This window comes from Sturnira hondurensis, unplaced genomic scaffold (genome assembly GCF_014824575.4).
Source record: "Sturnira hondurensis isolate 20B ecotype Veracruz unplaced genomic scaffold, ASM1482457v3 Scaffold0022542, whole genome shotgun sequence".
NCBI lineage: Eukaryota > Metazoa > Chordata > Mammalia > Chiroptera > Phyllostomidae > Sturnira > Sturnira hondurensis.
Genome location: NW_028095173.1, coordinates 1,488,460 through 1,560,548, shown reverse-complemented (window position 1 = coordinate 1,560,548; position 72,089 = coordinate 1,488,460). Strand labels below are relative to the sequence as shown.

The 72,089-nt window shown below is 39.4% G+C and overlaps 1 protein-coding gene and 1 pseudogene across 1 annotated transcript; both read left to right on the top strand.

Moving 5' to 3' along the window:
- Positions 1 to 27,188: 27,188 nt before the first annotated feature.
- On the top strand, positions 27,189 to 69,751 carry LOC118979568 (vesicle-associated membrane protein 8-like). The gene is made up of 4 exons (XM_037035678.1): positions 27,189 to 27,266; positions 45,040 to 45,141; positions 62,814 to 62,972; positions 69,176 to 69,751. Exons 1-4 carry the CDS (start codon positions 27,189 to 27,191, stop codon positions 69,311 to 69,313), a joined length of 477 nt encoding a protein of 158 aa, XP_036891573.1. The 3' UTR covers positions 69,314 to 69,751.
- Positions 49,391 to 49,876, top strand: LOC118979557 (ubiquitin-conjugating enzyme E2 W-like; annotated as a pseudogene).
- Positions 69,752 to 72,089: the final 2,338 nt, after the last annotated feature.

Here is a 72,089-nt window from a genome sequence, read left to right as displayed (position 1 = left end):
CAAAATAGACAAGCCTTTAAGTAGGCTCATCAAGAAAAGAAGAGAGAGGACACACATAAACACAATCAGAAATGAAAGAGGAGAGATTACAACTGATACCACAGAAATACAAAGGATTGTAAGAAATTACTATGAACTTCTGTATGCCAAGAAATTTTAAAACCTAGGTGAAATGGACAAATTTCTAGAAAAATATAATCTTCCAAAACTCAATGAAGAAGAAGTAGAAAGCCTGAACAGACCAATAACAGCAGATGAAATTGAAGCAGTAATCAAAAAACTCCCACCACACAAAAGCCCTGGACCAGATGGTTTCACAGGAGAATTCTACAAAGCATTTAAGGAAGAGCTAACCCCCATTCTTCACAGACTATTTCAAAAAATCCAAAATGATGGGAAACTCCCAAACTCTTTTTATGAAGCCAGCATCATCCTAATTCCAAAGCCAGATACAGACACAACAAAGAAAGAAAACTTCAGGCCAATATCACTGATGAACATAGACACTAAAATCCTCAACAAAAATATTGGCAAATCGCATCCAACAATACATCAGGGGGCAGTAACATAAAATGGAGTAAAGATAGCCTCTTCAACAAATGGTGCTGGGAGAAGTGGAGAGCTATGTGCAAAAAAATGAAACTTGAGCACCAACTTACACCATACACCAAAATAAATTCAAGGTGGATAAAAGACTTAAATATAAACAATAAAACCATTAAAGCCTTAGAGAACATTGGCAGGAAAATCTCAGATATTCCATGCAGCAATATTTTTACGGATACATCCCCTAGGGCGAGGAATATAAAGGAAAGAATAAGCAAATGGGATCTCATCAAAATAAAAAGCTTCTGCGCAGCTAAAGAAAACGGCATTAAAATAAAAAGACAACCAACTGTATGGGAACACATATTTGCCAATGGTACCTCAGACAAAGATTTAATCTCCAAAATCTACAAAGAACTCACATGACTTCACTCTAAGAAGACAACTAACCCAATTAAAAAATGGGCAAAGGACTTGAACAGACACTTCACCAAGGAGGACATACAGAGGATCCAGAGACACATGAAAAGATGCTCAATATCGCTTGCTATCAGAGAGATGCAAATTAAAACCACAATGAGATACCACTTTACACTGGTCAGAATGGCTATCATAAACAAAGCAATAAACAACAAATGTTGGAGAGGGTGTGGGGAAAAGGGGACTCTAGTCCACCGTTGGTGGAACTGCAGATTGGTACAACCATTATGGAAAACAGTATGAAATTTTCTCAGAAAACTAAAATTAGACCTGCCTTTTGTCCCAGCAATTCTACTGTTGGGACGGTATCCTAAGAACCCTAAAACACCTATCTCAAAGTACCTATGCACCCCAATGTTCATAGCAGCACAATTTACTATAGCCAAGAGTTGGAAGCAACCTAGGTGCCTGTCAGTAAATGAATGGATCAAAAAACTATGGTACATATACACAATGGAATTCTATGCAGCAGAGAGAAATAAAGAGTTCCTACCTTTTGCAACATCATGGATGGAACTGGAAAGCATTATGCTGAGTGAAATAAGCCAGGTGTTGAAGGACAAATACCATATGATCTCACCTTTAACAGGAAGCTAAACAACAAAACAAACAAGCAAGCAAAATATAACCAAAGACACTGAAATAGAGAACAGGAGGACAGCAACCAGAGGGGAGAGGGCAGGGAATTTCAGGGGAAATAGGGGAGGGATTTAGAGGAACAAATATAAAGGATATATGGACAACAACTAAGAAGGGTGGAAATGGGAGGGAGGGGGGAGAATGGGGGTGGGATGGGATGGGAGTAATAGACAGAAAACTGTATGTGAAAAATAATTAAATAATTTTTCTAAAAGGAAAAAATGAAAAATAATTAAATGAATTAAAAAAAAACAAAGTATAGATTTGGCTGATCAACCAAACTTCCTGTGGCAGTCATTTCATAGTACATACACCTATCAAATCATTCTGTTGTGCCCCTTGGACTAATACAGTGTTACCATATTTTTTGCACTATAAGACACACCTAGGTTTTAGAGGGGGAAAATTTTTGAAGGAAAAAATGTGGTAAAATATTTAATAACATAAATAACATAATATTTCACCAATGTAAATGTAAACAGAACTCAACAGCAGCATTAACAACCATTATTCCTCCCAAATTTGGGGAGCGGGGTGGAAATGTGTGCCTTATAGTCCAAAAAATACGGTACATGTACACTGTAGCTAAATAAAACTAGAAAAGAGAAGTAGAGATCAGAGATGGGAGGAGACTTTTATCTTAACTTTTCCTCTTTATATTATTGGATTTTTCTACAGATTTTATTCTTTTATGAGATTATGGGTTATCCTTTTTATTTATTTTTTCATTATTTTTAAACCTAATTTTTAAAAAGAACAAGTGTTCATTATCTCATATAGTTACTGAGGGTCAGAAATCTAAGAGCAGCTCACTGAGGTGGTTCTATCTCAGGGTCTCTTATGGGGTTGCAGTAAAAATGCAGGCTGAGGCTGCAGTCTCATCTGAAGGTTTGGCTGATCCTAGAGAATCTATTGTGGCGTCACTTGGTCAGACGCCTCAGTTCTTCACTCTATTGTCCTCTTGATAGGTCTGTACAGAGTATAGCAGCTAGCTTTTCCCAGAGCAACTGGTCCAAGACAGACAGCCAGAGAACAAACAGGAAGGTTCAGTCCCTTTTAACATGGCCTCTGAAATTACATGCCATCACGTCTGCTTTATTTTAATTCATCAGAAGTAAACCAACCCACATTCATGGAGAGGGAAATTAGGCTCCCTTTCTTGAAAGATAGGGTATTTATGAATGTGTAAACACCTAAAAAACACAGTGGAAGGGAAATATTTAGGAGGCAAATTTAAGAGAGGGAAGCAGGAGTCAACATGTTGAAGCAGATACATAGACAAGCCTTAAATTGTGAGAGCCAGGTTTAATTTCTTGACACAAAGCCAGCACTAATTAATGTATGGTAAATGAATGCATGAATAGCAACTTTCCTAAAATTGTTTTTAAGTGGTCGGTCATGGGCATAAGAGCAATTACCACATTACAGGACTCTCCAGAGGGACAGATGAGTAATGGGTTTTAGAGTTCTTTGCAAATTGAATACTTGTAGCCAATGATTACTGGAGGTGAATATAGCTTGGGACAAGAGGAATGGTCCTTGCCCATGTGAGGTACTTTTTCTACCTGTTTGGGTCCTAGGACCTTGGGCAGTACTCTGATTCCAGCTCTCCCTCCTAGCTTTCTATCTCAGTCCCAGCCAAGACTCTTTATAATGCCTTACCTCAATTTTTTGCTAATATATATTAGCAAAATATTGCTAACAATATATTATATTTTATGAAACAACACCAAGCGCTTTCAGTATTCCCCATCTCAATAAATAGCAACTTCGTCACTCCCACCATTCAGACCCAATATTTGGAGCCACTCTCATCATCTTGGCCTCTCTCACTCCTCATATCCAACTCATCAGCAAATTTTTCTAATTATATCCAGAACCCAGCTGCTTTTTACTACCACAGTTACTATTACTACTATCTTCTGCCAAACATGTCACCTGATATACCAACATGATTTCTTTATATGATTGCAAAAACTTTTTTCAACAAGCCATTTGAATCTATCATCCTACTCTGGATATAACTTTTTACTCTGCCACCAGCATCACTTTGCAGGATTTTTCACAGTTTATATAATACAATATTACATAATGATTAGACATGATGCCAACTACACTGAAACCATGTCATCATGACCATCACAACCATCATGACCATCATGTCAATGAGTGTCATTTTTCTCCTGCATCACAAAGACCAGGACTTACTAAGGCTGACTATGCCATGTGACTTCTAAAACTACTAAGCTACTCATGGTAAGGAGAGGAGACACTGCCAAATACTGAGGTCTGTAGAGCAGAAAAGTAAAGTATATGTGGTACTGTATGATAATTGAATGTACAATTGAATTAACCAATCCCTAACTGCCAGGCTTGTCATGTCAGATAGAAAATCCTTATTGCTTAAATCACTATTACTTGTTTTTCTCTTGCAAAAGCAAAACAAAAACAGAAACAATCTTATCAATATACGAGCTATAACTAGAAAGGAGGTAGCAACTTAAATAAACACAAACACGACAGGCCATTTAAAAATACAATCATAAAATGATTTCAGAAACCCAGTAGAGAAATAGGATAGATGATGCTACCAAAAAATCTAAAATCAAGTAGGCATTAGACTTAAATTTAAGGTTGAAAGAAAGAAAGAAAGAAAGAAAGAGCATACCAACACCTTAGAAGAGAAAATCTTTTCCTGCTACTAACTCTAAGAAAAAGTTACCATGAGAAGATAAAGGACACGGAATAACATAGTGGAAGCAGTGTGTCTGTGGTAAAGATTATTGACCCCCCCCCACACATAACCATATGCTCTTCTTCATTTCCTAGTCCTTGTGAATCCTGGTGGAATCATGTCATTAATTCTTAAAAATGGAATTTGAGCCAAAGTAATGTGTCACTTCCAGTCCAGGAAGGATGTACCTTATCCAAACTCCCTTTCTCCTGTCCATGCAGCTCCAAAGGAAGTACTCCAAGATGGCAGAGTTACAAGATAAAAGCAACTTGAATCCCTGAGCCATCACTTGGAGGAGAGCCAAGCAGAGGAGCTACCCAATTTACATCAGAGTGTGATATGAACGATAAGTAAACCTTTGTTGTGTTAAGCCACTGAAATTTTCAGGTGTTATCTGTCTGCTAGAATAGTTTCCCTCAGTGGCTTTATACTGTACTTAATCAAGATTTTGGAATCAGGAATGTCATTTAGAATAGACAGATGACTAAGGTTTAATTCTTCTAAACTGGTCACACTCTTCATTTACATAACCACTCTCAGCCCATCTCCAAAACATACACAAAAATACACACTACTTTTTGGTACCCTTTCTTGAGTTCACTAGGCATCCTCTCCTTACTCAGGGAAGCCTGGTTCACATCAATTGTACTTCATCCTTTCTAGGTAGCATTTAGGAAGTTGAAAACAAAGATGACGAGGATAAATTTAAAACACAAACTAAATAAATGCCGATAAGAAAGAGACTGTCACCAAAAGGTTTTATACCTATCGGAGAGTCTTCTATTTCTCAGCATTAAAAAATTATATCCTATCAAAAATATGACTTCAAACACTCTGTTAAGAATTCAATAACCTGATGTTATAAAAATTACACCAAACCAAAAATATTAAAGATCTCCAAATGAACACTTTCTTGATTAAAAATAATCTTAGGCAAATATATTATTTCAACTGTATAAACTTTGAAAAAGTAACACTGGGAGAAGGCAAGGTAGATGTTCACTGAAACACTTTTGAATTTCATCATGTTAGCTGCCAGTCTATATATTTTTCCTACCTCTGTCTTCCTGGGTATAATTCATGCACTCATCTGACTTTACATGAGCTGTTCCAGCCCTCAGCCTTCCTATTAAAGTCTTAGGGAAGGAGTTCCTGGGATCTACAACTGTAACCTGAGCCTCTTTTACTAAGCTCATATTCAAAATGCTATCTTCCAAAATGACCCCTAATTTCCAGTGTACATCCTGAATCTCTCCCCTTTAAGTGTCTCTCATTAAGTTCCTGCATTTGAGTTCATACAAATTTTTATTTGGTCCCTATTTCAAACTATTTTTTCTAAAATTATTCTTATTATCTTGCCACCCTCCCCACAAAAAAACCTACCCCCTAAGACTGGGGTCTGTAACTAAGGACGGTTAATAATACTGAGTATCAGGTCATATGCTAAGCAGTTTTCTATGGAATCTTCCAATCCCCACAACCACACTTGAAAGTAGGTGTTATTTTTAGCCTCACTCTCCAAATGAGGGAACTGAAACCTAAAGGGGTTAGGGAATTTGCTCAGAGTTTCCAGACTAGGAAGTGTCAGAGTCACTGGTGACATTATTTCATTTAGGGAATTAAATGGACTGTGGAATAATAAGTTTCTTTCTTTCTTTTTAAAATATTTTTATTGATTATGCCATTACAGTTGTCCCATTCCCCCCTTCACTCCCCTCCACCCTGCACACCCCTTCCCCACCATTCCCCCCTTTAGTTTATGTCCATGTGTCTCAAGTTCTTTAGATTCTATATTTCCCCTACTATTCTTGCCCTCCCCCTATCTATTTTCTACCTACCATCTATGCTACTTATTCTCTGTACCTTCTCCCCCCTTCTCCTCCTCCCACTCCCCTGTTGCTAACCCTCCATATGACCTTCATTTCTATGTTTCTGCTCCTGATCTCACTGTCCTCTTGGTTTGCTTTTGTTTTAGGTGTGGTTGTTAATAACTGAGTTTGCTGTCCTTTCACTGTTTATAGTTTTGATCTTCTTTTTCTTAGATAAGTCCCTTTAACATTTCATATAATAAGGGCTTGGTGATGATGAGCTCCTTGAATTTGATCTTATCTGAGAAGCACTTTATCTGCCCTTCCATTCTAAATGATAGCTTTGCTGGATAGAGCTATCTTGGATGTAGGTCCTTGCCTTTCATGACTTGGAATACTTCTTTCCAGCCCCTTCTTGCCTGTAAGGTCTCTTTTGAGAAATCCGCTGACAGTCTGATGGGAACTCCTTTGTAGGTGACTGTCCCCTTATCTCTTGCTGCTTCTGGGATTCTCTCCTTCATTTTCATCTTGGCTAATGTAATGATGATGTGCTTTGGTGTGTTCCTCCTTGGGTCCACCTTCTTTGGGACTCTCTGAGCTTCCTGGATTTCCTGGAAGTCTATTTCCTTTGCCAGACTGGGGAAGTTCTCCTTTATTACTTGTTCAAATAAGTTTTCCACTTGTGGCTTCTCCTCTTCCCCTTCTGGTACCCCTATAATTCGGATGTTGGAATGTTTAGAGATGTCCTGAAGGTTCCTAAGACTCTCCTCATTTTTTAAATTTCTTGTTTCTTCATTCTTTTCTGTTTGGTCATTTCTTCCTTCTGGTCTACTCCCTTGATTTGAGTCTGAGTTTCCTTCCCATAACTATTGTTTTCCTGTGCATTTCCCTTCATTTTAATTAGTTTAGCCTTCATTTGTTCCTCTAATTTGTGACTAAAATCAATCAGTTCTGTGAGCATCCTATCACCAGTGTTTTGAACTGTGCATCTGATAGGTTCGCTATCTCTTCTGGCTCGCAGGCCTGCGCTCAATCCACTGAGCTACACCAGCCAGGGCAGTTGGCTATCTCTTCGTTGCTTAGAGTTATAGGCTCTAGGGCTTTGAGCTGCTTTTGAGCGATGATGTTTTGGTCTGTTCGTGCCTATTACATATGAGGGGCAGAGCCCTAGGTGTTCACCAGGGCAAGGCAACTCAGTTCCTGGGTTGTGATGTTGTATGTGATGGTGGGGTCAAAGAGGGGCAATGGCTGTTCCCTCTGCTGCTTCCCGCCACTGGGGCTTGTGCGGTCTGTCTCACTGCTCTCTCCTTCACCTGGTTTATCTGCATGCAAATGTGTGACCACGGTCATCCTTCCACCTTGCACCCTCACTGGGTCTGCTCATCGCAACCCCAAGCCTGGGATCTGCCAACCACTGCCTGAGTCCCTGGGTTGGTCTGGCTGAGTTTTCCTGGGCAACCCCACTCCGCCAGTTGCTGGCTCCGCCCCTCTTAGTAGTCTGGCTGAACGGTTTGTTGTTGTCGGACTTCTGTATAGTTCAATTTTCTGTGTTTTGATTGTGTTTTTTGTTACTAAAACTTTGTTGTTTTTAAACGTGGTTGTGTGAGGAGGTACAGTGTTTCCACCTACGCCTCCATCTTGGCCGGAAGTTCTGGACAGAATTTTTCTTAACCACCTGGAGCCAGTAAATCTCCCAGACTTTGCTGCGAGTGGCTCCCTATGGGTGTTGGGAAAGCCTTTAAAACTCCATTTGTAACTCCATCTTAGCCTTCACTTTCTACTTACATAGACTCTCAAGGTCAACCAGAAGTGAGGGCTTAGGGTCTTCTGAGGTCTTTCCTAAGCATACCAAAGCTCTTCCATGTAATACATGGCCTACTAAACTACCAGGAATGTGTCAGTCCTTTTCAAAGCCCCATGCTCAGTGCATTTCACCTGCTATTTCTTTTAAGCTTTTTCTTAGTCTATTGTTTGTCCCAACTATTAACCATCACCCAAGGCATCTGCAAAGTTAAAACCTTGCCTTAATTATTTTTGACAATGCCCACTGTTGGGTGGGTGGAGGGGGCAAATTTTTCAGCATTGAGTAAGCTCTGAGTCAGTGTTGTAAGTAAAGTCTCCCAGAGAACCACCAGACAGGTCAGATAATGACAGCTCTATACGAATGAGGCTTTGAAAGTATTCCAGATACATTCTTCCCCTTCTAGTGGCTGGCAAGCTGTACCAAGACAATGAGCTATTATTTTTTTAAGGCTATTGCACAGCTGGAAAGTGGGGAAGGAGAGGAACAAGAGCAAGTTAAAATGCCATAGAGCTCACTGTTCTAACTAAGAGTCAGCCATTTTTCTTTTTTGTTTGTTTTAAGATTTTATTTATTTATTTTTAGAGAGACGAAAAGGGAGGGAGAGGGGGAGAAAAACATCAATGGGTAGTTGTCTCTTGTGCACCTCCTACTAGGGACTTGGTCTGCAACCTAGGCATGTGCCCTGACTGGGAATCGATCCAGAGACCCTATGGTTCACAGGCCAGCACTCAATGCACTGAGCCAAACCAGCCAGGGCATTTTTCTTGAATAAATGATCCCTGAGTTATTGTAAGCCTTTGGTTAACTTCCACAGTTCTGAAAAAGTTAATTACAATTTTTTTTACCAGTTTTTTCATTGCGCTTATGGAGTAGAAAATTCTTGAAAGTCTTTTTTGCCACATTTGCTGACATAACTTTTGTTATGCCAAAAACAATCAAAACCATGGCTAAGTACATAAGCACCAGTAGCCAGACACCAGCATCATGAAAATAAAGACTTAGGAGTTGTGAAATAAGATTAACAAAGAGCCTGTGTCTTCTGTGAAATTGCTTCACATAAGGCCCATTCAGAATAGCCACTAAATTTTTATACCTCTTCATTCTCCTTTAATTAAAACTGTTCTTCCTTAACACCAGCAACAAGATAAATGAGAATAAGCTAACTTAATCTTATCACTAGTTACTATTTTGTTTAATTACTAGAGACTGTTTTCTACTATTTCTCTTTCAAATACACTTTGACTCAGTTGTTATATTTCTGCAGAGAAAATTGCTCTGCATTTCAAACAATCACCTTATAAACTTTTAAACCCAACAATTAGTTCACAAAGAATTGGTTATATGCAATTAATGGCTAAAACCAAATTGTAAAAACTAAGTGGTGTAAGCTGGTGGATTTTCGGAGAACTCTGAAGAAAATAACACTTAAGCTGGATTTTGAAGGATAAAAGAAGAATTAGGAGAATGTGAGGAAGATTCTATGGCCAAAAGTTTCCAGTTTGGAATCAGCATAATACAGTCTCAAATCAGTGAGCAGACTAATTGGCTACAGTAGTGATTAATATGGGGAGGATAAGAAAATTAAAGTTGGGGAGACATTGAGGTTACAGAAGACAACAGAAAATTTTAAATGTCAGGCAGAAAACTTTGGACTTAACTTTCAGGACAAAGGTTTACAACCACTTTCTCTCCTCCAATACACTTGACAGATGCAATCATCCCCAGAAACAGCAATGACTCACAATTCAAGAGATCCTCCAACATGGAGATGAGATAGTAAGAATGGTATTAGAATCTCAGGGTGGGGTTGGGGGGTGACAGGTAGTGAGGGACACAAGAGATTTTGAAAAGCTGCACTTGAGATTATAAGTTTCCTTCTTTCAGCACTCCACTCATTCCTCCATGCCTCCCCCATTGGGAATGAAAAAGCACAGGAAACCTCTGAAGAAAACAATCTTTTTGAAAGTGCTTCAGAGGCTGTGTTTCATGGAGCAATGCCTAATTTCCTAAACATTAGACAAGTATACACCTGTACTTTCCAAAATGTAAGTCATAGAATACTTATTCCCACAATACAATATACAGATGATGTGATATAGAATTGTATACCTGAAACCTATTATTAACCAATGGTACCCAAAATTTTTTTCAAAAAATACTCATCCCACAGATCTATTAAAAAGGTTCAGTCTACATAAGTTTGGAAGGTCCCACAAAACATATCCCCTTCAATCAGAGGTCCACAAACTATATTATTTAGCCTATTAAAGGATTGAAAAACTCCCGCAGTAGAGAAAACTGTTCCATTTTTTAACCCAAAATTTCATTTGATCACATATCTTATTCTCACATAATGCTTACTAATATCTTAGTATTCCACAGAAAATATTGATAAACTCTGGCCTATACTTGTTCATTTGTGGTTGGGGCCATGCTGTTACAGAACAGAGGTCCAAGGGGGTGCAACATTTGGCCCACCCAGGGATGCCAAAAACTGTTACAGAAAACAGGGGCCCTTCCCAAGGACGGTATACTAATACCTACTAGGCTTGTTTGTCCACTGCCAGAGGAAAAACATCTCTCAACGCCAGAGATTTGTGAAAAGGAAAAGAAAGGTTTATTTAAAGCTGTACAGAGACTTCCGCCAAGATGGAGGCGTAGGTGGAAACACTGTGCCTTCTCCCACAACCAAGTTTGACTACAACAAAGTTTTGGTAAACAAAGACGCAACCAAAGAACAGAAAATTGGACTATACAGAAGTCCAACAATAACGAACCATTCAACCGGGACTGGTAAGAGGGGCGGAGCCAGCAGTGGAGCAGGGTCGGGCAGGAAAGATCCCCGGACCCAGGCGCGCAGGCAGCCTGGGTAGCATCACGGACCCAGTGAGGTTGCGGGGCAGGCTGACCAAGGTCATACATTCTCGTGCAGATAAACCAGCAGAGAAGTGAGCAGTGAGACGGACCGCGCAGGCCCCAGCGGGCGAACCCAGTGAGTACACAAGGTGGTGGGCTGACTGCGGTCGAACTTTCGTGCGCAGTGGGACAGACCTCATGGCCCCAGTGGCAGGAGGTGGAAGAGGGGATCGCCATTGCTTCCTCTTGACCCTGCCCCCCCATATAGCATCACAACCCAGCAACTGAGTTGCCTCGCCCTGGTGAACACCTAGGGCTCTGCCCCTTATATGTAACAAGCACAAACAGTCCAAAATATGGCTCAAGAAGAACTCAAAGTCCCAGAGCCGATAACTCTAAGCGAAAAAGAAATAGCGAACCTCTCAGATGCACAGTTCAAAATACTGGTGATCAGGATGCTCACAGAACTGGTTGATTATAGTCACAAATTAGAAGAACAAATGAAGGCTAAGCTAATTGAAATGAAGGGAAATGCACAGGAAACCAATAGCGATGGAAAGGAAACTGGGACTCAAATCAATGGAGTGGACCAGGAAGAACGAAACATCCAACCAGAAAAGAATGAAGAAACAAGAATTCAAAAAAATGAGAAGAGGCTTAGGAACCTCCAGGATATCTTTAAACATTCCAACATCCGAATTATAGGGGTACCAGAAGGGGAAGAGGAACAGCCACGAGTGGAAAACTTATTTGAACAAATAATAAAGGAGAACTTCCCCAGTGTGGCAGAGGAAATAGACTTCCAGGAAATCCAGGAAGCTCAGAGAGTGCCAAAGAAGTTGGACCCAAGAAGGAACACACCAAGGCACATCATCATTACATTAGCCAAGATTAAAATGAAGGAGAGAATCCTAAAAGCAACAAGAGATAATGGGACAGTCACCTACAAAGGAGTTCCCATCAGGCTGTCAGTGGATTTCTCAAAACAGACCTTACAGGCAAGAAGGGGCTGGAAAGAAGCATTCCAAGTCATGAAATCCAAAGACCAACATCCAAGATTGCTCTATCCAGCAAAGCTTTCATTTAGAATGGAAGGGCAGACAAAGTGCTTCTCAGATAAGATCAAATTCAAGGAGTTCATCATCACCAAACCCTTATTATATGAAATGCTAAAGGGACTTATCTAAGAAAAAGAAGATAAAAAATATGAACAGTGAAAGGACAGCAAACTCAGTTATTAACAACCACACCTAAAACAAAAGCAAACTAAGAGGACAGCTAGGTCAGGAATGGAACCATAGAAATGAAGAACATATGGAGGGTTAGCAACAGGGGAGTGGGAGAAGGGGGGAGAAGGTACAGAAAATAGCATAGACAGTAGGTAGAATATAGATGGGGGGAGGGCAAGAATAGTAGAGGAAATATAGAATCTAAAGAACTTGAGACACATGGTCATAAACTAAAGGGGGGAATGGTGGGGGAGGGGGTGTGCAGGGTGGAGGGGAATCAAGGAGGGAATAGAACAACTGTAATGGTACAATCAATAAAATATACTTTAAAAAAGAAAAAAGAAAAAAAAGGTGTACAGACTTAAACTAGTGACCCATTGTCCGCATTAATATATCAAAGTCCTTTAGAATAACCACAGACGCCCACAGCACTTTCTTCCCCCCTGCCCTAATTTGGGGTACTGTATCTCAGGAAAAGAAGCACACATCTGTGTTTCAGGCTCCTGGCACCACCAGCTGTGTCGCCATCCAGGCAGAATCTCTAATTACTCCAAAATCATATGGCACCTTCTCATGGTCCACTGGAAAAAAGTTCTTTCACTCTTCTTCCAGGCAAAGTCTTTCTTGCTTCCCAGGCCATGCAGCCAAAGGGAGCACCCCAAAGTTGCATGGGCTTCTTCTACCAAAGCTGCAGGGGTCAGCACTCTGACCAAAAATGCATGGTTCTTTCTCGACCTGGCTGCAGTGAGGGTAGGGTCTCCACTCTGGCAAAGCTGAGTGGCGGTTCTCTGCTAAAGCCACATGGTGATTCTCTCTCACATGGCTGCGGGAGTCCCCATTCTGGCCGAAAGCTCGTGGTTCTCTCCTTCACCTGGACAAGAAAGGGGGTCTGCACTCTGCCAAAACCACGTGGCTCTCTCTTCAATGGCTGCCTCATCTGCCTTTAAATCCCTGCACCAATCCTCCTTTGCAGCCCCATTTCCGACTCCTCCTACAATTGGTTACACCTGCCAGGCTTCCCATACCCTCCCAGCTTTACTGGGCTGCCATAGTGAGTCTGGGCAGGTGTGGCCCCATGGCATGGAGCCAATCAAGTCTAAGCTCTCATGCAGGCGCTATAACTTGGGGGGGGGGGGGGGGGACCAGCCCCCAGTTACATCCTGGGTAGAAGTCATTTCCTTCTCTCTGGCTCAAAGCATGGACACAGCTATTTAACATATCTTTGAAACCATTTAAAGGTTATAGATGTGACCATTCCAGAGGTTAGCTGCAAAACTGTTGCTATGAAAAACAGCTTTCAATGGCCCTGCTCCATTTGTCCCTTCCCCACCTGACACCTGGCGGGGCGGGGATGAGGACATCTTAATATTTCCTGGACACCTTGAGTTCTGGACCCCATTCCAAATCCTTTTTTAGGGTCCCCTCCTGACTGCACCCTGTTACAATGCCACATGTGGTTTTCTACCAGTCATAGATCTTCTCGCACAAGACAATAAAGTAGGAAGTGACACTGCCCCTACACTAAGAAACCCCACTCCCTACCACCCTTTCTGTCTAGCTCTCATGTGCCTCTTAAGTTCCTTAGGCAGAGAAGTACCCAACCTCAGTCCTCTCCTCTACCCTTCAAGTCCAAATAATTTTATTTAGTGGGGATGATGAATCAAGGCTCATTTCTTCAGTGTTTTTCTGAGACCCTGACCAATGTCCATCCCCTGAATCTGAACTAAGTTACTGACCTGGCTAAACAAGAAACCAGCCCACAGAATGTGATGACACTCAAGGGTCTTCCTATGTAATTAACTACAGGAAAGGGAAGGGTTATGAAAAGCTGCTGAGCAAGGGACAAAAGAGAAGATAAGAATAGGCCTGTCGGGCTTGAATGAGTTACAAAAGAAAACAAGGCAGATGAGAATGAAAATGGGGAATGACCAACCTCCTAGCTCCAATTTCCTTCCTCTGTAAAAGCTCTGAGTGGCCTTTTAAATTCTTCCCCAACACAGCTGGAGTCAGCTTTCTCTTTCTTTTTTTGACTTTTTTATTTTAAATGAAAGCTTTCTTTCAAAGCTGTGCTCTGTCTCCCTCTGCTGGCCCTAACGTAGCAAGTAGATTTAAAACTAACGAGTGTAATTGCTACTGTGGCCTGCAGTGATGTTTGCCATCTACATATCTTCTCTTAAGATATGTGAGATAAATGAGAGTAAGCTAACTCAATCCTATCACTAGAGTTGTTTTGTTCAATCACTAGAGTTACTGTTTTATTTAATTACTAGAGAATGTTTTCTACTATTTCTCTTTCAAGTGAACTTTGTCTCAGTTGTTATATTTCTGCAGAGAAAATTGCTCTATATTCCAAACAATCACCTTAAAAACTTTTAAACCCAACAATTTGTTCAGAAAGAATTGGTTATATGCAATTAATGGCTAAAACCAAATTGTAAAAACTAAGTGGTGTAAGCTGGTGGATTTTTGGAGAACTCTGAAGAAAATAACACTTAAGCTGGGTTTTGAAGGATAAAAGGAGAATTAGGAGAATGTGAGGAAGATTCTATGGCCTAAAGTTTCCGGTCTAGAATCAGCATAATACAATCTCAAATCAGTGAACAGACTAACTGGCTTCAGCAGTGATTAATACTTAAATTTGGCTATACTTTCTAGCAAAGATAGGAATTCAACTTCTTTCTTGTTAGCAACAACATAAGAAAAGGGAGATGGAAAGGAATGGTTAAATAATGTGTGGTACTTCATGCTATGAAATGCAGCCACCTAAGTTGTGTCTACCATGTATGAAGTGCTGGGTAAAAAAGATTGGTAATAGTTGGCTTCTGCTCTCAGGAAACTTACAAGTTAGAGAAGGGGGGCAATATACAACACATTTCTCAAAAGAGTGGATCTTTGGAAAACTTCTGTAACATGTACCTTGAACGATGATTTAAATATGTTCACTGGATCTATAGTGAAGCATCTCATACAGGCCAGTCTGTTCTTCCTTAAATGTACTTCTTTTGGAACACATTTAATTACATGACAATATTGATTCATAATGATCTTTTCTTTTAAGTATATTTTATTGATTGTGCTATTACAGTTGTCCTATTTTTTTCTCCCTATATCCCCCATCCACCCTGCACTCCCCTATTTTCCAGGATTCCTCACCCCCACCTTAGTTCATGTCCATGGGTTGTACATATAAGTTCTTTGGCTTCTCTATTTCCTATACTATTCTTAATCTCCTTCTGTCTCTTTTGTACCTACCATTTATGCTTCTTTTTTAAAAATATATTTTATTGATTATGCTATTATAGTTGTCCCATTTCCTCCCCCTTGAATGCCCTCCATCCTACGGACCCCCTCCCACCAGCAGTCTCCCACCTTGGTTCATATCGATGGGTCTTACATATAAGTTCTTTGGCTTCTCCACTTCCTATACTATTCTTAACCTCCCCGTCTTATTCTACCTACCATTTATGCTACTTATTCTCTGTACCTTTTCCCCCTCTCTCCCTCTCCAACTCCCCTGCTGATAACCCTCCATGTGATCTCTATTTCTGTGATTCTGTTCCTGTTCTACTTGTTTGCTTAGTTCATTTTTTTTGTTTGTTTTGTCTTAGGTTCAGTTGTCAATAACTGTGAGTTTGTTGTCATTTTACTGTTCATAGTTTTGATCTTCTTATTTTCCTTAGGTAAGTCCCTGTAACATGTCATATAATAAGGGCTTAGTGATGATGAACTCCTTTAACTTGACACTATCTGAGAAGCACTTTATCTGCCCTTCCATTCTAAATGAAAGCTTTGCTAGATAGAGCAATCTTAGATGTAGGTCCTTGCCTTTCATGACTTGGAATACTTCTTTGCAGCCCATTCTTGCCTGAGAGGTCTCTTTTGAGAAATTAGCTGACAGCCTGATGGGAACTCCTTTGTAGGTAACTATCTCCTTTATCTCTTGCTGCTCCTAGGATTCTATCCTTCATTTTAATCTTGGGCAATGTAATTATGATGTGCCTTGGTGGGTTCCTCCTTGAATCCACATTCTTTGGGACTCTCTGAGCTTCCTGGACTCCCTGAAAGTCTATTTCCTTTGCCAGATTGAGGACATTTTTCTTCATTATTTTTTAAAATGTTTTCAATTTCTTGTTCTCCTTCTTGCACCCCTATGATTTGGACGTTGGAACGTTTAAAGATGTCCTGGAAGTTCCTAAGCCTCTCCTCATTTTTTGAATTCTTATTTCTTCATTGGTTGACTGTTTCTTTCTTCCTTCTGGTCCACGCCATAGACTTGAGTCCTGGTTTCCTTCCCGTCACTGTTGGTTCCCTGTACATTTTCCTTTATTTCGCTTTGCATAGCCTTCACTTTTTCCTCTATCTTGTGACCATATTCAGCCAACTCTGTGAGCATCCTGATTACCAGTATCTATCTCTTCATGGCTTTGTTGTATTTTTTCTGGAGCTTTGATCTGTTCTTTCATTTGGGCCATTTATTTTTGTCTTGGCACACCTGTTACATAGTTGGGATGGAACCTTAGGTGTTCACCAGGGCAGGGCAATCCACCTCACTGGGTTTTGACACTGTATGTGAGGGAGGCTCTCAGAGGGAACAATGGTGCTTGCTCAGCTCTCTGCTGGTTTTCAGTCACTTCCCCCACTACCCACAAGCAAATTTGGCCCTTCTAGTGCTGATTCCCAGGTAGGTGGGTTTGTGTACATTCTAGGACCCTGTGCATCTCTCCAATGAACTCTCCTGTGAGGCTGGGAGTTTCTCCCACTGCCTCAACCCCCACAGGTGTTTTCAGTCAGAGGCTTTGAGGCTTTATTTCCCTACACTGGAACCCTGGGTAGCACAGTCTGTCTCCCCGGTTGTTCCTCCCAGTTTATCTGCACACAAATGTGGGACCACCCCATCTGCCATCTTCCAGCTGCCACCTTGCCTGCCCTGGTCCTCCAGCTGCTGCCTTGCCACAAGTCCTCTCCTCGTGCCTGTCTCCACCCCTCCTACTGGTCTGGATGAATGTTTCTTCTTTAACTCCTTGGTTATTGGATTTCCATACAGTTCAATTTTCTGTCAGTTCTGTGAGTTTTGTTTTTAAATTTGTTGTTGTCCTTCTTTTTATTGTGCTAGGAGGCACAGTGTGTCTACCTACACCTCCATCTTGGCCGGGAGTCCTGGATTCATTTATGCTTCTTATTCCCTGTACCTTTTCCCCCATTCTCCCCACCTCCCTCTCCATTGATAACCCTCCATGTGATCTCCATTTCTGTGATTCTGTTTCTATTATAGTTGTTTGCTCATCTTTTATTTTTAGGTTCAGTTGCTGATAGTGGTGAATTAGCTGTCATTTTGCTGTTCATAATTTTTATCATCTTTTTCTGATACAAGTCTCTTTAAGATTTCATATCATAAGGGCTGGGTAATGATGAACTCCTTTAACTTGACCTTATCTGAGAAGCACTTTATCTGCCCTTCCACTCTAAATGAGAGCTTTCCTGGATAGAGCCATCTTGGATGTAGGTCCTTGCCTTTCATGACTTGGAATGCTTTTTTGCAGCCTCTTCTTGCCTATATGTTTTCTTTTGAGAAATCAGCGGATAGTCTTATGGAAACTTCTTTATAGGCAAATCTCTCTTTTTCTCTTGCTGCATTTAAGATGCTCTCTTTATGTTTGATCTTAAGTAACTTAAGATGATGTGCCTTGGCATGTTCCTCCTTGAATCCAATTTCTTTGGGACTCTCTGGGTATCCTGGACTTTCTGAGAGTCTATTTCCTTCTCCAGATTAGGGAAGATTTTTCCTTCATTATTTATTCAAATAAATTTTTAATTTCTTACTCTTCTTCGTCTCCTTCTGGCACCCCTATGATTCAGGTATTGGAACAGTTAAAGTTGTCCCGGAGGTTCCAAATCCTTTCCTCATTTTTTGGAATTCTTGTTTCTTCATTCTGTTCCAGTTGGATATTTATTTCTTCCTTTTGTTCCAGATCATTGATTGGAGTCTTGGTTTCCTTCCCTTCACTGTTGATTCCCTGTACATTTTTCTTTATTTCACTTTGAATAGGTATTTCTTCCTTCATTTGGCAACAGAACTCAATTCTCTGGGCATCGATTACCACAATGTTTTGAACTCTGCAACAGATAGGTTGTCTATCTCCTTGCCACTTGGCCATTTTTCTGGAATTTTGATCTATTCTTTCATTTGGGTCATATTTCTTTGTCTCAGTTTACCTTTTAAGTTGTAAGGGGGCAGAGCCTTAGGTATTTGCCAGGGCAGGGCAACCCTCTTTACCACATTGTAGCACTGTCTGTAGTCAAAAGGCTAGAGAAATAACAATGCTACTCACTCTGCTCTAGCCCCACTTTCCAACAAACTCTCCTGTGACACTGGGAGCATCTCCTGCCTTCATAACCCCCAAAATATTCTACATCTAGGGATTTTGAGTCTTCAGCTTCCCAGCGAGTCAGCCACTCCTTGCCTGTGAGGTCCACTGCCTTGCCACGTGTCCTCTCCACCCAATCAGCTGCCTGTCTCTGCCCCTTACCTGTCTGGATGAATGTTTCTTTAACTGCTTGATTGTTGGAGTTCCATGCAGTTTGCTCTTCTGGCAGTTCTGGTTGTTTATTTTTCAAATTGGTTGTTATCCTTCTTTTGGTTGTTCAAGGAAGTGAAGCATTTCTACCTATGCCTCCATCTTGGCTGGAACTCCTTGGATTCATAATTATGAATTATGAATGGTTCCATCCATTATGGAACCCTTACTAGGAGCCAGTCACAATATTCTTTATGTATGTTAGCTCGTTTTATGAATTAGGTTCAGAGGTGAGCCTAAGAAAGAAATTGAGGTTCTGAGATGCCAAGATTGCTCAACTAGAAATAGGCAAACTCAGCATTCAAGTCCAGGTCTGTTTGGCTTCTCATTATACTTCTCTCAATCATTAGCATTTCCATAAATATCATGGCTACCTGAGGTTGTCCTCCTGTTGGTTGCTGAGTGTAATGGAAAAGCCTAACACAATAGTCAACAGTAATATCCTACATCATGTGCACAATTAAGCAAAGCACTATGTGCTCTATCTGATGCTCCTGGCCTCAAGGAATTTACAAATATAATGGAGCAGGAGCTCTATACAAAATAAATTATATAAAGCTAATGGATTTTGTACATGACCAAAAAAGCCAGTTTGAAAACATAAGAAGGAACAAAATTTCATTAACAAAAGCAGCCAAAACACCTCACAAAAAATTTAAAAATTTGTGAAGCCTTTGTGAAGAAATGTAGACAGCTTTTACAGGAAGATATAATAAAGAGTGACTAGAAAGACAACCTACATTCCCAGATGGGAAGACTCAATATTCTAAATATACTAATTATCTCCAACTTGTTAAATTTAAAGCAATATGAACTACAGTTATTGAATCATTGTAATACCAGCACAGAAACAACTCTAAAATCCAGCTTTCAATGTACAGGGTGTAATTAAGTCTATGGTAAAAGTGACATTTCAAATTAGTGAGGAAAGGATAGTCAATAAATTGTATAAAACAACTGTATATTAGGGAAACAAAAATTCCTATCTCACAAAAGACAAAAACAAATTCCAAGTGGATTAATGTTTTAAATATTAAAACAAACAAAAGTAACAGGAGAAAAATAAGATAATATTTTTATATGAGGCCAGGAAAGGAAGCTTTGGCTAAAATGACACTAAGGTCCAATGTCATAAACAGATATTGACATGTTTAACTACGTAAGAAGCAAAAATGTCTACAAAAGAATATGCAAAGAAGAGAGAAAGAGAGAGAGAGAGAGAGAGAGAAAGAAAGAAAGAAAAGGTCCAGAGGAAATACTTAAAAAATATATCATAGTCAAAGAAAACAACATATGCATTTAAAACCAAAAAAAGGATTCCAGAAAAATATGTATGCATGTACTCATTAATTTTATTTTGTGTTCATTAATTTTAAATATAAAAATACATAAAAAAGAAAAGGTAAACAAATTAAATTATTGCAGTGGTTATTTCATGGGATGGTAAAAATAGAGAGGCTTTTACAAGGATATTGTTTGAATTTCCACAGTGATCACACACTACAAAAAAAAACTATAAAAAACATTTCCAACTCTGGTGTAGCTCAGTGGGTTGGGCATCATCCTGCAAACCAAAAGGTCGCTGCTTCAATTCCTGGTCAGGGCACGCGCCTGGGTTGCAGACCCGGTCTCCTGTTGGGAGAGCACAAGAGGCAACCACACACTGATGTTTCTCCCCCTCTCTTTCTCCCTCCCTTCCTCTGAAAATAATTAAATAAAAATCTTTAAAATATATATATATATTTTTTTTAAATAACAACAACAAGTAAAAGAGAACTTTTACTTATTTATAGGAGAACATCAATACTTAATAAGACATTCTGAATTAGTGGGTATTTGAAAATTTCTAGCTTGTGGAATATTTACAAACTCTCTAGTGACCTCAGAAATAGGATAATTCAAAAATTAGTGACTTTCCTTTCTGAAAAGATCATCTCTAAAAAGCAATGACAGTAGGTTGGCTAGTCAATGAAAGTAGTCATGAGGCCTGAAATCTTGTTTCAAAAGAAATGGACAATGATAAAATGTCCCATTTCTCCTTCCCAGAGATCCAGCTTCTCATCATTCTTTCTGTTCCATTGTCCATGTTTTGACAAACTATCAAGGGAAGGATGGATATATAAATACCTGTGGTGTTTTATATTACCTGCTATGGTTTGTATTCTCAGTTATCCTGTTTCCATAAAAATGAAGAACAAAGAAAATGGAGGATGTAGAGGAAGAGCAGAGGAGGAAGAAGAAAGAGCAGGGAAAGAAGAAAAAGATTCTCAGCTCTTAATATTTCCAAAACAGATTTTGGAAACTCCCTGAAAAGAGAGTATATAGACAGCAAGAGCCAACATTAATGCTATAAATTGGGAGGAATACCTGGGGTGATAGGAGGTTCCCTGCTAGACTTGCTGGAGTTTCCACAGGCTGGAGAGAGGCAGAGAGTCAGAAGAAAGCAATCCAATTCATCACATAGTGCCCACTGGAAGGGGAGGAGTGATAGACTGTAGTGATGAGAAGACACTCAGTAAATTGGGGATCCAAGGGCTTGCTTGCCAAGTAAGGTAAAGTCTAATCTAAGAGCTGCTCCCAACAGGACCACAGAGTGATGGCACAACAGGAGGGCTGGCAGCATGGTATGTTGGCCAGAGAGGCCTGGCATAGCCTCTCCAGGTTCCCAAAGCCTCACAATGGTTCAGAACGTTTTTCTTGCCCCCAGCAGGGCCACAAAAGTGGCTGAGAGAGAACCAAAGCACCTGAAGGGACCTTGAGGTTCGAAGAAGAGTAAGTGAACTGATGATCGGAGACAGATAAATAACAAACATTAGCAGCTAATGCCACCTTAAAGAGGTGAAGGTTGTGATTCAGCCAGCCAAGATGGAGGCATATGTGGAAACACTGTGCCTCCTCACACAACCAAATTTAAGGACAACAAAGATTTAGAAACAAAAATACAATCAGAACAGAGAGAAAATTGAACTATATGGAAGTCTGACAATGAACCATTCATCCAGACCAGTAAGTGGGGTGGAGTTGGCAGCCAGTGGAGAGGAGTTGCAGAAGAAAAAAGCAGTAGTTGGCAGACTCAGAAATGCAGGCAGCGCAGGGGCTAGCAGACCCTAGGTGTGAGCAGACCCAGTGAGGCACACAAGGTAGTTGGCTGACTGCTAACACCCATTCGTGCACAGATAAACCAGGCAAAAATGGGCAGTGAGATAGACCGCACAACCCAGGGCCAATGGAAAATGAAGCCTAAAAACACTGATTGAGAAAACTTGCAGGGGTTGAGGTGCTGGGAGAGACTCCCAGCCTCACAGAGGAGTCTGTTGGAGAGACCCACGGGGTCCTAGAATGTACACAAATCCACCCACCCGGAACCAGCACCAGAAGGGCCCAATTTGCATGTGAGAAGCAGCAGAGGGGGCTGAAATCTGAGAGAGAGTGGAGCAAGCACCATTGTTCCCTCTCTGACCCCACCCTCACAGATAGCATCACAACCAAATGACTGGGTTGCCCCACCCTGGTGAATACCTAAGGCTCCACCCCTCACTATGTAACATGCATGACCAGACAAAAAAAATTATGGCTCAAACGGAAGAACAAATCAAAGCCCCAGAGCCAATACTTTTAAGCAACCAAGAGATAGCCAACCTATCAGATGCACAGTTCAAAATACTGATGATCAGGATGCTCACAGAACTGGTTGGATTTTGGTTGCAAATTAGACGAAAAAATGAAGACAGCTACACTAAGTGAAATGAAGGAAAGAGTACAGGGAACCAATAGTGATGGGAAGAAAACTGGGACTCAAATCAATGGGGTGTACCAGAAGTGTGGGGGCCCGCCAGGCCATAATGGGACCAAGGACAGAGTTCTCCACTGTGAGAATGGTGGATGAACTTGGTTTCTGGTCCCTGGAGCCGGCGGGTACCTTGACACTTTCCTAACCTTCTAGTTCCCAGCCTTGAAAGACACAACAAGATCCTGGCGCAGGTGTCATGTTCCCAGATGGTTATGAGAACTTCTTGCCCTTTTGATAGCTTAAGGGAGTGCACAAACTTTGAAAAACAACATTGTTTCTAGTTCCCTGCAGTCTTGCTTTAGGCATTAACAGTTTGTATTTAAGACAGCTGTTCCTTGAATAAATTCGCCATATGCCAGCAGAGCTATGGTCCTCTCCATTTTTTTAGTCCCTCGCCTCACCTCGTGACGCCGCCTGCTGCAGCGGGCTGCGGCACAGAAGGAAGAAAGAAACAACCAAAGAGAAAAGAAGGAAGAAACAAGAATTCAAAAAAATGAGGAGAGGCTTAGGAACATCCAGGACATCTTTAAACGTTCCAACATCCGAATTATAGGGATACCAGAAGGGGAAGAGGAGAAGCCACAAGTGGAAAACTTATTTGAACAAATAATAAAGGAGAACTTCCCCAGTCTGGCAAAGGAAATAGGCTTCCAAAAAATCCAGGGAGCTCAGAGAGTCCCAAAGAAGGTGGACCCAAGAAGGAACACACCAAGGCACATCATAATTACATTAGCCAAGATTAAAATGAAGGACAGAATTCTAGAAGCAGCACGAGATAAGGGGACAGTCATCTACAAAGGAGTTCCCATCAGACTGTCAGCTGATTTCTTAAAAGAGACCTTACAGGCAAGAAGGGACTGGAAAGAAGTATTCCAAGTCATGAAATGCAAGGATCTACATCCAAGATTGCTGTATCCATCAAAGCTTTCATTTAGAATGGAAGGGCAGATAAAGTGCTTCTCAGATAAGGTCAAATCCAAGGAGTACATCATCGCCAAGCCCTTATTATACCTATCTAAGAAAAAGAAGATAAAAAATATGAACAGTGAGAGGATAGCAAACTCACAGTTACTAACAACCACACCTAAAACAAAAGCAAACTAAGAGCTAGATCAGGAGCGGAGCCATAGAAATGGAGATTATATGGAGGGTTAGCAACAGGGGAGTAGGAGGAGGAGAGCAGGAAGAAGGTACAGAGAATAAGTAGCATAGGCGGTGGGGAGAAAATAGACAGGGCAGGGCAAGAGTAGTGTGGGGAATGTAGAAGCTAAAGAACTTATGAAACATGGACATGAACTAAAGGGGGGGAATGTTGGGGGGGTAGAGGTGTGCAGAGAGGAGGGGAATGAAGGGGGGAAATGGGACAACTGTAATGGCATAATCAATAAAATATATATTTTTAAAAAGATGAAGGTTGTGAATCAAAAGATCTCCCACTCCCCCAACTTCCCCACATACAGAGATGCCACCCCATATAGAAAGAAGGGAAGGGGGAGTTTGTGAGTTAACTGAGGAAACCCAATATTGGCTAGATTAAGCCTCAGATATCAGGTAAAATGGGGCTTAAAGACAGAGTCATTTTATAAATTACATTATACATAACTGTAGACATGAATTTGTGTATTGTGCACAGTGAACCCACCAGACAGGATAGTTTTAATGACAAGGTGAAACAGACAAAAGAGGTCCCATGTACATCTCTCCAACTATCAGCTGCTCCTTATCCTTAGGACAGCTCATGACTTTATTGCCCAGTCACCTTCTGATCCCCTGTTTAATAAACAGAAGGTGCACTGCAATATGGCCAAGTTTGTTCTGCTTATTTTTACTGTAAGCAAAAATATACCAATACATTACCTCAGAATTAACATATTTCATTTTCTGGTTACATAAGTTATGTAACCAGAGCTTTTAATTTAGTGACTCCCACCTGTAACACAAAGCATTATCTCTAAACTGATAAGACACTTTAATTCAAGATTTCCTTTATGTGGAAGGATACGTGAATTCAACAAGGCATTTTTCTCAATAGCTACAGTCCACACCAGTTTTGCTGCTTGCTTGTCAAATCCATTTTGATTGTACTGGGTTAGTTTAAACTCAATTACTACCTGTCTTCATCTCCTGCCAGGCACCTCAGATGGACTTTTTTTTTCCCTTTTAAGTTATACTATCAGGAGCAAGAAAGTAATTTTCATTAATGTACTTATCACATTAAGATTCCAATTCCTTATCTATATATGCTAAGAATTGGGCATAATTACTTAACATGAACTTGACATCTAACCTCATTGTATAGATTAGGATACTAAGTCTCAGAAAAGTTAAGTTGCACTAAAGGCCCAGAATAAATAGCAATGTCTATATCTGAATCCAAGTTTTATCCGACCTCTTTCCACTCTTCCACAACACCTTGCCAATGAAAATATATGGTTATCTTAAGTTTATTTTTAAAAGATTTTATTTATTTATCTTTAGAGGCAAAGGGAAGGAGAGAGGGAGAGAAATATCAATGTATGGTTGCCTCTCCTGAGTCCCCTGCTGGGAACTGGCCTGCAACCCAGGCGTGTGCCCTGACTGGGAATCGAACCGTGGCTGTTTGGCCCGCAGGCCCATGCTCAGTCCACTGAGCTACACCAGCCAGGGCTTGGTTATCTTAAGTTTATACATCAAAAAATTCTTGTCAGGAAACTGAAAATCTGGTATAACGAAAATCATTCTACCAATACTACCCTTCTCATCTCCTGCTCACTCCACCATATGCCTTCCCTCTGCCACCCTCACATCCATTCCCTAAACTCACCTGCCTTCCTTCAAGCCTTAAAGATCTGTCCCGTTCCTTGGATTGCCCTATCTTTTCCCACTTAGAGGATTCCAACCCACCCTCTAAGACGGACATTGACTTTGAAAGTTTTGCTCCCTCTCCCAAGGATTAACTGCTTACACTCCAGCTTTTGCAACCTACTTTATCTTTCCAATCACAACACACACATATACAGCCCTCGAGATTGGCGTTTATTTGCATGCGCCTCTGTAACCACTTCTAGAATACGAACTCCTCAAACTGAGGGTCTGAGGCTTACAACTATGCATACTTGTTAATCGAAGGAAGTTAGCTCATTGTGGTACTTCAACCAACACTTGTTCAGTTAATTAATGAATTTTATTTTTAATCAAGGTCTATATTTAACATGTGTTAGATTATGAATGAACCCTATGTGGCAGGTGGGCACTGTACAGTAAACTGGCTCTTAAACAATTTTGTGAATGACCACAAGGAAGAGCTTTGTTACCGAACAAGGGTCCGGGGTAGGGGGGGCAATACTTGGCCCACCGAGGGATGTCAAAAACTGCTTCAGAAAAGAGGCCCCTCCCAAGGATGATATACTAATATCTATTGGGCTCTTCTGTCCGCCGCCAATTGGAAAGATCTCTCTCAATGCCAGAGATTTGTGAAAAGGAAACAAAATGTTTATTTAATGCTATTCAGGCCTAATGCCTTCCTTAAAATATTAAAGTCTTTAAGGGTATACACCTACACACACACACACACACACACACACACACACACACACACGGAACGCTCCCTTCTCCCACTGTCCCAACTCCGGGTACCGTAAATCAGGAAAAGACCACAGGTCCGTTTTTCAGGTCACTGGCACGTGAGCTGTGTCGCCTGTCCAGGCAGGATCCCCAGTTAATCCAAAGTCATGTGGCACCTTTCACTGGCAAGAGTTCTGTGTACCAAATTCCAGTCAAAGTCTCTCTTGCTTTCCCTGCCACCCAGCCAAAGGGAGCACCCCAAAGCTGCGTGGGCCTCTTCTACCAAAGCCACACTCCACCAAAAGCCAGTCTTTCTTCCTCACCTGGCCGCAGGGATCTCCATTCTGGCAAAGCTGTGTGGTTTTCCCTTTCACCTGGCCAAGAGGGGGTCTGCACTCTGCTGAAACCGCGTGGCTCTCTCTCCTAATGGCTACATGGGTCTACATCTTTCCAAAAGAGCGTGGCTCTCCCCCTCACCTGGCCAAGAGGGTGTCCTCACTCTGCTAAAGCCACATGCATCTCCCATAGGCCCTCTCTCTCAGAGAAGCAGCCCCAGTTCCATCCTGGGTAGCAGCCCCTCACTTCTCCCTGGCCCAAAACTTGGCCACAGCTATTTAACATATCTATGAAACCAGTTAAAGGTTATAGATATGTTAAATGACCATTCCAGAGGTTAGCTGCAAAACTCTTGCTATGCAAAACAGCTCTCAATGGCCCTGCTCCATTCGTCCCTTCCCCCAACTGACACCTGGGTGGGGTGAGGACATCTTAATAATATTTCCTCCGATATTCCTATACACTTCTGGACAGCATTCCAAATCTTTTCTGGGCGCCCCCTTGGCTGCACCCTGTATCAGCTTCACTCACCCAAAGCTAGTTTTTCCAGAGACTCGCCAACGGTCCTCCTCCACAGCCCCACAGCCCCACCACCCCCACAGCCCCAACCCCCCAAAACCCCAACCCGCCCAACGCTGTCTCCCGCCACCCCCGTGCTGCTTCACCAACGTTTACCACAGGCTTAACCCAGGCTAGAAACAGCCCCGCCTCCCTCCCTGCCAATCGGTCCCTCCTGGCACCGCGCGCAAACACCACCCCCGTTCCCTAACCCCGCCCCTAGTCACTGCTCCGAGACTGTCACTGGCGGTTAGGTACTGGGGAACCTTTCCTTCAGTGGCCAGCCCGCTATGACAATCACCTACAGCTGCATTGCTAACGGCCGAGCGATCCTAGCGGATCTGGCTTTGACAGGCGGCTCCTATCAGGTATTCCTAATTCGTCATATCTGCCTTCACATGTACTGCTTTTGAAAGGTAGTGCCTGCAAGGTTCGCCCCTCAGGACGCCCCTGCCGGAATGAATAATGAGTTGGAACAGAGGCCTCCCCCACGAACTTGGCCGAACCAGCTAGACGGTGAATCCTCTGGCTGGAGCCCCTCCCACTCCAAAACAGCAGAGCTGCCCGTTTGCCACTTAGGGGTTAGGGTTGGTGCTGCACGTGACACATTTGGCGGTGATTATCAGCCAAATTCAATCCCAGAAACCCCCTTAAGGGTTTTCTCACCCCTGCGAAGAAATGACAGGCAGCTCAACACACACTTATTAAGCATGATAGTTGCGTGATCCCTGAAAGGGTGGGGAATGCAGCAATAAAGAGAAGACCACACCTGGAGTTGTCACTTGATGAGCTCATCCTTTTTTGTCCAAGGACCGTATGTAAATGTCCTACAGTGTTAAATATATTTCAGTGACTGCTCCTGTAACACTCAGGATGGGTGGCTGCTTGCTGATCACAGAGGAGGAAATTTTAGAGAGCTTGGCAAAGGAAAGGGAAATAGGGTCTCCGAGCAGAGGAAACAGCCGACCTAAAGAACCTCAGGGCTAGCACACAGGGTCCTAGCACAGTATGTAGGGGCTAAAGATGAAGTCAGAAAAGCAGGCAGAGGATAGTTAATGAAGGGTCCTATTTTGTTTTCTTATCCTAAAGAAACTGGGAAGCAATTAAATATAAATAAAGGATTAGCATGATCTGATTCATCTTTTGGTAAATTTGGTCCGGTTACAATCCAGAAGGTAGATTGGAGGAGAGAGAACCAGTTAGGGTGGTACTGTTATAGTTTATGTAGGAGATCTAATGGCCAGAGCTAAGGCAATGACAGTACAGATAGAAAGGAGAGGGCAGACCCAAAAACAAGAGCCTGTAAAACTAATGCTTGGGAGTTTGTGACAGGGTCATGCCTAGAATTATTCTTAATTTTCCCCCAGTTCTATGGAGATAGAATTGACATTTAACATTGTGTAAGTTTAAGGTGTACAATGTGATGATTTAGCATTTCTCCCCTTGGGTGTGAAAATAGAAAATACAGATGAACAGGATTGTAGGGGAATCGATGCAGGGGAGGAGAGTACAGTTTAGGACAGGATAAATTTTGTTGTCTGTTGAAAATAGCCAATCTATTTGTGTATTTATTCTTCCATCTATTCCCAAAAGCTTTAAGTGATAAAAATGCTCAATAGGTAGCACTCAGAAAGTCAGAGCTAACAGTTGAATATAGTAGAAGTGGGTAAGATTGCTGGAGAAAAGTGTAGGGAGTGAAAAGAGAAGAGAACCAAAGGCAAATAACACTGTTTAAGAACAGAATAGATAGGTGAGTCACCAAATGAGAGCAATGGTGTCCTGAAAGCCAAAAAAAAAAAAAAGTTACGTGAATGTTTCATGCCCCAGAGAATTTGAACAAGATCTAAAAAGTGTTTATTGGACAACAGTTATATAATTGGTGACCTTACAGTTGACAGTTTGTAGAAATGGTAGAGGCAGAAGGCAAATTGCTTTAAGCCAGGTGAATGGGAGATGAAGTAAGCAGAGTGAAGTTAAATTATTCTTTCAAGAATTTAGAAAGGGAATGAGATACAGTGAAAGTTAGAAGAAGCATGGCCCAGGAAGGGGCCTCATTTTTTACTACAGAGGAAACTTTCACATGTATGTATGCTAATGGGAAGAGTCTGGAGATATAAGAGAGGAGGGTGCTGTTGGTGGAGCAAGACCTGAAGGAGCACAAAGGAACGAAATCCAATGTGGCAATGGATACATGAGCCTTGGATTCAAGGAATGGCCTCTTTCTCTCCGGGAACTGAGGGGTGTGGATATAGACACACAGAATTTGGTCTCCTTTGGGGGCTCTCCTCTTTCCCAGTCCTTTAAATGCTATTTTCCCAGAGTACTACCTTCAGTACTCTTTTAACTTGACACATCCATTCACAACCATGGCACCCTTACTTTGATCACTGTCAAATCCACTTCCAAAGTAGTCTGTCTCCACATTTAGATTGCCTAATGGAAGAACTAAATTAATTCTTTCCTAACATATTCCTCCTTGCATTTTTCTAATCTTGCTGAGTAGCTCTACTGAGCCATTCAAGGTGGAAACTGGGAGTCACCTTCAATTTTTCTTTCTTCTTCACCTTCACATTGGTTTCTGTGACCAAGTTCTGTTAGTTCTGTCTCCTGAGTATGTCTTAAATCCATTTCCTTGTTTCTGAACCATGTCATCATCTAGGCCCTCATTCATGTCACCAAGGGTTACTGAAAGTGCCTCCTAACTGATCTGTCCCAGATTTCAGCCTTATCCCTCTCAAAACCAACCTCCACACTGCTGCTCAAGTGGTTGTTCCTAAAAGCAAATATGATGTTGTCACTCCCCTGCTTAAAATCATTTGGTGGCACCTGGTTACATACAGAATAAAGCCCATATTACTTAGCCTGACATTCAAGGCCCTCCCTCTTAGGGATTTTCAATGATTATCTCCTCTTGTCCCACATATCTTTGTGCTCCAGCTATTCTGACCTTCATACTGCTCTACAGTCTCACCAGCATCTCCCTTTAATCTCCTCTTCCCTCTCTCCAGAACCCTCTTGTCTCCACTTTTTAAGTGCAGTATACCCTCTTCTGCACTTTGAGACTTCGGATGTTCTCATTTCCTCCTGAAGCTTTCTCCATGCCCAGGCTAATTTACACTCCTCTATCAAACTACTTACCAGGCTGATATAGAATCTTCTTTTCTAGTCTCTGCTGTCAGACTCCCTCAGAACAGGGACTGTCTTCCTCTCTGTCTTTATATAGTAGGTCCTCAATAAACATTTAATTAATTAAGAAGCAAGAGAGACAGAAAGTTCAATGAATTTACAAGCCCCATGGCCACTCTTTAAGAACTATGCAGGGAGGTGAGGAAGGGTAAGTAGGTGGAGCAGCATGCATTTGGAGGAAATAATGAAAGGTTTAGAATAACTGCTGAATAAAAAGCTGAATAGGAATGACAAGGCGTTTTATTTTTTATTTTTATGTTTTTAAGTATTGAAGGTGCTGTATTTCTTTTTTAAATATACTTTATTGATTATGCTATTACAGTTGTGCCATTTTCCCCCATTCACTCCCCTCCACCCTGCACACCCTCTCCCACCTACATTTCCCCCTCTGTAGTTCATGTCCATGTATCATACATGTAAGTTCTTCAGCTTCTACATTTCCCATACTATTCTTACCCTCCCCCTGACGATTTTCTACCTACCATCTATGCTACTTATTCTTTGTACCTTTCCCCCACCTTCTCCTCCTCCCACTCCCCTGTTGCTAACCCTCCCTGTGATCTCCATTTCTGTGATTCTGTTCCTATTCCAGTTGTTTGCTTAGTTTGTTTTTGTTTTTGTTTTATGTGTGGTTGTTAATAATTGTGAGTTTGCTGTTATTTTACTGTACATGTTTTTGTATTTTTTTCTTAGATAAGTTCCTTTAACATTTCATATAATAAGGGCTTGGTGATGATGAATTCCTTGAACTCGACCTTATCTGAGAAGCACTTTATCTGCCCTTCCATTCTAAATGAGAGCTTCACTGGACAGAGCAATCTTGGACGTAGTTCCTTGCCTTTCATGACTTGGAATACTTCTTTCCAGCCCCTTCTTGCCTGTAAGGTCTCTTTGGAGAAATCAGCTGACAGTCTGATGGGAACTCCATTGTAGGTGACTGTCCCCTTATCTCTTGCTGCTTCTAGGATTCTCTCCTTCATTTTCATCTTGGCTAATGTAATTATGATGTGCCTTGGTGTGTTCCTCCTTGGGTCCAACTTCTTTGGCACTCTCTGAGCTCCCTGGATTTTTTGGAAGTCTATTTCCTCTGCCAGACTGGGGAAGTTCTCCTTTATTATTTGTTCAGATAAGTTTTCCACTGGTTACTTTTCCTCTTCCCCTTCTGGTACCCCTATAATTCGGATGTTGCAATGTTTAAAGATGTCCTGGAAGTTCCTAGGCTTCTTATTTTTTTTTTTGAATTCTTGTTTCTTCCTTCTTTTCTCTTTGGTTGTTTCTTTCTTCCTTCTGGTACACCCCATTGATTTGAGTCCCAGTTTTATTCCCATTGTTATTGGTTCCTTGTACATTTTCCTTTATTTCACTTATCATAGTCTTCAGTTTTTCATCTAATTTGCAATCAAATTCAACCAATTCTGTGAGCACTGATGACCAGTGTTTTAAACTGTGCATCTGATAGCTTGGCTATCTCTTCATTGCTTAGTTGTTTTTATTCTGGAGCTTTGATCTGTTCTTTAATTTGGGTCATCTTTTTTGTCTTTACGCACTTGTTATGTAGTGAGGGACAGAGCCTTAGGTGTTCACCTGGGTGGGGCAACCCAGGTCCCTGTGTTGTAACCCCATATGTGGGGCAGGGATCAGAGAGGGAACAAGGGCACTTGCTCTGCTCTCTGCCAGATTTCAGTCACTTCCCCCACTTCCCCCAAGCAAACTGGGCCCTTCTGGTGCTGATTCCCAGGTGGGTTGGTAGGTGTACATTCTAGGATCCTGTGCATCTCTCCAGTGAACTCTCCTGTGAGGCTTAGAGTCTCTCATGGCATCTCAACCCCACAGGTGATTTCAATCAGTGGTTTCAGGCTTTCTGTCCCCGTGCTGGAACCCTGAGTTGCACGGTCTGTCTCGCTCCCCAGTTTCGCTGATTTATCTGCAGCAAATGTGGAACCTCTCCTCCACCAGCTGCCTTGTGCACTGCACCCCTCCACAATCACCACCTCGCTGGGTCCACCCGCTGCTGCCTTGTGCACTAGGGGTCCACCAGCCACCACTTTGCAGCGAGCACTCTCCACCTGGCCACTTGACTTTGCCCCTCCTACCGGTCTGGATGAATATTTCTTCTTTAACTCCTTGGTTGTCGGACTTCCATACAGTTCAATTTTCTGTCAGTACTTGTTGTGTTTTTGTTTCTAAATTGTTTTTGTCCTTATTTTGGTTCTGTGAGCAGGCACAGTGTGTCTACCTACACCTCCATTTTGGCCGGAAGTCCTTGACAAGATGTTCTAAAGGAGAATTCTACCATGTATTTTCTCAATGATAAATATTAATGTCACAAATATTTTATACTCATTGGAAAAGTATTAGTACCTACCAAAGCTTAATCATGATATCAAGTCGATTCCAATTACAGGGTCCTAGAGCAGGAAGGGATCCTAGAGATGATTTTGCCCAATTCCTTCATTCTTCACACAAAGAAACAGACCATACAAGTCTCTTTCTTAAGTTGTACACGCTTTAATTCTAAAAACAGAATTAGAGCTCAGTGTGTCATTCCTTTACTGCCTTGTGTTGCCATTTGCTTTATATCAAATTTTACTATTATTTCATTGATTATATACTCTAAATGAGACACATGGGGAAAACTTTCATAGTTTATATGTTCCACTAATGATAATAAGTAACTGAAAGTTTATGTATTTCCTTAATTTTTTTTTGTTGTTCCTTAAGAAATCCTTTCCTAGAGAATATCACCTGGATTTCTCAGGCAATGCCAAGAATTTCAAGCATTACTCTCTACCATTAACAATAAGATATAACCTCCCCCAAAGGTTTTTTTTTTTACTTAAAAAAATATTTTATTGATTATACCATTACAGTTGTTGTTCTATTCTCCCCCTTCATTCTCCTCCACCCTGCACATGCCCTCCCCCACCATTTCCCCCTTTAGTTTATCACCATGTGTCTCAAGTTCATTAGATTGTATATTTCCCCTACTATTCTTGCCCTCCCCCCAATCTGTTTTCTGTCTACTGTCTTTGCTATTTTCTGTACCTTCTCCCCCCTTCTCCTCCTCCCACTCCCCTGTTGCTAACCCTCCATGTGTTCCTCATTTCTATGGTTCCGCTCCTGATCTAGCTGTCCTCTTGGTTTACTTTTGTTTTAGGTGTAGTTGTTGATAACTGTGAGTTTCCTGTCCTTTCACTGTTCATATTTTTCATCTTCCTTTTCTTAAATAAGTCCCATTAACATTTCATATAATAAGGGCTTGCTGATGATGAACTCCTTGAATTTGATCTTATCTGAGAAGCACTTTATCTATCCTTCCATTCTAAATGAAAACTTTGCTGGATAATGCAATCTTGGATGTAGGTTTTTGGACTTTATGACTTGGAATACTTCTTTCTAGCCTCTTCTTGCCTATAAGGTTTCTTTTGAGANTTTTGTATTTTTTTCTTAGATAAGTTCCTTTAACATTTCATATAATAAGGGCTTGGTGATGATGAATTCCTTGAACTCGACCTTATCTGAGAAGCACTTTATCTGCCCTTCCATTCTAAATGAGAGCTTCACTGGACAGAGCAATCTTGGACGTAGTTCCTTGCCTTTCATGACTTGGAATACTTCTTTCCAGCCCCTTCTTGCCTGTAAGGTCTCTTTGGAGAAATCAGCTGACAGTCTTGTGGGAACTCCTTTGTAGGTGACTGTCATCTTATCTCTTGCTGCTTCTAGAATTCTCTCCTTCATTTTCATCTTGGCTAATGTGATTATGATGTGCCTTGGTGTGTTCCTTCTTGGGTCCACCTTCTCTGGGATTCTCTGAGCTTCCTGGATTTTTTGGAAGTCTATTTCCTTTGCCAGACTGGGGAAGTTCTCCTTTATTATTTGTTCAGATAAGTTTTCCACTGGGTACTTTTCCTCTTCCCCTTCTGGTACCCCTATAATTCGGATGTTGCAATGTTTAAAGATGTCCTGGTAGTTCCTAGGCTTCTTCTTTTTTTTTTTTGAATTCTTGTTTCTTCCTTCTTTTCTCTTTGGTTGTTTCTTTCTTCCTTCTGGTACACCCCATTGATTTGAGTCCCAGTTTTCTTCCCATTGTTATTGGTTCCCTGTGCATTTTCCATTGTTTCACTTAGTGTAGGCTTCATTTTTTTCATCTAATTTGTGAGGGCATCTAACCAGTTTTTTGAGCATACTGATCACTAGTGTTTTGAACTGTGCATCTGATAGGTTAGCTATCTCTTGGTTGCTTAAAAGTATTGGCTCTGGGGCTTTGATTTGTTCTTTCATTTGAGCCATAATGTTTTGTTCTGGTCATGCCTGTTACATAGTGAGGGGCAGAGCCTTAGGTGTTCACCAGGGTTGGGCAACCCAGTCACTGGGTTGTGATGCTGTCTGTGGGGGTGGGGTCAGAGAGGGAACAGTGGCACTTGCTCCACTCTTTCTCAGATTTTGGTCCCCTCTGCTGCTTCCCAGAAGCAAATTGGGCCCTTCTGGTTCTGGTTCTGGGTGGGTGGACTTGTGTACATTTTAGGACCCTGTGGTTCTCTCCAGTGAACTCTCCTGTGAGGCTGGGAGTCTCTCCTGGCACCTCAAGCTCAGCAAGTTTTTTCAATCGGTGCTTTTAGGCTTTATTTCCCGCTGGGGCTCTGGGTTGTGTGATCTGTCTTACTGCCCATTTTTTCCCCTGGTTTATCGGTCTGGATGAATAGTTCATTGTTGTCAGACTTTGGTACAGTTCAATTTTCTGTCTGTTTTGGTTGTGTTTTTGTTTCTAAATCTTTGTTGTCCTTAAATTTGGTTGTGCGAGGAGGCAGTGTTGCCACCTGCACCTCCATCTTGGCCATAAGTAATATATAAATAATTTTGAATGGATAATTACATAGTTAACCTTTATTTGAAGCTAACTCTGGCAGAGGTCTGAAATAAAAGAAACCAGGACATTTCAAGATTTTTGATGGCAGAGTGTTCTTTCTATTTAAAGATGCAGTACTTATGAAAACTGCTGTCCAGTCTTCTCCACTGCTGTAGTATAGGTTACAACCTCATACTGTGAGATTACACATGCTTCTGTAATTCTTTGGTTTATCTGAGGACTTGAGGGAAAGAGCAGATTTTTACCTCTGGCAAACAAGGAAACATGGGAGTCTATGGTATTTTCCAAATAAGCACTTATTTTCCTTTTCTGCTCCTACCCTTAAAATCCATTCAATGTCAATAAAACAATCCCAACTGCATGTCATTATACCATCTTTCAAACCCTTTAGAGTTATTATAGGACACTGCAAAATTTCAAGAAAAAATTCTGACAGTTTGTACTAAATGTTGTATTCCCCAGAGGTAGTGGTAAAAATTATATTTAGCAATTTTGTGTCATCTTATTTTGGAAAGATAGTAAAATTGGGATGTTTTGTCATATTAGGAGAGAGAAAAATTATAGTCAATTAAATGGCTGATAGTGTTTAGCATCAAGACTCTAAGAATTGTCTAGGCATAACTGCCACTCACTGTAGAGTGACAATATTAGGCCTAATAACTTTTTATTCTGAATATAGTTACAGTTTGAGCTATGTTAAAGCAAGTTGGTACACAACACAAATAAAATACACATATGATTCATGAATGTGACTTGACTAAAGAATAACATTTGGTAATTAATTTATAGCTAACTGATTTTTCCATTAGTACTTTTATTAAAATATTGATCCTGAATAACATATTTTAAAATAAAATGGAATATTAATATTTATTAAAAAATAAAAAACATATTATCTGGACCATAAAGTCACCAGAACAATGATTTAGCCCTTGTCTGTTACTGAGACTGACTTACACAAAGTCTTATTCTGGTTGGAGATCAAAGTCTGGGTGATAGTGAGCAACAGGTGATAGCTATTGAGAAGGTTGATAATCTTCTCAATAACCTAAGATAACCTTTAAGAAATTTATAAAGTCTTATGTATCCACATAAGTACATATAAGGTCTGTTTAGAAGGTGTTCAGCCATGTTAGGTTAAAAACAGAGACATTTATTGAAGAAGATAGAAGACACAAGAAACGCTGTACATAGGACAATGATGCCTCTGACCCCTTCAAAGTAGGCATTTTGGGACCTCACACAGTTCTCCCAGTTCCCATCAGCTGCTCCATCGAATTTTCCTGAATCTCATCAACAGTCTGAAAGCTCTTCTTTTCAAAGATGACTTTAGTTTTGGGAAAAGCCAGAAGTTACAGGATGCCAAATCTGGGCTGTAAGGGTACTGAGTCACCTGGGTGATTTGATGTTTTGATGAAAAACTCTCCACAAGACGTGATACATGAGCAGACCAGTTGTCCTGATGAAGCTGCCAGTCACCCATTGCCCATAACTATGGTCTTTTGGATATGAATAGTTTCCATGGAGGAATGTTCAAGTCTAATGCAAAATTTGATGCAGATTTGTTGCTCTGCTTAGTCATTTTGAATGTGATGGCCACACAGTACATATGCTCACTCAATGTCATCTACTACCCCCACTGACTAGTACAGTGAACTTGTCATTGTTCATGCATGCACATTCCAGTCCACTCTCCTTTGATGTCAGGTTATGTCGATTTCCTGCAAACTGGTCTCATTATATTAACAATGGCTGGACTTTTTCTGGACAGACCGCATATACATAAGTCCTCTTTTACCATATTTTATACTTGCTGTTAATTTTCAGAGAAAACTTTCCCTAAAGATAGTATGTCTTGATTTAAAAAATTATTTCATCTAGCCCATAATTAATTCATGTTTTCTTCCAGAAGTGTGTTATATATAATTATTTGTAAATTAAATACATATGCTATTGAGAAAGCATTTTAAACCCCAGCTGGTGTGGCTCTGTGGATTGAGCATCAGCCTGCAAACTGAAAGGTTACTGTTTCAATTACCAGTCAGGGCACATGCCTGGGTTGTGAACCAGGCCTGTTCCTACAACTGGTTGATGTTTCTCTCCCTCTCTTCCTCCCTCCCTGCCCCTTTCTTTAGAAATGAATAAAGTCTTTATTTAAAATTTTTTAAAAGAAAGTATTTTAAATATTTAAAGCTTCATTTCTTTCTTACTTTTAAAGAACAAATTAAGTATACAGAGAGATTCTAATAGGTCTGAGTGTATTGTCTTTACAGATCTTGCTTCAGAGTTGAGGGAAGTATGGAAGCAGGAGACAAATGAGGGATGAGGGTATGAAATCTCTGGAGGTCATTAATGGCTATGCTTTATAGACAGATGAATGGTCTCCTTTTTGTTTAGTGACATTATCACTAATAAACTAAAATAGAGACCTCATAATTTCAGATACTGAAAAGGTCCTTAAAGTAATATAAGAAATTACTTACATTTTTAAGAAATGCAGATGGCGTTATACTATCCAATACGTTGTCTGAGGCACATAGGTAAATGATCCCATCAATAAAGAGACTATGATAGATAAAGCTTTGAAAAGAATACATTCCTTTACATGATAATATTAAAGAAATTAAGTAAATATGCAGCAAATTTAATTTTGTCTTCAAGCTCTCATTAATAGTATAAAAGCTATATAGATAACTTGTATAATCAGAATAATTAGAATGTTTTTCATATATTTGAAAAATTAAATTATGTTAAATAAAACCTGAAAATTTGAATATGTATTTAAAATAAATTATATAAATAATAAATTATGATCAAGAGAAAACTCATAATATCATATAGATATAGAACACTCTAAAAATCAAATTAAATATAATCACATTCCAAACTTGAATCAAGATTCTGACCACATAGAAAATGCTATGTTCACTGATTTTTACTGTCCCTATATTTTTAGGTAGACATATCCAATTTTGGCACTTCTTGGCTTTCTATCATGATAGATTAGAATTTAAATGTTGCAAACTGCCAATACATACCAAATATATTGGGGAATAGGACAAGTTGAGAAAGAAGAATTAAACTCCCCTCTAGTATGCTAAATGTAACTTATCCTGACCACTCCCACTTCTAGACCTTTTGTGCCTTCTCAGAGTCACATATTAAGAGGTTAGAAGACTCTTGGAAAGTGCCTACATCTTTATTGCCCAACAATCCAAAAACTTTAGGAAAATGGCAACAAAAATAGTTGCTTGGTGCCTAGGCTTTTAGTTGTTTTGAACACTTTTTTTCCCAATTAGTTAACAGATAACAGATCTGGTTAAATGCTAAAGTGGATATACATGAGAATGAGAAGCTCAGAAACACACAGAAAAGATAACCTAGAGGCAGAAAATTATGTTATTTCAATATAAATCCCTTCATAAGGTATCATGAATATAATATACTATAAATATTTTTAATGATATTGATTGATACACAAAATTCCTACTTGGAAAATATTTTTATTTCTAAGTTGGGAGAAGTCTTTGATGAAAAAATTGCTAATTCTACTATCTCTATCAAAGTTATATATGTGAGTTGAAGTAAATTAATGATGAATATGAAAGGAGATATTTTAAATTTTGCTTAGTATGTTATTAGTAACTTTAAGAAACAATCTTTAAATGTTACAAAACATAAATATTTGATGTCTAGGGTACATTGTTAACTGACAAAAGCAAAGTAGAGACAGTATGCACAATGTACAACCATTTATCTATCATGTTCATATATGACCAAGGGAAGTACAAATATATATATGTGTCTCTTATGGAAAAAAGGAAGAAAAAGTACAAACTAAAAACCTACTCAAAATGATAACCTATATAAGGGGTAGAGAGAGTGCAGTGTGGACAGCAAAGGAATGAAAATTAGACTTCTTAAAGGAATGTGCTTTGTAAATTTGACTTTGGAATCATATAATTTTGCACAATTAGAAAACGTAATTAAATCAAATTTTGAATACAATCTTTTAAAGTAAAAAACAAAACAACAACAAAAAATTGAAGCTAACTTTATATCGAGTAACTCAAGCAAGAGATGATGGTAATGTGGTTCCTATGGTATTTGGTGGAAGTTGTCAGATTCTGGATATATTTGGAAGGTAAAGGCAATAGGATTTGCTGATGGGTTGGATTTGGTTGTAAAGGAGAGAAAAGTCAAGGATTATAAAGATTTTAAGCCTGAGGAACTGGAAAGTTGATATGTGGAAGACTGCAGGAGGAGGGTTGGTTTTAGAACTAAGTTTGAAATGCCTGTCAGACATCCAACAGAGATGTGGAATGGGCAGCTGGGTATATGAGTTTGAAGTTCAGGAAGAGGTCTCAAAAGATTCAAATTAGAATGTACAATACTGTATAGATGAGCATACTGTAGATGAGGAAAATGCCTTTTTTTGAAATCATGGTGCAAATAAGTGGGAACAAAGCTAGAATATCACCATTTTGCAAGTCCCAATAAATTAATGGCTCTAGGGTATAGACAATGAATATTAAGGGCTGATAGCATGTCAAAAGGAGGTATATACAGACATTATGTACCATCTGATGAAAAAACACCTATAGCCTTGCCAAAAGGATCAAGCCTTTTGATTCAGCTGCTTGGAACATGACAAACTGCATTTTCAGTATGCAATCAGCAAACTTAGACTATGGGTAACTCTATAGGTTCCTCAACAATAAATTGTAAGGGAAGCACAGGAATGGAGGGAGAATATATGTATTAAAAATATTTAAATAACACCAAATAAAATATGGGCAGTACTGGGCTCTAATATATGAGATATATATTTTGCTGCTGAGGCAGTGGAGAAACAGGGTAAGTGACTACTATAGAAGTTGGAATGGTGTTTGATCTGGGGAAGGGGGAGAAAGCTATAAATGGACCAGACATATGGTGGGCATTTTGGGGGTAGTGAGTAGTGTTCTATTTTTGTGGCTTAGGTAGCATTTGCACTTGGTAGGGGAGTTGACTTATAAAACTTCATAAAGTGATATATTTGCTTGATGTGGTTTTTATATTAAAAAATCTTTTGACTCCTTTTATCCATTTCTCTACCCCCCTCCCCACCAACCCATACATCTGGCAACCGCTAATCTGTTCTCTGTATCTATAAACTTGGTTTTTGTTTCTGTTTTATTTTTTTTTTGAGTGGTCTTATTGATGATATTTTCCAAATGGAAATTGCCTTTTTTATTAATAAAATATAGGGTATACCAAAAAAGTATTGAGAATAAGAACAGGGACATTTGTAGGCCCATCAATTTAGTTAAAATGTTACAGACACAGTTAATGTCCCCTGTATACCCTTCCTCAATTTCATTCTTCTTCCTTCACTTTGCAGAGCATTTTTTTTTGCAGAGCATTTTCTTGAATTTGGTGTTTATCATTCACATTCATTTCATACTTTTACGAGGGGGGACCCCCCAAAATGAAATTTGCTTATAAAAAATTGCATTTTCTTACATGTTTAAATTTCAGTCACCTTCAAAGTAATCTCCATTTGATGCAATACACCTATTGAGATTTTTTCCTCTGCTCAAAACAGTTTTTGAACTTGTTGATTTTGATGGCTTTTAGTGCCTCTGCTATTTTTTGTTTCACCTAGTTCACATTGGAAAAAAACGTTTCCCTTTGAGGAATTTTTTCATCAGGGAAAACAAAAAGTAGTCTCTCAGGGCAATAGCAAGTGAACGGGGATGGTGGGGCCAAAGGTCAGGCTGTTTTTGGTCAAAAAACTGCTGAACACTTGGCAGGGTATGAGCAGTTATGCTTGCAAATCACCCATCATGATATGGGCAAAGCGTTGAGTCTTCAAAAAAAAAAATTCACCGAACCCAAACAAAACCTCTCACAACAATGCCAGCTGGTACACTGATATAGGTGGGTTCCTAGAACACTCACCTAGTAGGGGAAATGTATGCTACAAGGGGCCCAACCTCCAAAAGATAATCCTGGTTTTTTTTGGGGGGGGGTCCTCTCTCATAGATGTTCTCCTTTCTGAAGGTAAAATCAAGAGTACATGCAACTAATATATTTTGTCATCATGTCATTATCTTTGGAATTATTAGCTGATGATTGTTAAAAAGTAGAGTTTTATTAGAATATACCTACCTTCCCATTTTAATTGTGGTCTTTGGTTCAGCTCTAAGTAGCACTAGTCTAAGCACTGTTGCTGCTGTTTCCTAAAAATAAATTGTCGGCATTTAATTTATAGAAGATTGAAGTACTTTTCATTATTCCTCTCCTAAATTTATTTATGTTCTGATCAGTTTATTCAGGGACTACTATTTACTAGGAGAACTTATGAGTGGTTATTTATAATTCATGGTAAGAGGTAAGTTATTATGAAATGCTTATATGAATATTAAGATTCATGTAAATCTGAAGGAAAATATTAAAATTACATGAATATGAGGCCTGTCTAGAAAAAGTTTAGCCATTGTTAATATAAAGAGAACAGTTTGCACAACATCAATGTAGCCTGGCAGCCAAGGAGAGTGGACTGGAATGCGCATGCATGAACAATGACAACTTCACTGTACTTGTCAGTGGAGGTGGCAGACACCATTATGTGAGTATGTGTATTGCGTGGCTGTCACATTCAAAATGACTGAGTAAGTAGAGCAATGAATCTGTAACAAATTTTGCACTAAATTTGAACATTCCTCCATGGAAACTATTCATATGATCCAGAAGGCCACAGCTGTGGGCAATGGGTGACTGGCAGCTTCACCAGGACAACTGGTCTGCTCATGTATCACGTCTTGTGGAGAGTTTTTCATCAAAACATCAAATCACCCAGGTGACTCAGTACCCTTACAGCCCAGATTTGGCATCCTGTAACTTCTGGCTTTTCCCAAAACTAAAGTCATCTTTGAAAAGAAGAGCTTTCAGACTGTTGATGAGATTCAGGAAAATTCGATGGAGCAGCTGATGGGAACTGGGAGAACTGTGTGAGGTCCCAAAATGCCTACTTTGAAGGGGTCAGAGGCATCATTGTCCTATGTACAGCGTTTCTTGTGTCTTCTATCTTCTTCAATAAATGTCTCTGTTTTTAACCTAACATGGCTGAACACCTTCTAAACAGACCTTATATGTACTTATGTGGATACATAAGACTTTATAAATTTCTTAAAGGTTATCTTAGGTTATTGAGAAGATTATCAACCTTCTCAATAGCTATCACCTGTTGCTCACTATCACCCAGACTTTGATCTCCAACCAGAATAAGACTTTGTGTAAGTCAGTCTCAGTAACAGACAAGGGCTAAATCATTGTTCTGGTGACTTTATGGTCCAGATAATATGTTTTTTATTTTTTAATAAATATTAATATTCCATTTTATTTTAAAATATGTTATTCAGGATCAATATTTTAATAAAAGTACTAATGGAAAAATCAGTTAGCTATAAATTAATTACCAAATGTTATTCTTTAGTCAAGTCACATTCATGAATCATATGTGTATTTTATTTGTGTTGTGTACCAACTTGCTTTAACATAGCTCAAACTGTAACTATATTCAGAATAAAAAGTTATTAGGCCTAATATTGTCACTCTACAGTGAGTGGCAGTTATGCCTAGACAATTCTTAGAGTCTTGATGCTAAACACTATCAGCCATTTAATTGACTATAATTTTTCTCTCTCCTAATATGACAAAACATCCCAATTTTACTATCTTTCCAAAATAAGATGACACAAAATTGCTAAATATAATTTTTACCACTACCTCTGGGGAATACAACATTTAGTACAAACTGTCAGAATTTTTTCTTGAAATTTTGCAGTGTCCTATAATAACTCTAAAGGGTTTGAAAGATGGTATAATGACATGCAGTTGGGATTGTTTTATTGACATTGAATGGATTTTAAGGGTAGGAGCAGAAAAGGAAAATAAGTGCTTATTTGGAAAATACCATAGACTCCCATGTTTCCTTGTTTGCCAGAGGTAAAAATCTGCTCTTTCCCTCAAGTCCTCAGATAAACCAAAGAATTACAGAAGCATGTGTAATCTCACAGTATGAGGTTGTAACCTATACTACAGCAGTGGAGAAGACTGGACAGCAGTTTTCATAAGTACTGCATCTTTAAATAGAAAGAACACTCTGCCATCAAAAATCTTGAAATGTCCTGGTTTCTTTTATTTCAGACCTCTGCCAGAGTTAGCTTCAAATAAAGGTTAACTATGTAATTATCCATTCAAAATTATTTATATATTACTTATGGCCAAGATGGAGGTGCAGGTGGCAACACTGCCTCCTCGCACAACCAAATTTAAGGACAACAAAGATTTAGAAACAAAAACACAACCAAAACAGACAGAAAATTGAACTGTACCAAAGTCTGACAACAATGAACTATTCATCCAGACCGATAAACCAGGGGAAAAAATGGGCAGTAAGACAGATCACACAACCCAGAGCCCCAGCGGGAAATAAAGCCTAAAAGCACCGATTGAAAAAACTTGCTGAGCTTGAGGTGCCAGGAGAGACTCCCAGCCTCACAGGAGAGTTCACTGGAGAGAACCACAGGGTCCTAAAATGTACACAAGTCCACCCACCCAGAACCAGAACCAGAAGGGCCCAATTTGCTTCTGGGAAGCAGCAGAGGGGACCAAAATCTGAGAAAGAGTGGAGCAAGTGCCACTGTTCCCTCTCTGACCCCACCCCCACAGACAGCATCACAACCCAGTGACTGGGTTGCCCAACCCTGGTGAACACCTAAGGCTCTGCCCCTCACTATGTAACAGGCATGACCAGAACAAAACATTATGGCTCAAATGAAAGAACAAATCAAAGCCCCAGAGCCAATACTTTTAAGCAACCAAGAGATAGCTAACCTATCAGATGCACAGTTCAAAACACTAGTGATCAGTATGCTCAAAAAACTGGTTAGATGCCCTCACAAATTAGATGAAAAAAATGAAGCCTACACTAAGTGAAACAATGGAAAATGCACAGGGAACCAATAACAATGGGAAGAAAACTGGGACTCAAATCAATGGGGTGTACCAGAAGGAAGAAAGAAAAAACCAAAGAGAAAAGAAGGAAGAAACAAGAATTCAAAAAAAAAAAAGAAGAAGCCTAGGAACTACCAGGACATCTTTAAACATTGCAACATCCGAATTATAGGGGTACCAGAAGGGGAAGAGGAAAAGTACCCAGTGGAAAACTTATCTGAACAAATAATAAAGGAGAACTTCCCCAGTCTGGCAAAGGAAATAGACTTCCAAAAAATCCAGGAAGCTCAGAGAATCCCAGAGAAGGTGGACCCAAGAAGGAACACACCAAGGCACATCATAATCACATTAGCCAAGATGAAAATGAAGGAGAGAATTCTAGAAGCAGCAAGAGATAAGATGACAGTCACCTACAAAGGAGTTCCCACAAGACTGTCAGCTGATTTCTCCAAAGAGACCTTACAGGCAAGAAGGGGCTGGAAAGAAGTATTCCAAGTCATGAAATCCAAAGACCAACATCCAAGATTGCTCTATCCAGCAAAGCTTTCATTTAGAATGGAAGGGCAGATAAAGTGCTTCTCAGATAAGGTCAAAGCCAAGGAATTCATCATCACCAAGCCCTTTTTATATGAAATGTTAAAGGGACTTATCTAAGAAAAAGAAGATAAAAAATATGAACAGTGAAAGGACAGCAAACTCACAATTATTAACAACCATGCCTAAAACAAAAACAAACTAAGGAAACAACTAGTACAGGAACAGAACCAGAGAAATGGAGATCACATGGAAGGGTTAGCAACAGGGGAGTGGGAGGAGGAGAGCAGGAAGAAGGTACAGAAAATAAATAGCATAGGCGGTGGGGAGAAAAATAGACAGGGGAGGGCAAGAGTAGTGTGGGAAATATAGAAGCTAAAGAACTTATGATACATGGACATGAACTAAAGGGGGGGAATGTGGGGGGAGGGGTGTGCAAGGTGGAGGGGAATGAAGGGGGGGAAATGGGACAACTGTAATGGCAGAATCAATAAAATATATATATTTTAATTATTTATATTGTTTACATATTTTCATTTTCACTTCCCCAGGTAAGCGATATTTTTCTGAGAAATCCTTTGATGTCACAAGAACATTTTTCTCCTTCAAATGCAGTTGCTGCAGATTTTCAGCAAGTATTAGGAAAGTATATGGTATGTAATTCCAACTGTATTCCTAAACATCATTAGCATTGTAGCTGTCAAATCAATTTGGACTTTTGACTTAAGGGCTATAAGATGAATGAGAACTGAGAACTTCTATCTTCATATAATAAGTAATAATATCCATGATATATTGATAAGTGAATAAAGCAAGATAAAGTATATATGGTATACTATTACTTATTTACATATGCAATCTTTTAAGGAAGATGGAAAAATGCAAATATATATATATTTTGCTTATAGTATAAACAATAAGGTGGGCTGAAAGTGTACAAGGAATGATAAACCAAAACCCTTCCAGCAGTTGCGTATGGTAAGGATGGGAGAATAGGAAAAGAAACTAGACCTCTCTGAATGAAACTTGCTTTACAAATTTGACTTTGAAAGCATGTATATACATTACATAATTTTAAAATACTATTAAAATAAATATTTAAAAGATATCTGCTGTTAAATGAAGTAAAACAGTCACAAGAGGACAAAAATGTGATTCCACTTATATGAGCTACCTAGAGTAGGTCAGATTTATACAGACAAGTAGAATGATAGTTGCCAGAGCCTGAAAGGAGGAGAGAAAGAAGAGTTATTATTTAATGGGTACTAAGTTACAGTAAGGGAAAATAAAAAATTTCTGGAGATAGTTGGTGATGATAGTTGCACAACAATGTAGATACAGTTGATACCACTGAACTATACAGTACAAAAATTACTGAAATCACAAATTTTATGTTATGTATCTTTTACCATGATAAAAAATGTTTAACTTTAAAAAGTAATACCTAAAACTCAAAGCAAAAAATAATATAATAATAATCCTCTGGCCAAGATGGAGGTGTAGGTAGATATGCTTTGTCTCCTCGTGCAACCATAGAAAGAATTACAACCATATCTCAAAGCTAACAGCACCCAGTCAGGGCACATGCCTGGGTTGCAGGCCAGGCAGGGGACACACCAGAGGCAACCATACATTGATATTTCTCTCCCTCTCTCCTTCCCTTCCCCTCTAAAGATAAATCAATAAAATATTTTTTTAAAAAAAGCTAACAGCACCCAGAATCATCAGAATGTCAAGCTGTATTAAGTCCAACAACCAAGGATTTAAAGTATACATATTTGGGGGAGCTTCCAGTCAAGATGGCAGTGTAGGCAGACATGGCTCACTTCTTTGCACAACCACATCAAAATTACAACTAAAATATAGAAAAACCATTACTCAAAACCATCAGAAATTCAGTTGAATGGAAATCTGATGACTCTGGAAGTAAAAAACCACATCCATTGAAACTGGTAGGAGGGGCACAGACACAGAACATGCTGGACCCATATCTATGTGTGGTGGATAAAAATTCAATAGGGATATTTTAGAAGCGAGCAGGCTCAGCCCCACACCAGGCCCCCTAGCCCAGGGTTCCAGTGGTGGAAGGTAAATCCCCACCACTGGCTGCAAAAACCATCAAGGATTGAATTGGTGGAAGAAACTTCTGGAGCCCCAGGCAGTTCTCCTTAAAGAATCCACATACACACTCATCTACTTAGACTCACTCCCTCTGAGCTCCAACACGGTAGTGGCAGCTTGAAGGGCACCAGAGGCATACTGAAAAAGGCTGAAGTGTCTGTTATCAGGGCAAGCAGAGGCCATTTTCTCTTATCCAAGCCTTCCCCATGGAGAGGATCAGAGCCATGGAACTGGCAGACTAGTGCCATATTTGAGACTCCATCAACCTGACTGACACTGTTTGACCCCTTAGAGATTCCCAGAGACTCCACCCCACCCAATTTTGGGGCCACCCAAGCTGCTTTTCCATATGAATGGTGGGTCTTTTTAAAAAATATATATTTTATTGATTATACCATTACAGTTGTTCTATTCCCCCCTTCATTCCCCTCCACCCTGCACACCACCTCCCCTACCATTCTCCTCGCCTTAGTTTATAACTACTTGTCTCAAGTTCTTTAGATTCTATATTTCCCCTACTATTCTTGCCCTCCCCCCTATCTATTTTCTACCTACTGTCTATGCTATTTTCTGTACCTTCTCCCCCCTTCTCCTCCTCCCACTCCCCTGTTTCTAACCCTCCATGTGTTCTTCATTTCTATGGTTCCACTCCTGATCTAGCTGTCCTCTTGGTTTGCTTTTGTTTTAGGTGTGGTTGTTAATAACTGTGTGTTTGCTGTCCTTTCACTGTTCATATTTTTCATCTTCTTTTTCTTAGATAAGTCCCTTTAGCATTTCATATAATAAGGGCTTGGTGATGATGAACTCCTTGAACTTGACCTTATCTGAGAAGCACTTTATCTGTCCTTCCATTCTAAATGAAAGTTTTGCTGGATAAAGCAATCTTGGCTGTAGGTCTTTGGATTTCATGACTTGGAATACTTCTTTCCAGCCCCTTCTTGCCTGTAAGGTCTCTTTGGAGAAATCAGCTGACAGTCTGATGGGTACTCCTTTGTAAGTGACTGTCCCCTTATCTCTTGCTGCTTCTAGGATTCTCTCCTTCATTTTAATCTCGGCTAATGTAATGATGATGTGCCTTGGTGTGTTCCTTCTTGGGTCCAAGTTCTTTGGGACTCTTCTGAGCTTCCTGGATTTCCTGGAAGTCTATTTCCTTTGCCAGACTGGGGAAGTTCTCCTTTATTATTTGCTCAAATAAGTTTTCCACTCATGGCTATTTCTTTCCCCCTTCTGGTGCCCCTATAATCCAGATGTTGGAAGCTTAAAGATGTCCTGGAGGTTCCTAAGCCTCTCCTCATTTTTTTGAATTCTCATTTCTTCATTCCTTTCTGGTCGGATGTTTTGTTCTTCCTTCTGGTCCATTCCATTGATTTGAGTCCCAGTTTCCTTTCCATTGCTATTGGTTTCCTGTGTATCTCCCTTCATTTCAGTTAGTTTAGCCTTCATATATTCCTCTAATTTGTGACTATAATGAACCAGTTCTGTGAGCATCCTGATAAACAGTGTCTTGAATTGTGCTTCTGAGAGGCTGGCAATTTCTCGGTCACTTAGAGTTATCGGCTCTGGGACTTTGAGTTCTTCTTGCGCCATCTTTTGGGCTGTTCGTGCCTGTTCCGTAGCAGGATCAGAGCCCTAAGGTGTTCACTAGAGCAGGGCAACTAAGTCGCTGGGTTGTGACATTGTATGTGGGGGCGGGGTCAAAGAGGAACTATGGCGTCCCGTCTGCTGCCTGCCGCCACAGTCATCACCGTCACCGGGCCCACACGTTTCATTCCACTGCACACGACTGTGCCACTGCTGTCAGCTCTCCACCACTGGGTTCGCCCCTGGGGCCTGCGTGGTCTGTCTCACTGTGCTCGAATGTGGGACCACGGTCAGTCTGCCCCACACCCCAACTGGTTCCGGGCTGCCTGCTCCCCTCGATGGGGGATCTGTCCTGCCCGACCCTGCTCCGCTGCTGGTTCCGTCCCTCAAACCATCCCCATTGAACGGTTCGTAGTTGTCGGACTTCCGTATAATTCAATTTTCTGGTCTTTGGGTGTATCTTTGTTCTTCAAACCTTTGTTGTATTCAAACTTGGCTGTGGGAGAAGGCACAGTGTTTCCACCTATGCCTCCATCTTGGCGGAAGTCCCTGAATGCTGGGTCTTGATTCATGCTTCAAACTTCCTAAATCCTATCAAATAAGCAGCAGCAGCCAGATTCACAGCCTGGCTTCACCTGGGAATCTCCCAGCCCAGCACAAGTAGGAGCCATCTCAGATTGCTTTATAGCTCAGGAAGGGCAGCCATGTGCAAAACACAGGCAGGGGCTGACCTTGGCCTGTACCACCCAGGAAACCCCAGGGCCAGCATACCCAGTGGACAGCTACAGACTACTTCAGAGCTCTGCCACCCTGCCCCTGCAAAGCTGATCCTGCACAGAGGGTGGATGTTGGTGGCAAGTGATCAGAGCCATATTTGCAGCTGACTGGCCTGGGTAAATCCCTTCCATTGATCTGCCAACAGCAACCAAGGCTCAACTATAAGAGGAGAATGTACTCAGCCCACAGGAAGGGCACACCTTGAATACTCAGAATGGGTGATAGAGGAGACTGTGCCACTGGACCCTATAGGACACGTAATACATTAGGCCACACTACCAAGATATGGAGTCAAAGCATCTCTACTTAATACATAGAGACAAATACAGGGAGGCTGCCAAAGTGAAGAGACAAAGAAACATGGCCCAAATGGAAGAACAGATCAAAACTCCAGAAAAACATCATGGTATGATTGAAGAAACAATGGTAACAGAAATGCAGACAATGTAGAAACTGTTTGCTTTGCAAAATGACCAACCTTTTAGGTTGGTGACTTTAAATGAAAAGAGTGTGCAAAATTCAATAACACAGTGAATTGTAGACAAGGTGCACCAGGAACCTTATATGAAGGAAAAAAATTCCAACTTCTACATTAGTCTAATAGTTGATACTCTTTTAACTATCCTCAGGTCATGTTTACAGGTGGAAATATTCCTATCCATCCTTATGTTTATAGCAATGATCATATCTGCTCATCTATTCTAACAGAAGAGTGGTCCCAGTGTGCTCAGTCCAGTTTGTCTTAGCATTATTAGCATGCTTTCCAGCTGCAAAGAAAAGAGATGGCCACCAGATAATTCTTTTTATTTTTGAACGTGTAATAAGAATCCAAATAAAATGAAATCGTGGTATCATGGTGATATGTGTTGATGCCACTATTATCATCCTCCTAGCATAAGACATTTCTACTGAGAAAATGAGCATTTTGATCATTCAGTCTTCGAACTTTAATTTTTGACTAGAAATCACCTATATGCAATGAAGACTACTTCTTTTTACTGCATTTTTACTCATGTGCATTCTGGGCACATGTTGATTGCTGGTTCAGTCCAGGCAACTGACATGCTTTTATTAGTCATACAGTATCAATACAGGTATCAAGTAATGTCAAATATAATTGTTTTTTATTTTTATTTTTTTAAACTTTTGGAAAAGTTCCAGGTACTCATGTATTGTGCAATAACAATGACTTCCTTGGCAGACATTCATTGGGGGACATTCATTGCCAGCAATGGATGTCCCCAGTTTGGGGACAATGGATGTTGTAGCGGGAAAAATTTTCATTAATTCTTGCCACCCACTGATTAATGCATGATAGGCCTATGAAATGAACTTAACGGTTCTAGCAAGATTATAAATAAAGTGAGGTACCCAACATTACTTTGAAAGTCACCCCAACTCGTTTCTATTTGGATTCTATACACTGTGGTCCTAAGGTTAAAGGCATGAATTAACACATGCATATTTAAAGGACTTTAATGAAAGATGATTGCGTATTTATTGAATTGTCTATATCTGCTGTCAAACTGTTTTGACCTGGAAGATTTTCAAGTAACATTGGCAGAGAGGTACGATATGTTGACCCTGTGGTGAAAATAAATTCATTTCTTGTATATAGTTCCTCAATCTCTCTAGTAATGGTATGAGTATTATAGGATATGAATGGTTTAATCAAGGTTTTATTTTGGAAGTAAGATGGCAATAATGACTAAAATGCTATTCTCCATAATTTGGGCTTCTTTATACATTAATGATTTTTCCAAGTAAAGTACACTTTCTTATGCAAGCCATCAACCTGAGCCTTACTGCTTAAACACTATTTCAGTTATTTATATTTGGAAAATCCATAAACATTTTTGTTTGCAATTCCTTTCTTGTGTTTTAAGTCAAGTTTAAATGTTACAATACTTTAATTGAAAAACTTTTATTGAGTTTTTTTCTTGTAAATTTTCCTTATAACTATCATCTTGTCTTTTAATACTATACCCTAAAATAAGAAATACATTTTTTCAGGGTTTTATTTTTTATTTTTTCAATATAGTTTATTGATTATGCCATTACAATTGTCCCATTCCCCCCTTCACTCCCCTCCACTCTGCACACCCCTCCCCCACCATTCCCCTGCTTTTATTCATGTCCATGTGTCACAAGTTCTTTAGATTTTGTATTTCCCATAGTATTCCTGCCCTCCCCCTGTCTATTTTCTACCTACCATCTATGCTACTTATTCTCTGTACCTTCTCCCCCCTTCTCCTCCTCCCACTACCCTGTTGCTAACCCTCCATGTGATCTCCATTTCTATGTTTCCACTCCCCATCTAGCTGTCCTCTTAGTTCGCTTTTGTTTTAGGTGTGGTTGTCAATAACTATGAGTTTGCTGTCCTTTCACTGTTCATATTTTTTATCTTCTTTTTCTTAGGTAAGTCCCTTTAACATTTCATATAATAAGGGCCTGGTGATGATGAACTCCTTGAACTTGACCTTATCTGAGAAGCACTTTATCTGTCCTTCCATTCTAAATGAAAGCTTTGCTGGATAGAGCAATCTTGGACGTAGTTCCTTGCCTTTCATGACCTGGAATACTTCCTTCTAGCCCCTTCTTGCATGCAAGGTCTCTTTGGAGAAATCAGCTGACAGTCTGATGGGAACTCCTTTATAGGTGACTGTCTCCTTATCTCTTGCTGCTTCTAGAATTCTCTCCTTCATTTTCATCTTGGCTAATGTAATTATGATGTGCCTTGGTGTGTTCCTTCTTGGGTCCAACTTCTTTGGGACTTTCTGGATTTCCTGGAAAACTATTTCCTTTGCCAGACTCGGGAAGTTCTCCTTTATTATTTATTCAAATAAGTGTTCCACTCGTGGTTGTTCCTCTTCCCCTTCTGGTACCTTCTATAATTTGGTTGTTGGAATGTTTAAAGATGTCCTGGAGGTTCCTAAACCTCTCCTCATTTATTTGAATTCCTGTTTCTTCATTCTTTTCTGTTGGTTGTTTCTTTTTTCCTTCTGGTCCACTCCCTTCATTTGAGTCACAGTTTCCTTTCCATCACTATTGGTTTCCTGTGCATTTCCCTTCATTTCAATCAGTTTAACCTTCATATGTTCCTCTAATTTGTGGCTAAAATGAACCAATCCTATGAGCATCCTGATCACCAGTATTTTGAACTGTGCATCTGAAAGGTTGGCTATTTCTTGGTCACTTAGAATTATAGACTCTCAGGCTTTGAGCTTTTCTTGAGTCATAATGTTTGGTCTGTTCATACCTGTTATGTATGAGGGGAAGAGCCTTAGGCGTTCACCAGGGTGGGACAACCCAGTCTCTGGGTTGTGACACTGTATGTGGGGGTGGGGTCAAAGAGGGGGAAAAATGGTGCTTTGCTCCACTCTGCTTTCTCTCAGATTTCTGTCCTCTCTGCGGCTTCCCACAAGCAAATTGGGCCCGTCTGGTGCTGATTCCGGGTGTGTGGGCCTGTGTACTCTCCAGGACCCTGTGGGTCTCTCCAATGAACTCTCTGTGAGCCTGGGAACCTCTCCCAGCCCCTCAACCCTGAGAAAGTATTTCCAGGTGGTGCTTTCAGGCTCTAATTCCCATCACTGGGGCCCTAGCCTGAGCTGTCTGTCTCACTGTTCGCTCCTTCACTTGGTTTATCTGCACGCGAATGTGTGGCCACAGTCAGTCAACCACCTTGTACCCTCACTGGGTCTGCCTATGGCCAGCCCACGCCTGGGATCCACCAACCACCTCCGCCTCCACTCCTGGTTGGTCGGACCCAATGATCTTTCCTGCCTGACCCCACTCCACTGCTGCCTCCACCCCTCTTACTGGTTTGGCTGAGTGGTTCATTGTTGGATTTCCATACAGTTCAATTTTCACTGTTTTGGCTGTGTTTTTGTCTCTAAAACTTTGCTGTCTTTAAATATAGTTGTGGGAGGGGGCACAGTGTTTCCACCTACACCTCCATCTTGGCCGGAAGTCAAGAAATACTTTTTTGACAGAGACTTAATGTTTAAAAAAAAATAAACAGCTCCAGAAAAAGAGCTAAGTGAATTGGAGATAAGCAATCTACCAGATGGAGAGTTCAAAACACTGGTTATATGGATGCTCAAGGAACTTAGTGAGGACCTAAGCAGCATAAAAAACACCGAGTCAGAAATGAAGGATATACTAATTGAAATAAAGAACAATTTACAAGGAAAGAACAGTAGAATGGATGAGGGTGAGAATCAATCTTTTCATTTGAGACATAAGAAAGCAAACAAACAAACAAACAAACAACTGATCAGAACAAGAAAAAAAAAAACTCCAAAAAAATGATGGTACTATACACAGTCTCTGGGACAACACCAAGAGGTCTAATATTTTCATCATAGGGGTGCCAGAAAAAAAGAAAAGGCAAAAAAAAATGGAAATCTAGTTGAAAAAAATAATGAAAGAAAACTTTCCTAATTTGGTGAAGGAAATACACATGCAAGTTCAGGAAGAGAGTCCCAATCAATTTCAACCCAAGGAGGAATACAACAAGGCACATCATAATGAAAATGCAAAAGTTTAAAGATAAAGAGAGAATTTTACAAGCAACAACAGAAAAACAGAGAGTTATCCAAAGGAGAATTCCCATAAGACTGTCAGCTGATTTCTCCAAAGAAACTTTGCAGGTGAAAAGGGACTGGCAAGAAGTATGCAAAGTGCTGAAAACCATGGACCTATAACCTAGATTACTCAATCCAGCAAAGCTATCATTCAGAATGGAAGGGCAGATAAAATGCTTCCCAGAGAAGGTAAAGCTAGAGGAATTTATCATCATCAAGCCATTATTACATGAAATGTTAAAGGGACTTATTTAAGAAAAAGAGGAAGATCAAAACTATGAACATTAAAATGACAACAAACTCACAGCTATCAACAACTGAATCTAAAAAACAAACTAAGCAAATAACCAAAATCATAGAGATGGAGATCATTTGGAGGGTTATTGGCTGGGAGGCAAAATGTGGAGAAAGGAAGAAATGGTGCAGAGAGCAAGAAGCATAATTAGAATGAAGAAAATAGATAGAGGTTTTTGGGTTTTGGAGTTTGATCTCAAGATTGAGGAGTAGTGGAGGCAGTGAACACCAAGATACCTGCTGGAAGAGAAAACCCAACAACAAAGAAACCAACAACAGAAGAAGTTGAAGGAAGGAGTGAAAACCACACTAACCTCAATCCAGGACCTATCTTGAAATACAACTAAATAGTGGAGAAATTACCCAGAACAAACAACTGAACACAGCAAGAGAGAATCCTGGAAACCTTGTACACATGGAAGAACCAGCTTCAACACAACTTGGCCTCACCACCACAACAACATACAAGAGGTGGTTGTCAGAGTGACCCTTAGTTAACGAGCTGGTGGGAAGGACCCACCAAATAAAGACCCCAAAACAATAAAAAACCAAAGACAAACACAGAGCCAACTTAAATGACAGCCCAAGACAAGTGAGCTCAGGAGATCAAGGAGACTGCGCCACTGAATTTCACAAGTATTCTACCAAAGAAGTTGACACCATAAACCCAGGGAGTCAGAACAGATCAATTTAAGAAGCCGAGGCTAACAAGAAGAGTCTCATAAACAATGAGAAGACAAAGAAACAATCCCCAAATGAAAGGAAGGGAGGAAGCCTCTGAAAGAATGCTAAATGAACTAGAGGCAAGTGAACTACTAGATATTGAATTCAAAGCAATGGTTGTCAGGAAGCTCAATGAGCTCACAATGAACTACCAAAAACTACAGGGTAACTACAATGAACTCACTGCAAACTATATCAATATGAAAAATAAAGTAGAAATTATCAACAAAGGCCAAGAGGAAATAAAAAATACAATTTCTGAATTGAAGAACACAGTAGAAGGAATAAAAAGCAGGATTGATGAAGCAGAAGATTGCATCAGTGAGCTGGAGGACAAAGTAAAAAAAAAACACCCAAAACAAGCAAGAAAAAGAAAAGCGGCTCAGAAACTATGAAGAGGGAATAAGAGAAAAGCAAAACAATATGAAAAGCAATAATATACATATAATAGGGATACCAGAAAGAGGAGAAGAAGAGCAAGGGACAGAAAAACTATTTGAAAAAGTAATGATGGAAAACTTCACTAATTTCATGAGAGAAAAAGTCACACAAATCCAAGAAACAGAGAGTCCCAATCAAGAGGAACCCAAAGAGGCTCACTTTGAGACACATCATAATTAAAATGGCAAAATTCCAAGACTAAGAGAGAACCTTAAAGGCAGCAAGGGAGAAGCAAGAAGTAACATACAAGGGAGCCCCAATAAGGTTAGCTGCTGAATTCCCACTGGAAACGCTCCAAGCCAGAAGAGAATGGCAAGAAATATTCCAAGTAATGAGAACCAGAGGCCTTCAAATAAGGCTACTTTACCCAGCAAGGCTCTCAATCAAGACAGAAGGCCAAATAAGGAGCTTTCAGACAAAACAAGTATAAAAGAATATACCTCCACCAAACCAGCTCTGCAAGAGATGCTAAATAAAGGGGCTGCTTTAAGGAAACGAAGGAAAAGAGAGAAAGAGAGATGGGAACAAAGGTACAAAAATGGCAGTGAATAAGTACCTATCAATAATAACCTTAAATGTAAATGGATTAAATGCTCCAATCAAAAGATATAGAATAGTTGAGTAGATAAGGAAGCATCACCCACACATATGGTGCCAACAAGAGACCCTCCTCAGGACGAAAGACCTAAACAGACTTAAAGTGAAGTGCTGGAAATAAATTTTCCAAGCAAGTGTACAAGAAAAAAAGCCGGGGTAGCAATTCTCATATCAGACAAAATAAACTTCAAAAAAAGGGCCATAAGGAGAGACCCAGAAAATCACTTCTTAATACTCAACGGAAAAATCCATCAAGAATACATAAACATTTAAATATATATGCACCCAACATAGGAGCACACAAATACATAAAGAAAATCTTAGCCCTGGCTGGTGTAGGTCAGAGGATTGACTGCCGGCCTGTGAACGAAAGGATCATGGTTTGGTTCCCAGTCAGGGCACATGCCTGGGTTGCAGGCCAGTTCCCAGAAGAAGACCCATAAGAGGCAAACATACATTGATATTTCTTTCACTCTCTCCTTCCCTTCCCCTCTAAAGATAAATAAATAAAATCTTAAAAAGAAAAAGAAAATCTTAGAGGACTTCAAGAAAGATATTGACAGCAACACAATTATAGTAGGGTTTTTAAACACCCCACTGTCAAAAATCGACAGATCTTCCAAACAAAATATCAACAAAGATATTGTGGCATTGAACAATGCCCTAGATGAAATGGACTTAACTGATATATAGAGAGCCCTCATCCCAAAGAAACTAAATATACATTCTTTTCAAATGCACATGGAACATATTCAAAGATAGACCACATGATAGGACACAAAATGAGTCTCAACAAATTCAGGAAAACTAAAATCATACCAAGCATTTTCTCCAATCACAATGGACTAAAATTGGAAACCAACCCCAAAGGAAAAAACCCAAAATATCCAAAATCATGGAGACTGAATGGTATGCTATTAAGCAATGAATGGCTCAAGAATGAAATTGGGGAAGAAATCAAAAAGTCTTTGGAAACAAATGAAAATGAAGTCAGAACAACCCAAAGCTTATGGGACACATCAAAGGCAGTCCTGAGAGGGAAGTTCATAGCAATACAGGCTTACCTAAAGAAGATAGAAACATTTCAAACAAACAACATAACCCTATGCCTGCAAGAACTTGAGGAACAACAACAAAGACAGCCCAGAGCAAGTAGAAGAAAGGAAATAACCAAGATCAGAATTAAATGACAAAGAGACTAAAAGCACAATTCTAAGGATCAATGAATCCAGGAGTTGGTTTTTTGAAAAGATAAACAAAATAGCCAAGCCTTTAACTGGGCTCATTAAGAAAAGAAGAAAGAGGACCCAAATAAACACAATAAGAAATGAAAGAAGAGAAATTACAACTGATAACACAGAAATAGAAGGGACTGTAAGAAATTACTATGCAGAATTGTATGCCAAGAAATTTGAAAACCTAGGTGAAATGGACACATTTCTAGAAAAATATAATCTTCCAAAACTCAACGAAAAAGAAACAGAAAACCTGAATAGACCAATAACAGAGCAATAAGCAGTAACAGACCAATTACTGCTTTTGAAGCAGTAATCAAAAAACTCCCATCACACAAAAGCCCTGGACCAGATGGTTTCACAGGAGAATTCTACAAAGCTTTTAAGGAAGAGCTAACCCTTATTCTTCACAGACTATTCCAAAAAATCCAAAATGATGGAAAACTTTCAAACTTTTTTTGTGAAGCCAGCATCATCCTAATTCCAAAGCCAGATACAGACACAACAAAGAAAGAAAACTTCAGGCCAATATCGCTGATGAACATAGATGCTAAAATCCTCAATAAAATATTGGCAAATCGCATCCAACAATGCATCAAAAAGATCATACACCATGACCAAGTGGGATTTATCCCAGGGATACAAGGATGGTTCAATATTTGCAAATCAGTAAATGTAATACACCACATAAACAAAAGCAAGGACAAAAACCACATGATCATATCAATAGATGCGGAAAAAGCTTCTGATAAGGTACAACACCCATTTATGATAAAGGCACTCAGAAAAATGGTAATAGAGGGCGCATTCCTCAATAGAATAAAGGCCATATATGAGAGTCCTACAGCCAACATCATACTCAATGGGGAAAAACTAAAAGCTTTTTCATTAAGATCAGGAACAAGACAAGGTTGTCCACTTTCACCACTTCTATTCAATATAGTATTGGAAATTTTAGCCACAGCAATCAGACAAGAAAAGGAAATAAAAGGCATCCAAATTGGAAAGGAGGAAACAAAACTGTCATTGTTTGCAGATGCCATGATAGTGTACATGGAAAATCCTATAGCCTCTACCCAAAAACTGCTCAAACTAATAAATAAATTTGGCAAAACAGTGGGATACAAAGTCAATAACCAGAAATCAAAGGCATGTTTGTATACTAACAATGAATTAACAGAAACAGAAATCAAGAAAAAAATCCCATTCGATATAGCAAAAACAGAAATAAAATATCTGGGAACAAACCTAACCAAGGAGGTAAAAGACCTGTATGTAGAAAATTACACAACACTGAAGAAAGAAATCAAGGAGGACACACACAAATGGAAACATATACCGTGTTCATGGATTGGAAGAATTAACATCATCAAAATGTCCATACTACCCAAAGCAAGTTACAAATTCAATGCAATACCTATTAAAGTACCAATGGCATATTTCACAGACATAGAACAAACACTTCAAAAATTTATATGGAACCATAAAAGACCCTGAATAGCAGTTGCAATTTTGAGAAAGAAGAACAAAGTAGGAGGGATCACAATACCTGATATCAAACTGTATTACAAGGCCTCTGTAATCAAAACAGCATGGTACTGGCTTAAAAACAGGCACACAGACCAATGAAAGAGAACAGAGAGCCCAGAAATAAACCCAAATCTCTACAGTCAATTAATATTCGACAAAGGGGGCAGTAACATAAAATGGAGTAAAGATAGCCTCTTCAACAAATGGTGTTGAGAGAACTGGACAGCCACGTGCAAAAAAATGAAACTCCAGCACCAACTTACACTATACACCAAAATTAGTTCAAGGTGAATAAAAGAATTAAATATAAGCCATGCCACCATTAAAATCCTAGAGGAGAACATTGGCAGGAAAATCTCAGATATTGCACGCAGCAATAGTTTTACTGATATGTCCCCTAGAGCAAGGGACATAAAGGAAAAAATGAACAAATGGTATCTCATCAAAATTAAAAGCTTCTGCATGGCTAAGGAAAACAGTATCAAGATAAAAAGAGAAGCAACAGTTTGGGAAAACATTTGCCAATGATACCTCAGAAAAAGGTTTAATCTCCATAATATACTAAGAACTCACTCGACTCCACTCAAAGAAGATGAGCAACCCAATTAAAAAATGGGCAAAGGACTTGAACAGACATTTCTCCAAGGAGGACATACAGAGGATCCAGAGACACATGATAAGATGCCCGATATCGCTAGCTATCAGAGAGATGCACATTAAAACCACAAGGAGATACCGCTTTATACCAGTCAGAATGGCTATCATAAACAAAGAAACAAACAAGTGCTGGAGAGGTTGTGGGGAAAAGGGGACCCTAGTTCACTGTTGGTGGGATTGCAGACTGGTACAACCACTATGGAAAACAGTGTGGAACTTTCTACGAAAACTGAAAATGAACGTGCCTTTTGACCCAGCAATTCCACTATTAGGAGTATATCCTAAGAACCCTAAAACACCAATCCAAAAGAACCTATGCACCCCGATGTTCATAGCAGCACAATTTACAATAGCCAAGAGTTGGAAGCAACCTGGATGCCCATTTGTAAATGAATGGATCAAAAAGCTATGGTACATTTACACAATGAAATTCTATGCTGCAGAAAGGAAGAAGGAGCTCCTACCTTTTCCAACATCATGGATGGAACTCGAGAGCATTACGTTGAGCAAAATAAGCCAGGCGGTGAAAGACAAATACCATATGATCTCACCTTTAACAGGAATCTAAACAACAAAACAAAGAAACAAGCAAAATATGACCAATGACACTCAAATATGGAACAGGCTGACAGGGTCCAGAGGGGAGAGTGGAGAGAATCATAGGGGAAAAGGGGAGGGACTCACATGAATAAGTATAAAGGACACATGGACAATAATTAAGGTGGGGGCAGAAATGGGAGGGAGGTGGGGAGCACTGGGGAGGCAGGATTGGGAATATAAGACAGAAAACTGTACTTCAAGAATAATTAAATAAAAATAGATATAAAAAATAAATACAAGAGACTTAAAACACATATCAATATATGGACACAAAACACAATATGTAGGGTTTGGATTCTCGTTAGCAAATAAACTGTAAATAAAGCTATGATTTGTTTTTGATAACTTTGATGATATTAACCAAATTTTTTAGATGTGGTGATGATGTGGCTTTGTTTTTAAGAAAAGTTATACTACCTTGGCCAGGCCACTGTGTTGGGTGGAGAATCCTCCCTTACACCAAAAGGTTATGGTTTAAATTTCTGGCATGTATCTAAATTTCAGGTTTAATCCCTGATTGGGCCGCATGTGAGAGGCAACTGATGTATGTTTCTCTCACATCAATGTTTCTCTCTTTATCCCCACCTAAAATCAATAAACATATACTTGTGTGAGAATTTAAAAATGAAAAATGAGACCATATCTTATAGCGATACAAACTGAAGAATTTACAGACTAAAACAATACAGTGGCGGGGGTTTGCTTCAAACTGATACGTTTAGGAAAGACATAATTGGTAGCAGTATAGATGCAACAAGATTGGCTGTGTGTTGATAATTGCTGAAACTAGGTGATGGGTATGTAGGGGTTTATTATACTATTCATTCCGCTTTTGTATATGTTTGAACTTTTCCATAATAAAATATTTTAAGTACACCTGTGTTAATTTTCCATTTATATGTGACAAATTACCACAAAACAGCACATATATTATCTCATCGTTTCTGTGGGTTACAAATGAAGGCATGGCTTAACTGTGTTCCCATTTAGGGTCTCTCGGGACTGCACTCAGTGGTCAGCCAGGCCATATTCTCATCTGGAAGCTCTGGGGGAAATCTGCTTCCAGGGTCAGTTGGGTTGTTGCAGAATTTCTTTTCCTGGGAGCATTTCTAACCACTTCCTGTTAGATACTGCTAGATTAGGATAAATTTTTTGCTCAAATTCACCCTTAAATTATACACACACACGCACGTGTGTGTGTGTGCATATATTATAACCATGTCAGGGATGCAGCTTTTTGCTGGCTGTTGGCTAGAGGACATTCTCTGGTCCCACAGACTACTGACAGCAGTTCCTTGCCACCCAAGGTGGATGACCTCAACACAGATGCTTGCTTTTTCAAGGCTAAGAAAGAAATCTCTCTCACTTCAACCTGCTAAATATTTTATAGTGTAACATAATCACAGGAGTGACATTCCATCACCTTTGCCTCTTATTAGTTAGAAGCAAATCACACTTAAGGGAAGGAGACTTTATAAGGATGTGACTCATTGGGGATCACTATAGGCTGTGGCTACCACAATGTATGATAAAAAAGAATACATGCTTTCTTATATTAAATTCATACATTTTCTTATGAAGAAATGATGCATATTCAAGACAGCCAAAATATATTAACATAGCTCCCTGAAAACTAGTTATTATATGAAAATATGCACATTTTAAGCAATTAACACATCTGACATCAAAGAATGTTCTGTTTAACATTATAAGCTAACCTGGTAAGCTTTAAATCTGTAGAAAATTTTGTAAAAGTTGTTGAATTTCTTGTACTATAATTAACAAAATGCACACAAGTACCAAAAAAAGTAGTTTTGAGAAATTTAAAATATATCAAATGCTATTGAATGGACTATGAATATATTGTCTTAACAAAACTTAGAGGATTCTCTTAGATTAAAAAAAGATTAAGCATCCTAAAAAGGAGCAAAAAGGAAAAAAATCAAAGATTAACCATTTATCTTAACTTGATTGCATGTGCAAAGACCCTATTTCCAAATAAGGTCATGTTTTACGAGCATCTGGAGATAGGGCTTGAACATATCTTTCGGGGAGACAACAGAATTCATCTGGCAACCCCTTCTTTCCTACATCCACCCCATGAACTCCTCACAGAACACCATTTCTATGTTGCAGGGTCCAGTGACCAAGATCAGAGTTCTGTTTAAAGTGGAGCTCTGGCTGGTGTAGCTCAGTGGACTGAGCGCGGGTCTGTGAACCAGATGATCACGGTTCGATTCCCAGTCAGGGCACATGCCTGGGTTGCAGACCAGTTCCCTGCAGGCCAACTCCCAGCAGGGGACGCATGAAAGGCAACCATACATTGATGTTTCTCTCCCTCTCTCCTTCCCCTCTAAAGATAAATAAATAAATAAATAAATAAATAAAATTTTAAAGTGAATTTGATCACTTACCAAAGAGCAGGGGTTTTTAACATCATTTTTTTGTTTTAAAAGTAATGCTCATTAATAAAGTGAGGTAATAGAAAAGTACATAAGGTGAAACATAAATATCTCCTATAATCTCAATCAAACCCCCCTGTGGTGTGAGCACTCTTAATATACAGTTTGGTACATAACTTCCAGAATTATATAAAGATAGATAGATAGATACATACATACATACATACAGTTATAGATATAACAATCTCTGGAGCTTCTGAAGTCTGAATCCTTGTTTTGTTTTGTTTTTAAATTTTTTATTTACTTATTTTTAGAGAGAGGGAAAGGAAGAGAGAAAGAGGGAAAGGAACCTTGACGTGCAAGAGATCCCTTGCCTCTCTCACACCCCCAAGTGGGGACCTGGCCTGCATTCGGTTCACAGGCCAGCACCCAATCCACTGAGCCACACCAGCCAGGGCAGATATGCCTTTTTTCCACCTGATTTTTAATTTACTTTAAATTAAATTTATTGGAATGACCTTAATTAATAAGATTATGTAGGTTTCAAATGTACAATTCTATGATACATCATCTGTATAACATATTGTGTGTACAACACCCAAAGTCAAATCTTCTATTGATTTGACCCCCTCTACCCCTTACTGCTCCCCCAAACCCCTTCCCTCTGGTAACTACCATACTGAGACATGCCTTTGACATTTATATTCTATTTTGTGCAATATACTATAATAGATTTTATATATAGAAAATAAAATTTGTATTATATTTCACTTTTATATAGTTGAAATACAATAAAAATCAAGATGACAGCTCGATATCCACACTGAGGAGTCAAATAACTGATGTAAAAATTATTATGACCCAGAATATTGATAAAATACTGGAAAGTGAAGAAAAATTGAATATCTTCACTGACAGAACAGATGATCTCCAAACAACTGTAAGTGATGCACACCTGTCTTGATCTACAAACATTATCTATTCTAAACATAAAATTAATGCTCTTGAGACAAACTGCCTAAAGCATGGATTCTGTGAGATAATCCTGTGTCACTACATTATGGCTTTATCAAGAAATTATTGGAGCCCTGACCCATACATGTATCTCAGTTTGTTGGATGCCAGTCTGCAAAGCAAAAGGTCACCAGTTCGATTCCCAGTCAGAGCACATGCCTAGGTCACGGGTTCAGTCCCTGGTTGGGGCATGCGAGGGGCAACAAATTGATATTTCTCTCCCTGTCTTTCTTCCTCCCTACTCTTCTATCTAAAAACAAATTTACAAAAAGTTTTTTTAATTATTGGGACACGAGTAAAATATCAAAAGAATAATTATAATACAATACAACTTTTTGGAATTAATCAAACTTTTAAATAATTATTGTATTTATTGGTGTGATGTTGGTTAATAAAATTATTTAGGTTTCAGGGGTACAATTTTATAACACATCTTCTGTATGTTGTGCCATGTGTTTACTGCCTGAAGTCAAGACTTCTTGCATCACCATTTATTCCCCTTTTACTCCCTCCTACCTCCCTCCACCCTCCTTTCTCTCTGGTAATCACCATACTGTTGTCTGTGTCTATAAGAGTTTTTTTTATTTTGTTTGTGTTTTGTTTCTTAATCCATTAACTTTTTCACTCAACCCTCACCACCTCCTATCTGTTCTCTGTAGCTATAGAAAAGCTTATTCATAGACCAAAAAAGATCTTTTGGAAATTAAAAAAGTAGTAAAAAGATTAAATTCAGTGGTACCATTGTACTATAAAGTTGAGATATTCTCTCAGAAAGTAGAGAAAAAAAGATAAGAGAATCAGTCTAAGAGGTCCAACATATGAGTAACAGGAGTTTCAGAAAAAGAAAATGAAGGAATCAGAGGGGACAAAGTCAAAGTAATATGAAAAAGTCTTAGATCTAAATAACAAAGTTTCCAGATTCAATGTACAAAAACAAGGACCACTGCAGGGCATGTAATCTTGAAATTATAGAACACCAGAAAAGAGGATTCTAAAGGCTTTCAGAGGGGGAAAACAAAAACTTGGCAATTAGAATAGTATCAGATTTCCCAATAGCAATAGATGGGTGTTTCAAAAAATGGAGGGATATTTTTAAAATTCTGAGACAAAATGATTTCCACACTAGATTTCTATACCCAACAAATGACCAACTTCACTGTAAGCATATAATAATGATATTTCTAGGCATATAGGTTCTCAAAAATGTATCTCCCACTCACCCTTTCTAAGGAAATCTTGACAAATATTTTTCACCAATAGGAGGAAATAAATCAAGAAAGGGAAAGGTGAGATTGAAAAAACAGATGGCCCAAAACAAGAGATGGGCATTCTCAGGATATTGATGAAGATCCCAAGATTAAAGCTATATGGTAAACCTAGAGCCCAACCAAGCCAGACTGGATCAGGTCAAAATGCTCTGAGATGAACTTCTTTGAGATAAAACAGGAGGATCCAAACACAGGAGAAATCGAAGGAAGGCTATTTTTCAGCTCCTTTGGAGAGTCTGGGAATGAATTACTGGTTGGTAGATTAAAAAACTAACAATTAAAATGATTTTGTTTAACAGTCTACAAATGATTAGCTCTAGAGAAACTGAAAAGTTATACATTAAAGTCAACATAATCAAATACACTCCATGGCTTAGCAAATATTTACAATGTTTTAGTTAAACAAAAAGAGTATAGAAAAGAAAGGAAAGGTGTATGTATGCTTGGGGGTAGGGGAAGGAGTTTAGAGGTATAATAGTAATTATATCCTCTTTTCCATAGTTGAAAAGTAAAAAATCAAGAAATGTATATGTATGCTCTTTAGTAATGCAGAGAAAAACACCAGGAAAAAAATAATCAGCTAAATGAGATACATTCAAAAAATATTTACTAAGCACACCACTATTATGTCAGACATGTTCTAGGTCAAGGTTTTTCAACCTTGGCACATTCTGTACTGGGTAATTACTTGGGGGGTGGAGGTGGGTATGTGAGTAGGGGGACTGTCGTATATACATCTCTGGCTTCTACCCATTAGATGCCAGTAGCACCTCCTCCATTCATGACAATCAAAATGTCTCCAGACATTGTTAAATGTCCTGGGAGAACACAGTCACTCCTAGTTGAGAACCACTGTTCCAGGTAATAGGGATATAGCAACAAATAAAACACCTGAACAAAAGATCTGAAAGTGATTACTTCTAAAAATAGAATCGGGGTGGGAAGGAGCAGGGCTGGAGAATGATGTTTCTACTCACAAGCCTTGTAGAATTCTCACTTTTCAAACTATGTATGCATATTACAGTAATAAAAGAGAAAACAAATAATCTAAGAGAAGAATGTAAAATCTGCTTATACCTTACTTCTACACAAGGCAGTATAGAATCATGCAACTAGATCTCAATTCTAGCTGCACCCTTAGGCAAGTAACTTAAAACCTTTCAGGCTCATTTTTTTTCAGTGCTATAAAATAGGAACACTCCAAGATAATTATGAATATTGCATATTAATATGCAAAAACACATATAAAGTATGTCAATATAGTACCTGAGTGTAAAGCATTCAATAAATTACAATATCCCGGAAAGTAGAATAAATCACTCACTTTCATATGTTAGGTTCTTGGGAATTACCAACAGCATCTTTGTTCTATAAACCCAAGGCCCCCATATCTTGTCATACATTAGAGTCGTGAGGATATCTGAGTAGCATGTCAAGACCCATGCCATTTATCAGATGTACTGTAATCACATACTTTGACTTTGCTCTTGGAAAGTCACCCTATCACTAAAGTAAAGAAGCTGATCTGATGCATGAATAAAGTTGCAATTTTACTACTTATTCATGTGGCAATGACAGAAATCCATATAAGCACCAAGTAATTTACTTGTATCATGGTCACAGGAGAAAGTTATATGTTTAAAATGCAAAAGGTAGATCAAATGAAAACAATAAAACTTTGTGTAGTATAAAAAATAAAGATTTTACAATTTTGCATGACCTTGTTTTATTTCTCTCTACTGCTCCTCAAATTCTTTCAATAATATTTTGTATGCTATTAAAAGTGAGCTATTTTACTTGGGTTTAATTAGGTGAAACTTCTTGGTGTCATAAAGTACTTAAAATCCATCTCATTATTCATCAGAAATATTAATTATAGCCCTGGATGATGTGGCGCAGTGGGTTGAGTGCTGGCCCATAAGCCAAAATGTCATGCATTCAATTCCCAGTCAGGGCACATGCCTGAGTTGTGGGCCAGATTCCCAGCAGGGGGAACGCAAGAGGCAAACACATGTTGATGTTTCTCTCCCTCTCTTTCTACCTCCCTTCCATCTAAAAATAAATGAAATTTAAAAAAATATTAATTATAATGGCATAACTTATTTTTAATTATATTTTATTGATTATATTATTAAAGTTGTCCCAATTTTTCCCCCTTTGCACCCCTCCACCATGTGCCCTCTACTCCCTCAGTCAATCCCCCCACTATTGTTCATGTCCATGGGTTATGTGTATAAGTTCTTTGGCTACTCCATTTTCTATACCGTACTTTACATTCCATGACAAATAACTGCCTATTTGTACTTCTTAATCCCATCTCTTAACCCATTCTCCCCCTACCCTCTCCCATCTGGCAACCTTCTGGTAACTAATTTCTTTTCTCTTGCTTTTGAGTCTCTATCTTTAACTTCTCACCTTTTAATAATGATGAGCCTCTTTGTATTCATCATAATTGGGACTCTCTGCACTTCCTGGACTTGCATGTGTATTTCCTTCACCAAATTAGGAAAGTTTTCTTTCACTATTGTTTTAGATAGATTTCTAATTTCTTGCTCTTTCTCTTCTCCTTCTAGTACCCCTATGAGGCAAATATTAGATCTCTTCAAATTGTTCCAGATGCTGTTTATACTATCCTCATTTGATTTTTATTCTTTTTTCTTCTTGTTCTGTGTGGTTGTTTTTTGCTTCCTTATGTTTCAAATAATTGATTTGATTCTTGGCTTCATCCATTCTACTATTATTTCCCTGTAAATTATCCTTTTCAATCAGTGCATCCTTCATTTCTGACTGGGTCTTTTTTATGTTGCTGAGGTCCTCATTAAATACCTTGAGTACCCTTATAACCAGTGTTTTGAACTCTCCATCTGATAGATTGCTTATCTCCATTTCATTTAGCTCTTTTTCTAAAGTTTTGATCTGTTTCTTTCATTTGGGCCATGTCTCTTTGTCTCCTCATTTGGGCATCCTTCCTGTGTTTGTTTCTATGTATTAGGTAGGGCTGTTTTGACTGAGTCTTGGTAGTGTGCCCTAATGTAGTGGACCTGTTGGGTCCAGTGGCAACCTTCCACTATCACCCTAGCTGGGTACTCGAGGTGTCCCTCCATGTGGACTGAGTATACGCTCCTCTTGTAGTTAATACTTGGTTGCTGTTGGCAGATCAATGGAAGGGATTTGCCCAGGCTAGTCGAAAGCAAGGAGTGACTGTAATCACTGACCACCAACCTCCACCCTTCGTGGAGGATCAGCTGTGCAGCGCCAGGTTGGTGGTGCTCTGCTGTGGTCTGTAGCTGTCCACTGGGTGCACTGGCCCTGTTTTCCAGGTGGTACAAGCCAAGGTCAGCCCCCATCTGTGTTTTGCCCATAGCTCCTTGCCTGAGCTGTAAAGCAATCTGAGATGGCTGCTACTTGTGCTTGGCTTGGAGATTCCCAGGTGAAGCCAAGCTGTGATTCTTATCTGGCTGCAGCTGGGGCTCACAGAAGCCAGCTCTTGCTTGTTTGCTAGGACTTAGGAGCAAAGACCAGCCATTCTTATGGAAAAGCAACTTGGGTGGGCCTCTAAGTTGGGTGGGGTACAGCCTCTGTGGATCTCCAAGGTGGGTCACAGTGTTAGCTAGGTTGATGGAGTCTCAGGTATGGCACTAGCCCACCAATTTTGTGGGGGGAGGGCTCTGCAAAAGTACAATGGCCTCTGCTTACCTAGATGCCAGAACTTTTCAGTTCCTCCCCTTATACTATTGGTTCTCTTCAAGGTACTACCCCATACTGAAGTTCACAGGGAGTGAGTTTGAGTAGGTGAGTCGGTGTGTGGGTTTTTAAAGAGGAACAGCTTAGGGTTCCAGCAGCCTCCTCCACCGCCTCAATCCCTGTTGGTTTTCGTAGCCATAAGGTGTGGGAACTTATCTTCCTGGCACTGCAAAGGGGATTGCTGTTGGTCTGGGACTCCTCACTCCTGAGATATCCCTCCTGAATTTTTATCCATGTAGGCCTGGGGTCATCCTGTTACACGTCTGCACCCCTCCTCCCAGTCTGGATGGATGAGGTTTCTTCAATCCTATAGTTGTCACACTTCCATTCAGCTTGATTTCTGATACTCCTGAGTGATGGTTGTTTGTATTTTAGTTGTAATTTTGATGTGGTTATGAGAAGAGGTGAGCCATGTCTGCCTACATTGCCATCTTGACCAGAAGCCCCACAAAACTGATTCTTATATGGAGGTTTACAGTACATTCACTATCTTAGTTAGTCTGGGCTACTGTGTGACAGATGTTATTATCCACATTAAGAGAATTACTTAATCGTTTCACCCAACAAATACTAATTGAATCCCTGCTCTATTATCATGCACTGTTAGAAATATAGCAGTGAATGAAACAGACAAAAATCCCTGCCTTCGTAGCATTTACATTCTCAACAAACTACAAATAAGTATATTGTATATCATGTTAAATAAGTACTTAACATGAGTACTTATTTAAAGTAAATAGAGAAAAATAATATACTGAAGGGGAATAGGGCTTCTGGGATGGACATGGGGATATCAATTTTAAACACGGTTATAAGAGATAGTGGCATTTAAATAAAATCACAAAGTCAAGATGAGGAAACTGAGGCTCAAAGAGTTAGTAACTTGTTCAAAGTCACAAAATTAATACACCTAATAAAAGTATGTTTGAACACAATAAGGAAGTCACCTGGAGTCTTGGCATATCATTTTATAAAAGCTGCTTTGTTAAGCTCTATTGAGACTTTATGGGATTGGTCAAAACCAAACTAAATCTTCCTTTTAGATATCTCTAATTATTTAAGTGTGCCCATTAATCCAGAACTAAAAACATTAAATTTGTGTTTATTTTTATTTCAGGCCAAAGATTTCCAAAAAACAAAAAAGATTCTTAAGAGGATATGGTGGAAACACTTCAAAAAGATTATAATCATCACTGTGGCAATTCTCCTTTCAATCATCATCATTCTTTTAAGTACAAATATAATACCAACTTAATCCTTTTTCTGTCCATCCCCAATAGGTAACAATAAATTGTTACATGTAGAGTTCTGCAAGCAACAGTCATGAAAGCATTTTCTCCTGGTAGGAGGACTGGAGGAGGAGGGAACTGAAAGTATTACCTTGTCCCTTGAGTGCCCCTTGACTCATCATTGTACCCATTCCTTTTCTATAATCTCACTTGTTCTATTACACTGGTCTACTACTTCCCCAGTCTCCCTTTAAAAAGCACAAACCTGGAATCAGACTACCAAGGCTTAACTCTGTACTCTGCCACGTACCATCTAAGTGACTTTGAACAGTCGGTTAAACTGTACCCGTTCCCTCATCTGTAAAATGAAGCTATAACATCACTGCATAGTTTTATGTCTACCACAAAGCAAGTGCTAATTAAGTGTTAACTATTACTTAATAGGAAAAGATGATAGAATTAATGGCATTGATTAAATCTCTATAATTTTATCCTTACTCAGAAATGACCTTCTACTCAAATACCCTTAGAAATATGAGAATCTGAACATGAGTACAGTTCAGAGATACACATTTTTACCTCTTGTACAAAGTCTTTCATTTGAAATGGAAATTGAAACCATTGTGTTTTCTGTTAGTTATTTTCCTTGGGTAAAGATAAAAACTTATGAAGCTTATCATTTCCATAATAAATCACTGGTTTTGTCTTCCTATATTACCACCTTAGAGGCCTGTTTATATATATATATATTTTTTAAAGATTTTATCTATTTGTCTTTAGAGAGGAAGGGAAGGAGAGAAGGAGAGAAATATCAATGTATGGTTGCTTCTTGTGAGTCCCCTGCTGGAAACTGGCCTGCAACCCAAGCATGTGGCCTGACTGGGAATCGAACCGTGATCGTGTGGTTTGCAGGCCCGCGCTCAATCCACTGAGCTACACCAGCCAGGCCTATATTTTTTGAGATGATACACTAAGATTTCTAATAACCAAAACATTCAAATTCACTTTGCAGTTTGTAACAAAGTTTCATGAGTTCTATTCCCTAAGTGGGAACATGAGGTCTACAGTTCATTTTAAAAGTCATTTAGTGATACATGGGGAAGAATAAAAGACTAGAAAAGGACTTCCTGACTGCTAATTTATTTTAATTCTGATAATAATCAAATATCATAATTTTAAGTAGGCACCAGTTCCTTTAGCACAATATAATCTGTCTACTCACAAAATATTTTTTAAAGGTTTTATTTATCTTTAGAGGGGAAGGGAAGGAGAGAAATATTAATGTATGGTTGCCTCTCATGAGTCCCCTAGCTGGGAACTGGCCTGCAACCCAGACATGTGCCCTGACTGGGAATCGAACCGCAATCATGTGGTTCGCAGGCCTGCGCTCAATCCACTGAGCTACACCAGCCAGGGCTCACAAAATATTTTTAAAGGATGTTAAATGTTAAAAACTTTGTAGTTTCTGCAATTTATAATGGGTGGTGGGAATAGGTAATCTATTGAATATTTACTCTAATACAATGTACCAAGTGCTTTTGGGAGATGGGTATCATTTAATTTTACAATGACATGAAGAGGTAAAAACTATTAAGTTAGCATAATATAAAGCTCATAGAATAGGCTGGCACATAATAAGTACTATGAAAATGCTAGTTCATATTATCTTCATTGTACAGGTAATAGCCAAGTTAGTAATGAAAAAAATACAATAAAATTTATAAAAAAAGAAAATAGCAAAGTTAAATGACACATTCAAGATCACACAGCTAGAAAGCTGGTATTTTTACTGATTCAAGTAATGACTGTGGTATATGGCCATGGTGTCCATGTTTAATTAAGAATGTATTACCTGACCCCTTAATTGTGGGCCAGAGAAGACACACCAGTATATTTTGCTTACCAGGTTGGTAGGTTCTTTTGGACAGGAACTTATAGTAAGGACATGCCACGCATTTTGATACCATTATTTCTGAAACTCTGTAAAATGTGCCTTTTAATAATTATGTATGAAATATATTTATATTCTAGTTGCCACTGAATACTAGCATATTTGTTGCTAGAAGACATGGAACTTAAAGATCACCTAATCTAGCTCCATCCCCAATTTTACATATTATCATGCCAAGACGCAGAAGTCTAAAAATGGTAACGTGCCTCTGCAGGCTCCTCTTCACTTGCAGCATGTTGAAAGCACAGGCTATCATCCTGCTTCCAGGCAACAAGTTCACATTATGCTTGTTTCCTAGGTAGTCTTAGAGTTTAGGAGTTTTCAAGATGTCTTACATTTTTATGAACTGGCGACAGCTACCAGAAAGAAAAGCACTTGTTTAGTATTTATACTATGTCTATTAGAACATAACTGAGTAGAAAGATTTAGGCAATCTTACATCTTTCATTCATTGTGCATTCAAGTTTTGAGCCCCTACTCTGTGCTACAACAGTTCTAAAACAGTAAGATTTATTCTAAATTACCACGTTGATAGAAATAACCAATTTTGAGAAATTAAGGGTTATGTATAGAAGTATTAGAAATGGTCCTAATCTTTAAGGGAAGTTTACATTCCAACTGATGATGGATAGAAATCACAAACATGTTAATAACACCTTTTTTAATCCCCAAACTGTACATTCTTCTGCCTTTCCCCATGAAACTTATTTGACCTACTTCCTATCTCTACAAAGGGAATCACAACTATTCTGTAATCTAGAACTATCTTAGCCTACCTTGACTTCTACCCTCCCTCCCATTTCATCTTCCCAAATTTACTCACCAAAATTACACAACTTCTATGTCAAGTC

Bases quoted from the DNA above. Each gene is read 5' to 3' on its own strand.
- LOC118979568 (XM_037035678.1), top strand. From the start codon at position 27,189: ATGACAATCACCTACAGCTGCATTGCTAACGGCCGAGCGATCCTAGCG. The intron at 27,267-45,039 runs GTATTCCTAATT...TCACTTCCCCAG, and splicing joins TGACAGGCGGCTCCTATCAG to GTAAGCGATATTTTTCTGAG. The intron at 45,142-62,813 runs GTATGTAATTCC...ACTTTTATATAG, and splicing joins AAGTATTAGGAAAGTATATG to TTGAAATACAATAAAAATCA.